Source organism: Mus musculus, chromosome 11 (assembly GCF_000001635.26).
Source record: "Mus musculus strain C57BL/6J chromosome 11, GRCm38.p6 C57BL/6J".
Taxonomy (NCBI): Eukaryota; Metazoa; Chordata; class Mammalia; order Rodentia; family Muridae; genus Mus; species Mus musculus.
In genome coordinates, this window is record NC_000077.6 from 51040728 (window position 1) to 51112568 (window position 71841).

At 44.0% G+C, this 71841-nt stretch overlaps 2 protein-coding genes, 1 long non-coding RNA gene and 2 pseudogenes across 9 annotated transcripts; 4 read left to right on the forward strand and 1 right to left on the reverse strand.

Annotated features, from left to right (window-relative positions):
• The first annotated feature begins 7381 nt into the window (after positions 1-7381).
• On the forward strand, positions 7382-8323 carry Olfr1375 (olfactory receptor 1375). Its single transcript, NM_146516.2, has one exon. It carries the CDS (start codon positions 7382-7384, stop codon positions 8321-8323), a length of 942 nt encoding a protein of 313 aa, NP_666727.2.
• A 10174-nt stretch (positions 8324-18497) lies between these two features.
• Zfp354a (zinc finger protein 354A) lies at positions 18498-32072 on the forward strand. 7 transcript variants are annotated; one of them, NM_001326566.1, is made up of 5 exons: positions 18498-18675; positions 19059-19314; positions 20133-20259; positions 20676-20771; positions 28496-32072. In NM_001326566.1, the coding sequence occupies exons 2-5, from the start codon at positions 19285-19287 to the stop codon at positions 29956-29958; spliced, it is 1716 nt and encodes a 571-aa protein (NP_001313495.1). In that variant the 5' UTR covers positions 18498-18675; positions 19059-19284; the 3' UTR covers positions 29959-32072. The 7 variants fall into 7 exon arrangements, with proteins under 7 accessions (NP_001313495.1, NP_033355.2, XP_006532853.1 ...); NM_009329.4 differs by lacking the exon at positions 19059-19314 and adding an exon at positions 19345-19427; XM_006532790.1 differs by having other exon boundaries at positions 18517-18675; positions 19059-19427; positions 28496-31886.
• A 12287-nt stretch (positions 32073-44359) lies between these two features.
• 9230009I02Rik (RIKEN cDNA 9230009I02 gene) lies at positions 44360-51108 on the forward strand. The gene is made up of 3 exons (NR_045865.1): positions 44360-44419; positions 49882-49917; positions 50055-51108. It is a non-coding gene; the product is annotated as an RIKEN cDNA 9230009I02 gene (long non-coding RNA).
• Gm12201 (predicted gene 12201) lies at positions 65845-67212 on the forward strand (annotated as a pseudogene).
• The window catches only part of Gm12202 (predicted gene 12202), a 2650-nt pseudogene continuing 643 nt past the window's right edge, over positions 69835-71841 (reverse strand).

Sequence of the window (71841 nt, forward strand, 5' to 3'; positions counted from 1 at the left end):
GTTTGTGGTGTGCAATGGTTCAAAGCTGAAACCTCATTGATGATAGGCTAGTGCTCTACTGAGGTGCGGCCATGCCCATCCTCCTCTCCTTGGAGCTTGTCAGTTTTGTGTCTCTTTGGAGCTTTCTGGAACACATCAGTATTACCACAGGGCAGGGTTTGGTCCTAATTGTCTGGTGGTCTGACAAAACAGCACACTTCATGTTTATCTGTTCAATGCCTGAGTGAGCAACAGGACAAGAACCCCTCATTTCTTCCATTTCACTTTGAACCTGAATAAAAGTTAAAGGTGTTCTCTAAGAATTCAAACTGTGTGATGGCTGCTATATCAGTCCCAGGAGGTGGAGGCAAAGTTTAAGAGTTCAGGTTCATCTTCTGCTATATACCAAGTTCAGGGCCACCCTGAGCTATATTAAAACAAAAATAAAACAAAAAAGAAAAAAGCAAAAAACAACTCCCACACCAAGAATGCCTTACACTTTATTTCTGTTTTGAGTGATAGAAGTGAATGGTCTATATCTAAAATTGCCTTTTCGTAACAAACAGAGCTTTGCTTTCAGGTCAGCTTTTAGAGCTGCCTCAGAGTCTCCACCACCCACCACCCAGAAAGGTAACAGGCAGGAAGTGTATACACTGTGGACATTGCCCCCAGTCACTCCAGGGCCAGATTAGCAGGGGACCATGGCAATCAGAACAGACTCCTTTTAGCAGAGAATGTTTGCTTTGCTGCCTGGAGAGTCCCCCATCTCTGCTGTGCCTCCTAGTCTACTGGACATTAAAACTCTGTATTCATCAGAATCCATCACTGTTAGTAGCATCTGAGGCAGTCCACTTACAAAGATGGAAGGTTGATTTGGGCTCATGGTTTTAGAGGGCTTTGCTCCAGAGACAATTGGCTCCTTTGTTTGTAGCCTATGGTGAGGCTGCACATGCTGATAGAAGAGTGTGATATAACAAAACCATGACCAGGACAAGAAATAAGAGAGGGGATGGATTGGGGCTCACTCAAGCACACAACCCAGTGGCCAGAAGACCTACCAGCAGTTTAACTCCGAAATATCTCTCTCTCTCTCTCTCTCTCTCTCTCTCTCTCTCTCTCTCTCTCTCTCTACCTATCACCTATGCATCATTTATCATCTGTCCATCTATCTATCATCTATCTACCTATCATTTATCTATTATCTACTTATCTGTTTATCTATTGTCTATCATGTATCATGTATCATGATGCTGTAATGCTATGATGATGGTGTGATGCTGTGATGAGGACATAAAATGACTAACATGCATGAAATGAAACTATGTTCCAGCCCAGAGGAAGGCAAACTATTCCTCCAGGAGACTGTGCACAGCACCCTCACCAAAGAGACATGAGAACACAGGGGGCTGCCAACTGCACAGGCATAGCCACTGTTGGTCAGCTTTTGCCTTAATTGCCAACTGTTTCATGGCACTTGCTCTCATGCCTGGCACCAGTTAGCAGTGAAGAAGGTAAGGAATTGATGGGTGGGAAAGTCTTGGTACATTTAGTTGTCTAGATAATATTTTGAATATTGTTTCATAGTGGCTTGAGAACACTATGCCTCACCAACTCTATAACACCTAGACAATGTGTATTTGGCCATCCCTGGAACTGGTGCAGTGGTCCCATTATGTCCACACTCACCTAAGTATCTGTAGGTCCCACACCCGCAAAGTTCCTCCAGATTTACCTTGTCTTCTGCACATGACTTTATAAAGTGTGCTTTAAACCACCTGACATAATACTTCCGGGCCACCCTAAGCCCCAATCTATAGAGATTTTAAACATCTGAATGGAAAGGAAGCAGACCACTTTGGAGAGAGTGTGGAGCCATGTGGATGAAGCATCAGATAGGTTTCAGCAAGGAGTCCTCTGGCTGGCAGGTGGAACCACTCATGTCTCCTCCCAGGACCCCTGCCAAACACCTCTGCTCTGGTGGGCTGTCATGGGACATCAGTTTGCTTTCAGAGATATGAGTGGAAGCCAAGGCCAGAATTGAGGGAAAGGAATTCAGACCAGCACTGGCAGTTGGGTAGGACCAGTGTAGTTTTAATTGGGAAGTTGCTCTTCACCTATGACACCTAGGTCTGGGGACAGCATACTACAGGAATAGACTGGGGTCTTGAGCCTGGGTTTCCAGGTTCCTATGTCCTGGTATAAAATTATGGACAAAGACATGTGCATGGTAGCAGAAGAGGAGATGGTCTGGTGAAGGAGAAAGGCACTTCCAAGTGGGACAACTGGCCTGGGCTTGTGAAAGCTCAAAGGCTCAATGACACCAGGTAAACTGACACATTTGTAGAAAGCATGGTTTTTCAGCGCATGTTATGTTTCATGTCAGCCCTGTGTGTTCTCTGTCCTTGCTTTCTTTAATTTGGTAAATTTCTGTGGTGCTGATACTCAAACCCAGTGCCTTGTGCATTTGAGAACAGTGCTTAACCACCGAATTATTCCCTCTGTCCTCTCAATGCCTCTCCCTCCACCCTACTCACCTGTTACTCTCCCTCTTGGTCACAATGTGACTTTAGTTAGTGTGGGAAGGGCCTGATATTCTTTACTGCATTCTCTTAGTGTTCTGTGTGGTAGTGACTGTGATCAAATAAAGTGTGGGACATCCTGGAAGCTGTAAGCCTTGACTTCTGTTTCCCAGGATGGAGTCAGACACTGTGAGCACACCCTCCACTTGTTTTCCACTATTGTCACCCACACTGGGTGAGGGTGACTGAGAAGAGCCAACTGCTCAAATTCTAGATTAAACAGGAATCACAGGGTGGGAGCAGGAGAACCAGCCTCCGCTGCCATTTTCTGCCCCAATTTCCTCTTGAGTAGAAGTGTGCAGAGCATGGGATTTGGAGAGCAGGAGGGGGCTCCACTGGAAGTACAAGGTTCTGATCAACCAGAAATGGTGCTAATGTCTCCCTTGAGATTATTAAATGATGGTAGGTAATGCTGACTTCTAAAGAAAATATTTTTAAATTGTTTTTTTAATCATGTGATTTTCTCCATATGTTTTTCCCTGTAAGCCAATCACCATGTACATGAGACTTTTTTAAAAAAAGAGATCTATTTATTTCATTTGTGTGAGAACTGTGTCGCTGTCTTCAGACACACCAGAAGAGGGCATCAGAACACATTACAGATGGTTGTGAGCTACAATATAGTTGCTGGGAATTGAATTCAGGATCTCTGGAAGAACAGTCAGTGCTCTTAACGGCTGAGCCATCTCTCCAGCCGGTACCTGAGACTCTCAATAATTTTTGATACATCTCAATTATCCCTTTATTATCTTTCTCATTCTTCCTTCTTCCTTTCTTCCTTTCTTCCTTTCTTCCTTTCTTCCTCCTTCCTTCTTCCTCCCTCCCTCCCTCCCTCCCTTCTTCTTTCCTTCCTTCCTTCCTTCCTTCCTTCCTTCCTTCTTTGTAACTGTGTGTATGTGTATGCATGAATTCACTTTTGAGACAGGGGGTCATATATCCCCAAGCTGGTCTCCAATTATATGATCAAGAATGACCTTGATTTCCTGACCCTCCTGCCTCTACTTCCAGAGTGCTGAAATCACAGGTATGCACCATCACTCCTGGTTTGTGCTGTGCTAGGGACGAATCCAGAATCTCATGGATGCTAGGCTAATGCTCTACTGAGCTGCAGCCCCTCCCATCCTCCTCTCCTTGGAACTTGTCAGTTTGGAGTCTCTTTGGAGCTTTCTGAAACAAAACGGAATTACCAGAAGGCAGGGTTTAGTCCTGATAGTTTGGTGGTCTGACAGGGAAATTACAGCACACTTCATGTGTACCTGCTCAATGCCTGAGTGAGCAACAGTACAAGAACTCCTCATATCTGCCATTTCACTTTGAACCTGAATAAAAGTTAATTCTCTAAGAATTCAAATTGTGTGATGGCTGCTATCTCAGTCTCCAGAGGTGGAGGCAGAGTTCAGGAGTTCAGGTTCATCTTCTGCTATACAGCAAGTTCAGGGTCAGCCTGGGCTATATTAAAACAAAAAACAAACCCCTCACCAAGAATGCCTTACACTTTGTTTCTGTTTCGAGTGATAGAAGTGAATGGTCTATGTCTAAAATTGCCTTTCCGTAACAAACAGAGCTCTGCTTTCAGCTCAGCTTTTAGAGCTGCCTCAGAGTCTCCACCACCCACCACCCAGAAAGGTAACAGGCAGGAAGTGTATACACTGTGGACATTTTCCCCAGTGACTCCAGGGACAGATTAGCAGGGGACCATGGCAATCAGAACAGACTGCCTGGAGCAGAGAATGTTTGCTCTGCTGCCTGGGGAATCCCCGAACTCTACTGTGCCACCTAGTCTACTGGGGACATTGATAAATTTACTACAGAGGAAGGCTCTTAAGGGACACAAAGGAAGTCTCCACAGAGAGTTGTTACAGGGCACTTTCTAAAGCATAGTGGTTTTTCATTGAGATGAGCACATCCATTTTCCTGACTGACTGATGCCCTGAGAATGAGTTGATGATTGTTCTCAGGATAAGACTTCCAAGAGTCAGAAATCCAGCTTTTCTGTGAATTTTTTAGCTATCAGCCTGTGTGAAATGATTTGCAGGACTTTAAAAATCTATATTCATCAGCATCCATCGCTGTTAGTAGCATCTGAGGCAGTCCACTTACAAAGATGGAAGGTTGATTTGGGCTTATGGTTTTAGAGGGCTTTGCTTTAGAGACAACTGGCTCCTATGTTTGTAGCCTATGGTGAGGCAGCACATGCTGGTAGAAGAGTGTGGTATAACATAACCATGTGTGTTGACCAGGACAAGAAATAAGACAGGGGATGGACTGGGGTTCCCTCAAGCACACAACACAATGGCCAGAAGACCTACCAGCAGTTTAACTCCAAATTCTCTCTGTCTCTCTCTGTCTCTCTCTCTGTCTCTCTCTCTGTCTGTCTCTCTCTCTCTCTCTCTCTCTCTCTCTCTCTCTCTCTCTATCTCTCCCTCTGTCCTTCACCCTCTCTCTCTCTCTCTCTCTCTCTCTCTCTCTCTCTCTCTCTCTCTCTCCGTCTATCATCTACCTATCATCTATGCATCATTTGTCATCTGTCCATCTATCATCTATCTATCATCTATCTACCTTTCATCTATCGATTATCTAATTATCATCTATGTATCTACTGTCTATCATGTATCTATCCTTTATCTATCATCTGTCTATCATCTATCAGTCATGTATCTATCTATCTATCTATCTATCTATCTATCTATGTATCTATGTATCTATCTATATTTGTGTGTATGAGTGTTTTGCCTGCTATCTATGTAGTACACACTTGTGTAAAGAACCCATGGAGACCAGAAGGGGGTATCATATCCCCTAATCCCCTAAAACTGGAAGTATATATTGTGAGCTGCCAAGCGCGGCCAGAGCTCTTAACCAGCCAAGACATGGCTCCAAGACCATGCCCTACTTCTTCAAGTTTTAACACATCTCAGGAGATCACCCTGGAAACCACAACAACATAGAAGCCTTCAGGAAAAAAGTGAGACAGAAGGTCATAGAAATATACATGGAGGAGAGATCTGGGTGACAGAAACAAGTTTATCCACCTCTGATCTCAGTAGTCACAGGCCCTGTGTCACTCAGAGTCTGTACATGCCATCCTCTTTCACAGTGACACAGAAGAAACTCCTATAGACCATGACCTTAGACTTGTCAACACTGGCCCTGGCTGAGCACTGTCAGGGTCAGCTCTCAATTCTAACTATGTAGGACTGCACATCATGTTTCAAATATCTATTTTAGTTTGTTTTTAAAGAAATTTGTGTGTGGGGAGTATGTTCAGGCAGGTGATTTTGGGGGCCAGTAGAGGGCACTAGACTCCCCAGACCTGGAAATACAGACAGTTGTGACCCTCCTGCAATGGGTGCTGAGAACAGTACTTCAGTCCCCTGAAAGTACAGGAAATACTCAATCATTCAGCCATCAGTCCAGCCTCTCGGTTTCCTTTCTTTTCTTTTCCTTTCTTTTCTTTTCTTTTTTAAAGATGTTATTTATTTTATATATGTGAGTACACTGTTATTGCCTTCAAACACACCAGAAGAGGGCATCAGAACCCATTACAGATGGTTGTGAGTCACCATGTGGTTGCTGGGAATTGAACTCTGCACCTCTGGAAGAACAGTCAGTGCTCTTAACTGCTGAGCCATCTCTCCAGCCTGGTTTAATTTCTTGGATGGACTGCTTAAATACAACCAAACATTTCTACAGCAGCTGCAGTTTTACGTTGCTAGATTTTAGTGTTCAAGGGCTTTGTGAACATTCTTTCCTTTGACTACTTTCTTGGGCACCTACTGTGTGCCAGGCATTGTTCCTGGCACTGAGCAGTGCCTGAGACAGATGTGCCTCTGTTCTGGGGAATGCATGGCCTCATGAGGAAAATATTCCATAATTGAATCCATGAAGAAGCAAATTTGATAGAGGTGTAAGCAAGGAGCGGCACAAGGAGGAACACCTGATGAAGCTACACAGACAGGGGCCAGTGAGGTGGCTCAGAAGGTAACTGTGGCTTGTGAGTCTCTTAATTAGTGATCAATGGTGGAGGGCCTAGCCCATTGTAGGTGGGGCCATTCCTGAGCTGGAGGCCATGGGTCTATAAGGAAGCAGGCTGAGCAAGCCAGTAAGCAGTACCCGGTCATGGCTTCTGCATCTGCCATACTTAGGGTTACTATTGCTGTAAGGAAACACCATGACCAATGTAACTTGGGGAGATAAAGGTTCACTTGGCTTAGACCTCCACATCACTGTTCATTGGAGGAAGTCAAACAGGGCAGGAACCTGGAGGCAGGACCCTATGACATGGAAGGATGCTACTTTCTGGCTTGCTCAGCCTGCTTTCTTATTGAAGCCAGGACCCCCTAACCCAGGGATGGCACCACCCACAATGCTCCTCATGCCCCATCAAACACTAATTAATAAAATGCGCTGTATACCTGACTACAGCCTGATCTTATGAATGAGTTTTCTCAATTACAGCACTCTCTTCTCCTTTGACCTCTGCTTGTGCCAAGTTTATGTAAAACTTGCCAGCACATTTCAAGCTTGAGCACCCGGGTTCCATCCCTAGATCCAACCATAGAGGGAGAAAACTGAGTCCTTAATCTTCTATTGTGAACTACACACACACACACACACAGAGAGAGAGAGAGAGAGGGGGAGAGAGAGAGAGAGAGAGAGAGAGAGAGAGAGAGAGAGAGAGAGAGAGAGAGAGAGAGAGAGAGAGAGAGAGAGAGAGAGAGTTCTGGTAGAAAGGTCCTACATATGAGCTATGACCTGAGTCTGATCACACATTGAGTTCCAGTGTCCAGCCTCCGCCTTTCAGGAGCCTGAGCCTCTGGAAGATGTCCAAGGGGAGGGAGAATGAGACTGGAGTCAGCGAGTTTCTCCTGCTTGGTATCACCAATGACCCACAGCAGCAACAAATCCTCTTCTGGGCTTTCCTGTGCATGTACCTGGTCACGGTAGCTGGGAACACACTCATCTTCCTGGCCATCATCTCCGACCCCTGCCTGCACACCCCCATGTACTTCTTCCTGGCCAACCTTTCCTTCGTTGATGTCTGCTTCACCACCAATCTCATCCCCAGGCTCCTGGCTGGCCATGTGGCTGGAACGAGGACCATCTCTTATGCACAGTGTCTGACTCAGATGTTCTTCATGATTTCTTTTGCCCATGTGGACACCCTTCTGCTGGCTGCCATGGCCCTGGACAGATTCGTGGCCATATGCTACCCACTACAGTACCACACCATCATCACCCCCCAGCTCTGTGTGGGGCTGGCAGCCGTTGTGTGGATGTGCTCTGCCCTCATCTCTCTGATGCACACACTCCTCATGAGCAGACTGAGGTTCTGCTCCTCCATCCCAGAGATCTCTCACTTCTACTGTGATGCTTACCTGCTCATGAAGTTGGCCTGCTCGGACACACGAGTCAATCAACTTGCCTCTCTGGGAACCTTGTTTCTCTTTGTGGCCCCCTGCATTCTCATTGTGGTCTCTTATGTCCGAATCACCATGGCGGTCTTCCAGATCCCCTCTGCCAAGGGCAGGCACAAGGCATTTTCCACGTGTAGTTCACATTTGTCTGTGGTCATCCTGTTCTATGGGACGATTCTGGGGATCTATATACGACCTCCGGGCTCCTTCTCCATCCAGGTCTCAGTAGCCACCATCATGTATACTGTGGTTACCCCCATGTTGAATCCCTTCATTTACAGCCTGAGGAACAAGGACATGAAGGAGACAGTGACAAGGATCCTCAACAGAGACTCTAAGCCCTCTTAGCATGGTGCATATCTGCTTGGTAACCCTCAGAGCAACCTGTGGTAGATGGCTGTTGCTTTGGTCATGATTGCTATTGTCCAGTCTCATATTGGTTAGAGTTAGACATGTTGCAGCTTGAGGTGGAGCAGGAATCCCCTCAGAGAAGAAAGAAAGGGTCAGACAACACCCAGGGGCAGGCTGACCACACACCCAGTCTCGTCTTGTCAAGGTGACAAACCTGGAGCCACACACCCAGTCTTGTCTTATGGTGACAAACCTGGAGTCACACGCCCAATCTTGTCTTGTCATAGTGACAAGCCTGGAGCCACACACCCAGTCTTGTCATGGTGACAAGCCTGTTGCCCTGCTGCTCTCTGAAGGACAAACATGCTTTAGAGGTGAAGAAATCTAGTCTGACTATGTGACCTTCTAGACTGACTGTGTGTGAAAACACAAGCTACAGATGGGACTCTACACTGTTAAGGCTGAACCCCTCAGTCCTAGCCATGAGTGAAGCACCTCTAGACTCAGCTAAAAAGTAAAAGAAAAGTGACTTAGGGGTCTTGTGACTGCTTTCCACAGTCATATGGCTGCTAGTACCCAAGGAGGTCAAAAGATGGTGTGGAACCCCTGGAACTGGGGTTACAATAGGTGTAAGCTGCCTGACTTGGGAACAGGGAAATGATCTTGGATCCTCTGGAAGAGCAGCAAGTGCTCTTAAGATCTCCTGAAACCAACTTATTTTTAAAGAAATAAATTTCATCTGCTGATTTCTTCTCTATAGAGAAAAATATCGCAGTGTTCAAATTTTGCTTATTATACATTCGATATATGCTAATGTCAAATACAGCACCTCGTTCTAAATGAAACAGAAGAAATAATAAAGCATCCTAGTAAAACAGCAACATGATATTAAAGTAGCTAGTTTTTTTTTTGAGATTTTCTTCATTTACATTTCAAATGCTGTCTCCTTTCCTAGTTTCTTCTCTGAAAGTCCCCTATACCCCTCCCAACCCCACTCCCCAACCCACCCACTCCTGCTTCCTTGCCCTGGCATTCCCCTGTACTGGAGCATATAATCTTCGAAAGACCAAGGGCCTCTCCTCCCACTGATGGCTGACTAGGCCATCCTCTGCTACGTATGCAACTAGAAACACAAGCTCTGGGATACTGGTTAGTTCATATTGTTGATCCTCCTATAGGGCTGCAGACCGCTTTAGCTCCTTGGGTACTTTCTCTAGTTACTTCATTGGAGACCCTGTGTTTTATCAAATAGATGACTGTGAGCATCCACTTCTGTGTTTGCCAGGCACTGGCATCGTTTCACAAGAGATAGCTATATCAGGGTCCTGTCAGCAAAATCTTGCTGGCGTATGCAATAGTGTCTGGGTTTGGTGGTTGTTTATGGGGTGGATCCCCAGGTGGGGCAGTCTCTGGATGGTCCTTCTTTCCGTCTCAGGTCTGAACTATAACTCCTTCCATGGGTATTTTGTTCCCCATTCTAAGAAGGAACGAAGTATCCACACTTTGGTCTTCTTTCTTCTTGAGTTTCATGTGTTTTGCAAATTGTATCTGGGGTATTCTAAGTTTCAAAACAGCAAGTTTTAATATGCTTCTCTTTTGAGATTGTATCTAGATATTTAACCCAAGTTAACTTAAAACTAGTGATCCTCCTGCCTCAGCTTCCTGTATCTTGGGATTACAAACAGTTACCACCATGCCAGCCAAAGCAGAAAATAGTTGCCTATAGTATGTGAAACATATATTTCAAAATGTGCTATTAAGGTCTAAATGAATACATATTTTTAAAAATTGAATTCTTGAGTTTCTATTAATTATGCCTCCTTATTTTTGTATCTTATGTTTTGACATTTTGGCATGGGGGTCCTCTGGGATGAGAAAGGGACCCCCTCACTGCAGTTCAAGCAGGGTGATGGCCTTTATATTCCACGTAATTCAGAAGCCAGGACACCTGATGTCAGCTTATCCTAATAACTCTATCCTAATAACCCTAGGACTGGTTATCTGGTAGTAGGGTTTCTAAGCCTAGGGCACATGGGAATGATCCAAACCCACCAGCCCAAGCCTGTGTGAGTCGCCTTTTCACCCCTACCTGCAGAACCCACAACAGACCACAACAGAGCCTCTAGTCCCTGTTTCCCTGAACCCTCCAAGCAACCCTGGGCTTCCCTGTGTGGTCCACACCTGTTGCTGCTGGATTCTTTGAGTGTAGAAACCTTGTGGCAGTCACTCCTGTGCCTGCATGTCTCCCCATTTGATCAGCTGTGGGGAGATGGCTCAGCATGGCTTACAGTTGTCAGAGGAGTTTTCTTCTTCCTTAGAGACCTTCACCCCATAAAAGCTTGATCTTTGCATATACCACAAAAAAGGCTTTCCAGGACCAGTCAGGGAAAAAAAAAACAGTTTGATAGTTCAAGCATGAGGGAACACTTAGGAAAAGGACAACACACACCAAAAGGTTACAAAGCTGCTTTGTTTATGTCATTTCAACCAGGTTCAAATGTTAATCAGAATATCAAAATTAAAGTTTTTAAAACATAAGATAGGGATTACTTATTTCTCTTCTTTCCTTTTTGTAAATAAAATCATAAAGTAGGAACCACCTGCATTCCATCCCTGGGACGCACTTGGTAGAAGTAGAGAACTGGTCTGAGAATTATCTCCTGACACTGAAATCCTAAAAATAAAATAAAGTAGCAGAAATGTATATGTTCATCCTATGTGACAGCTCTTAAAGTAAGTGCATCCCATGACCCTAGAGTGTTGAGTCAGGCCCTCAGACTTCAAGTGTAACTGGGGTTAATGGAGTGCAAGTTTAGAAATGCAACCACTGGGTCTGAGAGATGACTCAGCCAGTAGAGATGCTCGCAGCTTGTACTAGTCAGGGTTCTCTGGAGTCACAGAACTTATGGACTGTCTCTCTATATCGAGGTTATTTATTGTGAGGACTTACAGTCTGTAGTCCAAATAACCCAACAATGGTCAGCTGTGAACAGGGAGGCCAAGAATTTAGTAGTTGCTCAGTCCCACGAGGCTGTTTCAACTGGTCTTCTGCAGAAGTAGCTGCCAACAGATGTGCTGGCAAGTAAATGCAAGCAGGTGAAGAAGAGTGAAACTTCCTTCTCCCTTACGTAGGTCTTACATAGGTCTCCAGCTGAAAGTGTGGCCCAGATTAAAGGTATATACCACCATGCCTGAATCTAGGATTTGCTTTGTTCCAGGCAGACTTTGAACTCAGAGATACCCTTGCCTTAGTCTCCTGGGATTAAAGACTTGTCCTACCTTGCCTGGGCCTAAGATTCTCATGGCCACTATGCCTCAAGATCTCCATGCCAAGATCCCGGTCAGGAACTTGTGTCTTCCAACCTCAAGATCTGGATTACAGGTGAGCCCTCCAATTCTGGATTGTAGTTTATTCTAGATGTAGTCAAGTTAACAACCAGTATTAGCCACCACACAGCACAACCTGACAACTGGAGATCTGCCTTCAGACCCAGGGTGGAGGGAGAGAGCTGACATTCAGAAGTGGTTCTCTGACCTCTACATGCCTGGTGCTGCAGACACATGCCTACAGTCATGCACACAGAACATATGACACACATACACATAATAATAACAAAGTATTTTTAAATGTGAAAACTAAGTCTCCCTCCTTCCTGAATTTCCAGTTTTGTGTCACGTGAACATATATGATTTTACACATCTCTTTTAGGATCTAGAAGCCACAAATGGAAGAAAGCATGCAGTATTTGCCTTTCTAAATCTGACTGATTTCACTTATCATGCCTCACTCTGGTTGCATCTATTTTGCTGCAGAAAATATAACTTCACTCTTCTTTATGGCTGAAGAAAGCTCATGGTCCGTGTACATCACAGTTTCCTGTCTGTCCTCAGCCAATGGACATCCAGACTCTCTGTCACTTGCTCCTGGGAAGGGCAGTAATTAATCGTGGGCGTGGTAGATTGACTTGGAATTTTTGCCGGATGGACAAGCACAGAAGAACTCACCTCCATCAGCACCCACAGCCTGCTGCATTGCAGGGAAGACTGTTACTATTTGTGCTGGCTGGGGACTCCTCGGTCTTTCTGGACGTGTGTCCACTCTTGATTGTGTGTTGACTCTTGGTTTGTGTTATACAGATTCATAATTAAAGGGTAGGCTGTAATCCCAGCACTTGGGACACTGAGGCAGGAGACCACTGAAAATGCAGAGTCCACCCTGGGGCTACATGGTGAGTTCTTAGCCTTTTTAGAGATACCCTGTCTGAGAAAAAAGAGGGGAAATAGTCTTCCTTCTCCTGTTTTTCTGAAGCTGGTGGTCTCTTCTTCCCTCTGGTGTCTATTTTTGTTACTGCAGGTCATTGGGACCTGCCTCAGTTCCTGATCCGTGCTGTTAGACACTAAGCATGCACAGGTACACGCACAGAGCCAGAGACGGAAAGATACAGAGAGAGATAGAGACACAGAGATACAGACACACAGAGAGTCAGAAAGACAGAGACAGACACACACATACACACAGAGACAGAGATGCATACATAGACACAGACACCCAGAGAGACAGAGATACACACTTACAGAGACAGAGAGACAGAAACACCCTGAGACAAACAGAGAGAGACAGGTGGACACACACACAAGCACACACACACACACACACAGAGAGAGAGAGAGAGAGAGAGAGAGAGAGAGAGAGAGAGAGACATAGAGGGGAAGATAGTGAGTTGTTGAGTGTTGCGCCAAGGACCAGCCTTGGCTAGGGCTGGGTTATGAGAGAAGGGGTGTCTGGGAACAGGGCAAACAAATGCCTTGAGGTCAAATCATTGGTCCAAGCTGGTGGTCTATGATCTGCTCAGGATGGTTCTCTAGACAGCTCTTTGTAGATAGCTCTTGGCTTTGTAGTCTGCTGGAGATGGCTTTTCAGATTTCATTCTCCTCCCTCTCCCTCTCCCTCCCCTCTCTCTCTGTTTTGCTCTACTCTAGACAGCTTTTCAGATAGCTGTGTGTGTGTGTGTGTGTGTGTGTGTGTGTGTGTGTGTATTTTCTGCTCTGCTCTAGACATCTTTTTCTTGCTACTCTAAAACTCTATAGTTCAGACCTTTCTGCTCGAGACAGCTCTCTCAAGCTGTTTTGAAGCAGTTTGGTCCTCCCCAGTCCTGGTTTTAAGGTATGTTGCTGGGACTGGAGGAACTCTCAGGCTGAAGTAGACCATTTCCTCCTCAAGGAAAACCATGCTGCATACCAGGCCAGTGCCCCAAGAACTGCGACATCTTCCATTATGTAAAGCCACACTGCATGCCAGCCCAGTGCCCCAAGAACTGTGACATCTTCCAGTCTGTCAGTTGGTGCTTTAGTTAGGGTTTTACTGCTGTGAACAGACACCATGACCAATGCAAATCTTATAAAGGGCAACATTTAATTGGGGCTGGCTTACAAGTTCAGAGGTTCATTCCATTGTCATCAAGGTGGGAACATAGCAGCATCCAGGCAGGCATGGTACAGGAGTAGCTGAGAGTTCTACATCTTTATCTGAGGGCTGCTAGCAGAATACTTGCTTCCAGGAAGCTAGAATGAGGGCCTTAAAGCCCACACCTACAATGACACTCCTACTCCAACAACAGGGCCACACCTACTCCAACAGGGCCACACCTACTCCAACAGGGCCACACCTTCTAATAGTGCCACTCCCTGGGCCAAGCATATACAAACCATCATAGTATGTAATGTCATCACCTCTGACCCTCTGCTAACAGATCTGGTTCTATCAGGTCAGCCTCTTCTGCACCTCCTGAAGCTCTGAATGTGTCAGCCCACAATCCACTAAGTATATGGATCCTCTGAAGACTCAGGAGTCTATTTCCAGTAATTCTGCTCTCACCACCAGCTCAAGTCCAAAATACTGCAAAGAAAACAGTCCTAAGGGAGGTGTGGTGGCTGTCCCCTGTGCTCCTAACACTCCAGGGACTAAGGCAGAGGGATCAAGATTTTGATGCCATAACATTTTCTTTTGTTATGCATAATTGCACAACTTTTCAAAACTGCATATCAAACAAGCAAACAAGCAAGCAAAGCCATATCTCTCCTAAATACAGAAAAGACTGAAGGAAAATCGCAAGTGGGTACTGGCATCAGACACATGTGGCCATCAACCAATAATGAGAATTTGGATTATAAATTCTCCCAGGGGAGAACTAGGCTCCAGACTCAATGCCTTGGTGTTGTTGTAAATGCTATTGATTAACTCCATTCATTCTTATTATGACCCAGCCAGCCCCTTAAATAGAAATTTCTGGTTTCTTTGGAAACTCAGTCATGCCATATAATGTTTTGCTGGGCCAGACAAGTGAAAGGATAAATGATGCTTAGAAAAGATATAAATCTGTGGGAGGAGGCTCTGGCACTGCGTCTCCATCACTGATCTTTGCTGGTTGTGACTGCATAGAGAGCAGCTAGCCGAAGAACTTCTTGTGATAGTCTGGGGGCATCTTTCCACTTTCGTGGACTTGGGCTGATTGGCAGAGCTTCGTGGTTTCCTCTGGATTGAACTGCCTTTACTTGCTGATTCGTGAATGGTGATTGCCCAGTGGGCTGGATTGCTGCTGCTGATTCGTGTTGGCGTTTTGCTAGACGACTTGGTTGCTGACAAGGAGGATTGGAATCCCCCCACCCAAAGAACTATTTCTAAACAGGTCCACAACCTGTTTCCTATTAACTTTTCTTTTCCACTCCCTCTATTGAGTGGTGGCCTAAAAGGAAGGCTGAAGCATTTAAGAACCCTCATTAGTGTAGGTTTTGAAAAATCTAAGCCATCAAGCCTCCCAATAATTGAGATTGAGGCCTATAATTTATTTTAATCAGCTTAGCACAATTACTGTGTGATTACCCCTAATCTATTTTTATATATGCTAGATTGGCTAATTCCCAGCTGTGCTCCCCAAGTTAGTTGCTTGGTCTCACCCCAGCTGCTTTCTTGCTCCATCAGCCTGTCCTCAGGGTAGACTTCTTCTGGCCACATGCTCATGGTCCATCCCATCTAATGGTGGTCTCCTTATCTCTCTCCTCCCATTCTCTATTTTCCTTTCCAGCTCTCTCTCTCTCTCCTTGTGGTCCCTCCTCACTACCTCCACCAGGTAACTGAAATCCTGTCTACCTCTACTCTCCACAGTGACTGGCTATAGGCATTTTTATGTAACCAATGGCTTAAAATTGGGGAGGAAGGTTTACACAGCAAAGATCAGTGTATGTGAGAATTCACTCATCTGAGGGTAGCAAGATCTTGGGGTTCAGAATTTAGCATTTGTATACATAGCATCAGACCAACCCTAAACACCTTAGGGTTTAGCAGTCCTTGACACAGTAATTCTGTTTCAAGAAACGGAAGAAAACCATCTTCAAAGATAAACTTCAAGGATGTTGACAGAATAAAAAAGAAAGCCTTAAGATAATATTAACAACTAGAAATAAAACTTTACTTGAATACCTTGAAGTAAATAAGCCTCAGATAAGAGCTTTGAAAGTTACTGAGCTGCAACAAATACATTGTGGCTTCAGTTGTAACTGAAGCAGATGTGAATGGTGACAGGTTAAGCTTGGCTTCTAAGTGCTGATAAAAGAATCAAAACCCTAACTACTAATTTCTGCTCTGTGGCACCAAGAAACTGGAGTGGGGCTGGGCTGGGTGTATTTATAATTTTTTTTGTGTGACTGACAATACCTACTAGCCTGGCCTGGGAGAGTCTGCCACTTCAGCTATCTAGGAGTCTGAGGCAAAAGAATTCAAAGTTCAAGGCCAGCTTTTGCAGAGTGAGGTCAATGTTAGCCTAGCCAATTTGATGAAACTCTGTCTCAAAAGTTAAAAGAGGGCTGGTGTTTAAAAAAAAAATGTTTTTTTTCTTCTATCCCCTGCTCTAGGAATGACAACTCTGGGACTAATTATTTATTATTAGTTGGTTAGGCCATAGCTTTGGCTCATTCTCTGACTAGCTTGTAGCTTACTTAACCCATTCAAACTATTCTGTCTACCACTTAGTTACCTGTCCTTCAGGCTCAGCTGCTGCTTTTTCACATCTCTCTCATCATCTCCTTTTATTTTTTTCCCACTATTTCCCAGAATCCTGTCTCTTCCTGCCAGTGTCCCACCTCCTATTTCCTGCCTCAGCTCATTGGCCATAGTCTTTTTTATTGACAGATGATGCGCGTAAGCGATTTTCTCTACAGAGTGGGGATGTGGCTCAGGGGTGGAATGCTTGTCTAGCCTGCTAGAGGCTCAGGTTCATTCTCCAGTACCACCACCAAATTAATTAAAATAAAATGTTTTGCATGTATTTATTGTGCATATATGAATGTATGTGGCACAGTGTATGTGTGAGGTCAGTCTCTCTTTTCACTATGTGAGTTCCTAGAATTGAATTCAGGTTACCAGGCTTGGCAGGGAGCGATTCACCACTGAGTCTTCTTCCGGGTCCTCATAAATAAAAAATTCTAAAACAATTATCTGTTGGCTCTTCCTGTAATGTCTCTGTCCTGATTGCTATGGATTGTCAATTTCATTAGATTGAGGGGTACCCAAAAGCTTGCTAAAGCCCATATCTGGTTGCGTTGATAAGCCGTATCCACGGAGGAGTCCATCATAAGGGCTGTTACATACACAATGACTTAACCCATTGATGGACTCAGTCTTTCAACCAGTTTTGGGGTGTTATGGAGCTGTAGGGGGTGTGGCCTGGCTAGAGAAGATGGGTTTCTAGGGATGTCCTTGAAGGGTCTATTTTGGCCCCACCCCTTCCTGTTAGCTGCTCTTTGCTTCCTGGCTGCCTTCAGCTCCACGGCTTTCATCTTCCTTGTCCTTCTGTGACATTCTGCTGCCTTGCTCTGAGCCGACAGTCAATGGAGTCAGTCAGGCGAGGACTTTAACCTGCCAACCACGGCCCCAAACTGGCCCTTTATTTTAGACCCTTAAGTTATTCTTCTCAAGTGAGTGTCACAGCCACAAAACTACAACTGCTACAATTCTGCCTCTCCTGAGTTGTTGCCTCAACCCCGTGCTTCATTCTTGTCTGCCCAGGCTGCCCTTGCTTTGCCCTACCCTTCTTTTGTTGTTTGTCTTTTCTTCTTTTTTGTTTTTTGTTTTGTTGTTTTTTTGTTTTGTTTTTGGTCTTATTACAGGTATCTTCTAGATCCCTATCTAATTATGTTCGTGGCTTGTTGTCTGGTTCTTGCCTTTTACAAAAAATAAAGTACTTCAGGATAATGACATTTGTTTTATTCAGTTTTTCAAATGGCTCATAATAGGGCTTGGTGCGTGACCGTTAGAACACAGACTGTACAGCGTACTCTGAAAAGTCAGACCACACACTCCTGTAGTCTCTCCCTCTTTGGACTGAGAGTTGATACAAGCAATGTGCTGTGACATTGACAAGGCTCACAGAGCTAAGTTATCTCTCTCTTCCTCTCTCAGCTGCCACCCTAGCTCCAACAGACACCCCAGACAACCTTGAGTTATAACTTAGCTTGCATCTACTGCCTTCCTACCTTTTCTTTTGACTCCTGGCACACAAGTTGGGCCATGTGTCAACACAAACTTCCCCAAACTTGTAAGAATACAGAATTCCTGTCCTTGGGAGCTGAAGGATATTTGATAAGCTTTGCCCGTCAGATCTCCATCGTGGCTGCCTTCAGCCTGATTCTAATAACTTCCCCCCTCCCCGCTGTTGTTATTTGTGGGAAAAGAAGAATTTTAAGGACATTTATTACTTGTGTGTATGAGTGAGTGTGTATGAGCATGGAATGCATCCGCTGCCCGGAGATGCCAGAAGGGGGTATTGGAACCCAGGCACTGCAGTTACAGGCCATTGTGAGCAACTGATATGGGTAGTGGGGATTGAACCTAGGTCCTCAACAAGAGCAGCAAGGACTCTTAAACCGCTGAGCACCTCTCCAGCCCTACTAATACCTTATAAAAAAAAAAAAAAAAAAAAAAAAAAAAAAGCTCTTCTAAAGGGTACTTCGTGCCAGCTTCCTTTCCACTAACCTGCAACATCTTTTATTATTTACCTAACAAGCAGGTGTTTGATTCCCGGTGTCCACTCTGACCTTCCAAGTAATCTGTGCATCAGACAAACCGAGGAACTTCAAATCCCAGAATCCCTGTGTCTCGAAGTGGACTACATTTCCCAGAGGGCTCCGCGGCCACCACCCTCTGGACCCCAAGATCTGACCCCCCCGTGAGCCTTCGCGGGTCTTAGGGCGTCTGTGGCGCGGCTCGAGGCTAGGGGCCAAGGTCCCCGTGCAGAGTCCTTACCCGCGGCGGCTCAGAGCATATGTGAGGCGCGGCGGGAGCCGGAGGAGGGAAGGTGAGTGAAGGCTCGATATGTTCGGACGTCAGACAGGGGCTGGGCTGGGTTTGGCTCGGCGGCCTCCTGCGCGTCCCCCTCCCCAGAACGCGCGCTCCCAGTGGCCTTGGCTCTGGACTGCAAGTGACCTGCTCCCCACCGCCCGGGCAGTGACCACGCAGGCTGTGTTTTCCGTGCAGCTCTCTTGTCCTGGGCTACTATTGGTCCCCTTTCTGGAGTTTTCCCCTGGTATTCTGGAAATCGATCTCTGACAGCAGCAGTGCAGTCGGGTGGGCAACGTGTTATAAGGAAGAACACCGTCCCTGCCCGTGGTCAATCTGAGGGGGCAAAACCGGAGGCGCCCCCACTGTGGCCGCATTCAGACTTCAATTTCCTTCCCAAAGGGGCTGGAAAGTGCCTGCTGAGATGTGGTGAACAGTCTAAGGGTGTTCACATGGGAGCTCAGTGAGTCCCCTCGGTTATGGAGTACAGTGTCGCCTGAATCTTGCTTCTGGACATCCACGGACAAGAAGACTGGTGACTTGTCGATTCTCTGATGCCCACCCCCAGCTCCTGGTTCCCTCTCTTGAGGCAGAAGAGCCAGGCTCAGATGATGGGACACTTTCGGAGATGCTGCTTCTGACAGGTGCCGAGCAACAGGTACTACTCCTTTCTTCTTTCCACCCTCAGATCCTCCCTCATCTTCACCCATCTTTGGAAGAAGAACCTTCAGAAAGAAGATGGCTCCTGAGCAATGGGAAGCGACATCTCAGGTAAGCACCTTGCCGGTTCATTTCGTAGCAGAAGGAGCGGATTTTGTTTGGTTTTCCTTCTGACAGTTATCCACGCAGTTCAGCCTTCACCGGGTTTCATCGCCCATGCCCTCCTTGGAGCAGTTGGTCCTCCCTCCGTGGGTGGTGGATTCTGTGGGGAGCACACCCCATGTTCACAGTTCCAGTCTTATGTATCTCTTGATAGACAGGCTATTGTTGCCTGGTGCCAGTCTGGTGTATGCCTACAAATTCCACAAGTAACTTGCCAGGTACCTGGGACAGAATACACATACGTACTTGAGAAAATTCCTTTTTTTTCTGGTCCTGCCTCCCGCACTTGTCTGTTTCATTCTCTGCCCTTACCAAAATTGGTTTTCTATTTTTTTCTTCTTTCTTCTTGACAATCCTTATGTTGTTCACCAAGCCTTCTCCAGTCTGTGGTGGTTGGTTGGTTGGTTGGTTGTTGTTGTTGTTTTTCCCACTTTATGGTTTTATCTTTTGCTTGTACAATTTCCATGAAAGTTTTTTTCTTATCGTGTATGTATGTATGATGTGGTGTGCATACATGTGTATATGCGTATTCTCATGTACTTGGTCACGTGTTTGGATGGCTGTATCTCTGTGTGAGGATATACATCTGCACATGTGTGTCAAAGCCTGAGGCTATAGGGTGGCTTCTCCCATGGAGTTGTCTGTCCCTCACAGGTGTCGTTGACATTTGAAGACGTGGCCGTGCTCTTTACCCGGGATGAGTGGAAGAAGCTGGTTCCCTCTCAGAGAAGCCTGTACCGTGAGGTGATGCTGGAGAACTACAGCAACCTGGCCTCGCTGGGTAAGAGAGTGCCCTGTGGGCAGAGACTCACAAGCGAGACCTCGTGCCTTCTCTTCCAAATGGAGATTTCATTGTGAAATCTTAGCAGAGTTTTGCCTTCAGGCCTTACAAATATGACCTTATAAGTAAGCATTGACACACACTTTGCACAGCAGGCCTGGAACTGCCCATGTGCAGTGGAGCGGGCGTGGCAGTGAGGGCACCGCTTCCCTTGGTATGAAGCAAAGGTTCATAGTCTGGGCATCTTCCCAACCAGCAGTCATTCCATGCTTGCTTGGTTCATCTCTCAGCAGAGAGCTTTGTTCCATCTCTGGAACCTCTTGCCCATCTCCTTTGCTATGTGTTTTTCTGCAAAGGGCCTTGTGAGGGAAACATTTGAGGCTTCTGGTTACTGAGCTCATCTTGTCTACAAGCAGGATTCCCGTTTACCAAACCAAAAGTGATCTCCCTGCTGCAGCAAGGAGAGGATCCCTGGAAGGTGGAGGAAGAAGGCCCTGGAGGCTTCTCTCTCGGTGAGTGTGTGCGCAGGCCTGGCAGTCTCTGCAGGCTCCAGTGTGGTGAATAAGGAGAGGGTGCAGCTTAGAGTGTGGGTTGGGAAATGTCTTCAGGTTCTCAGTCCACAAGAGATGGCCGGGGTGGAGGGGGTGGGAGGCTGGAGAGACAGCTCAGTGGTTAAGAGCACTGACTGCTCTTCCAGAGGTCCTGAGTTCAAATCCCAGCAACGACATGGTGGCTCCCAACCGTCTGTAATGAGATCTGACACCCTCTTCTGGTGTATCTGAAGGCAATGACAATGTCTTATCTGTAATGAGATCTGACACCCTCTTCTGGTGTATCTGAAGGCAATGACAATGTCTTATATATATAAAATAAATAAATCTTTAAAGAAGAAAGAGGTGGTCAGGGACTGGGATGGAGCTCAGTGGTAAGAACACCTGTCTAACACACAAAAAGCCCTGGGTTCAACTCCCAGCACGCGCGTGCGCGCACACACACACACACACACACACACACACACCAATGAAACAAAGTAAACAAACAACTCAATAAATTATCCGTAAATTAGATAAGAGCAGTGGAGGGAAACTGAAATCTGGGCTAGCTCTGTTATTCTCTTCTGATCATGTCCCGAATGAATTTCTTGGGGTCTTTTTTTTCTTGTTGGTTGTTTCTGAGGAGGGCTGCGTTTTCAGAGCTCATTTAAGAAGTATGGTATATTTAAGGGATGATAAAGAACTCACTCAGGTTGGAGTTCAAAATGTAAAGGAAAAGGAAACGGTGGGAAGGCTATGCATGTAGGGATCCTGTAACGAGGGCCTTGGTGCTGTTCCAAGAGCTGTGTCCTGGACATGGGAGCTGCTAGCATCTGCACTGCAAATGGCCACTGTACTTGTGGGTAGCTCTCAGAAAGCTGGTTCTAATCAGAAACAATTGAAAGGTCTCTTAGTTAACCAGCTGAAGAAACTATGGTATGTCCTTGTTCTGACAGCCACCATCTCAGAGAGTGTCAAGGAGTGAGGCAGGTTTCAGAGCACTGTCGAGATTAGATTGAAAGAAAATTGTGTGCACAGAGAGAAGGGTGAGGAGGCAACAATGTACCCTTTAAAAATGGGCCCGGAAAAAGAGTCTTTATTTGTATATAATGTTGTAAGTTGTTACAAAGAGCTGTTACATTCAGGAAGTGCTGTGAGGTGCACTATGGAGGATGGATTGAACTTGAGATGCAGCCAGACAACCTTAGGGCGCCACTGCAGGAATGAAGGAAAAGATAGCGGGGTCTAGATGAAGGCCCCTGCTTAGGGCTCTAGAGAGACCCCGTGTGATGATTTGGGGTGGTGGTGGTTTTCATTCAATGTATAAGTGAAGTGCTTGGATACGGATCTCTGGTGAGGGGTTCTATAAGGGTTGGAACTCACAAGTGAGATCAGAACCCTTGGACCCTTGAGCCGACCAGCTGGGGGTTAGGATCCTGGAAAACTGTTTTTACAAGATGGTTAAAAGAAAAGACCTTGTGAGCCAGACCTGAAGTAACCTAAAGGGAGGCTCAACAGAGGTGTTGCTATGGTGATAGAAACTAAGGGCTGATGAGTTGGGGAAGATCCCTCACTGGTGAACTCGCAAAGTTACTTTCCCCTTCAAAACTAAAATAACAAATACAGGGCTCAGTTCTTTAGTGCATTGGCTGATTTTGTAGAGAACCTGAGTTCAGGTTCCATCACCCACCTAACCATTCATAACTCCAGCTCTAGGGCTTCTGATGCCCTTCTTTGATCTCTGTGTGCCTCAGGGATGCATGTGGGACACCCTTTTTTATGCACCCTTACACATAAAAAATGTGAAACAGCCTTTGTTGTCCCTGGGTTTGTAAGTCTTAAACTGGAGGTGAGAGGCCATGGCTTGAAGGATGTCTTCCTTTGGGTCTCTTGCTTAAGAATTGGCGCAGAGCCTAAGCAGTGAGGCTGCGCTCTTCCTGCATAGCTACACTAAGAATCATGGGTGAAACCACTTGTGTATCGAACAGGCTTGGCGGGTGTCCAAATGCACAAATATTCCGAAATCCGGACATTTTTAAATTCCAGAAATGGTCTAGTAATCACATCTCCAGTGAGAAGTCCCCCCAGCCCCCTTTTCTTTTCCTTTTATCATTTTTAATGTCAGAAGCCACCAAGAGTCTGCTGAACCGTGTGGGGTTGTCAGCCATCTGCTGGCCTCTGGGGTTATAATCCGTTCAGAGGAAGGCAGCTTTTCCTGATTTTACACAGGTGCTACGATGGAGGTCAGCCACAGCCTTAAAACTAGCGACTTCCGTCCCATGGAGCCCAAGGCAGAGTCCTCACCATGGTGGTCTCCTGTTCTGCCTCAAGGACTTTGTACCTGACTTATCTACCTGCCTTCTCCTTTTCTTGATGGCCAAGAGCTCTTGTAGTTGCCTTCCTGGGTTTCCCAGGATTCTGCCCAGGGTTCCTTCCTCCATGTTCTTCACCTCAGCAGGCTCATTCTCCTTCCACACCATCCCCGCATAGCACATGGGCGCGTGATCTCTGTCTTCCTCTGCATCTGTATCTGGAGGCGGCTTGTTTCGTTTATTTCGATTTTCCAGTGCTGGCAGAGTAGGCTTCTGGTTATGCAGAAAATACAGGAATAACTTGCACCATATAAATAAAACGAAAAGCCCTCCTTAAATAGTGAAAGCCAAATGAGCCAGTGACTAATTCAACATAGAGTATTTCCACGAATGCCTTTACATGAGAGTCATTTGGCTTATTTGTGGTTTCTGTGTATCATAAGGGTGAGACTACCTGCGAACAATGTTTTTAACTTGGGTAGGGTCATGTGGGTAGTTTTGACACATTTATGGATGAAATGGTTGATAGTGGGAATTACTTTAGGCTTACTTTTGTGGAAGAGACGTAAGGGTTCATAGTGATATGAGACAGGTTTGGCATGGCCCTGCTCCCTCTGAGATACCAAGACTGATGCCTCTTTAGCCTGTGGTTGACCCTTGAAGATCCTGCCTTGAGTGTCAGATAACTCTAACCAGCACTCACAGCCCATCCTCACCTGCACTCTCACTGTCTAAGGAGAATTTTGGTGGTTCTCTGTGCGCATATTACCCACTATTAGTAATGATCACATGGATGGGTATGGAGGCTCATGCTTGCAGTCTTGGCACTCAGGAGTCTTAACGCAGAAGTGATGGTAGTTTAAGGCCAGCCTGTGCTACATAGTAAGTTCCAGTCCAACCTGGACTAGAGTGAGATCTTGTATTCAAAAAGAAGAAATCATGAGGCAATGTGATCATTACTTAGAACCTAAGTCCTAACCTTTTCACCAAGTAACTCAGCTGCACTTGGTTCTCAGAGAGAGCAAAGGCGGAGTGGTGTGTTCGTAGATGTGGGGGTTTCTGAGTGGATCGTACAGAGCAGTTAGCATATCCACAACCTGTGACTGGCCTGGGCCCCAGTGGAAAATGAATGGAGAGCTAAGGCTTTGGCACGTGGAAACTGACATGGGTGGAAGAGAGTTGATGCAGGTCCTTGTAGCTGGGACTGCTTTCATTATAAACAAAGGTTCTCGTGCTCGCGTTCTTATTCCGCTTGGAACCAGGTTTCACACGGGCTTTCCAGGTCTTCCTGCCTTTTCACTTTGCCTTATTTCCTGAGACTTCCAGTTGGTCTCTCATTTACTGCTCCACTAAAAGAACTCTTCTTAAATTCCATGCTACCTCCATCTCCTGCACTTAAGACCAAACTCCACAGCTGTTACATCTGTGCAGAGGGCCTAGGTCAGTCCCTTGTATGCTCTCTGGTGGCACTTCAGTCTCTATGAGCCCCTGTGGGCCCAGGTTAGTTGACTCTGTGGGTTTTCTTGTGATGACCCTTCTGGCTCCTTCAATCCTTCCTTCCCCATCTTCTACAGGATTCCCCAAGCTCTGCTTAATGTTTGGCTGTGCATCTCCGCATCTGTTTCCATCAGTCACTGGGTGAAGCCTCTCTGATGACAGTTATTCTAGGCTCCTGTCTGCAAGTATAGTAGAATATCATTAATAGTATCAGGGGTGGGCTCCCTCTCATGGCATGGGTCTTAAGCTGGGCTGGTCATTGGTTGTCCCTTCCCTCAAATTCTGCTCCATTTTTAACCCCTCCATATCTTGTAGGCAGGACAAATTGTGAGTCTAAGGTTTGTGGCTGGGTTGGTGTCCCAGTTCCTTCACTGGATGTCTTACCTGGTTACAGGAGATGGCAGGTTCAGGCTTCATATCCCTCATTGCTAGGAGTCTTAGATTTCTGGGGGGGGGGTCCATTGTCCTAGATTCCATTGTCTATGCTTCCCCCACCCCAACCCCAATCCTTTTGTCTCTCCCAGTACTGTCTCTCTCTCTCTCTGTCCTCCCCCTCCCCACCTCATCCCTCCTATTCCCATCCCCACCTTCTCCCCAACCCAGGCCCCTCTCTCAGGGAACATTTTCTTAATTAAGATTCCATTCTCTCAGGTGACGTTAGCTTGTGCCAAATTGGCATTAAACTATCCAGCACACCAACCAAGCCGTATACCCAAACCAGTCTTCAGGGTATTTGACATGGCTAATCATTTGTTCCTCTCTGGCTCCTGGAATACCATCATCTCCCAGTTTCCTTAAATGTTCAGGAAGTCTGCTGATTTCTTTCAGTTCTCTAGCTTTAAATAGAATTTGTAGGCTGATGATTCCCAAATGCCTGTCTTCAGCTCTGACCTTTCCCCAGGTCTCTAAAGCAGCACACAGCTATTTCAGGGTCTCCTTGCCTTCTCCTCTGAAGCCCCTCAGCTATCACAAGTAGACCTGAAGCAGACCCCTAGGGCTTCCCATCCTCTCCTCCCTCTTCTTGGTAATTGGTGCCATAATTCCCTTTCAGAATTCATAGGCATGATCTTAATTAATTGTCTTCTTTCCTTCCTAGTACTCTGTTAGGCCATTAATCTCAGTCCTGAGAGCAACCTCCTCAGCTCCCTAAAACCTTCATCTGCTTTCACTTCTGCCCTAGGTCTCTCTGTTCTCTGCCAACTCAAATAGTGCATATTTCCCCAGGCATCCTATCGAGCTTGGTATAAAATTCCACAGCCTTCACCAATATTCAGGAGGCCTTCCATACTTTGTTCTTTAACCATTTTTCCTTCTGTTCAGTACATTCTAGGCAAGGTCAGGGTCTTTGCTCCGTCCAGAAGTCAACTATACTTCTGTTTCTCCTGATGGCTTTGCCTGGGACTCTCTCCAGATAACCATATGGCTTCTATGTACTTGTTTGTCACTGCATCCTCTCTGCCCATCAAGCACACACATATGCACATGCACACATACAAAAGTGTACGTTTCAGCAATGCCGGAACCTTGTCTCACTCAGAACATTATCCAGCCACAGTGTGAGAGAGTGAGGGTGAATGGAAAGGTGGTCTCTACATATGTAAAGATAGACAAGTAAAATTAAACTGGACTGTTCCAGAAACTGCTTCTAGTCCAGCATACCTGACAGTAGCCAGGGGAGGGAGGTGTTGGCAGATGTAGACAAATCTTTTACACTTTTACACTTCACTGTGGGAAGAATCCTGGACCTCATCAATAAATCATTGGCATTCTAACAGAGATCTTAAAAGAACATTCAGCACGGGAAGATCTGGATTTAGGCAGGGTGATCTGGTTGTAGTGTAGAGAAAGTTGTCAGAGGCAAGACTCAAAGCTAGGGCATTACTTAGGAGACCATGGTAGAGACAGTAATGCATAGGAAAGAGAATGCCTTCTCAGGGCCTCTTAGTCACTGTTCTATTGCTACAAAGAGACACCATGACCATGACAACTCTTATAAAAGAGAGCATTTAATTGAGGGCTTGCTTATAGTTTCAGATAAGTTCCATAGCATCATGGCAGGAAGCATGGCAACATGCAGTTAGACATAGTGCTGGAGCAGTGGCTGCGTAGATATCCTCATCCACAGGTGGCAAGAAGAGAGAAGGGAGACAGACAGACAGACAGGGCCTAGCATGAGCTTTTTGGAATGTCAAAGCCCACCACTAATTACATACTTCCTTCAACAATGCCACACTTCCTAATCCTGCTAATCCAAACATTTCTATTCCCTGGTGACTAGACATTCAAATATATGAGCCTATGGAAGCCATTCTTATTGAAACTAAGACATTTTATCTATGGGGAAGATGCGAGTTCAGTTGCTGACTGCAGTGCTCAGAACTCTGGCAAGGGCAAAGTATCAGAACTGTAGCCTTTCTTTATAAGAAGGCCTAAGGCAGTGTCTTAGACTCTTCATCGCTGTGACAAGTACCTGGGAGAAAATGTTTAAAGGGGAGAGAATTATTTTGTCATGTGGCTTTATGGATTTTAGTCCATAGCTGCTTTGCTCCCTTGCTTCTGGGCCTGTGGTGAGGCAGGGTATCATGTGGGTGAGCGTATGGCAGAAGACAGCAGCTCACCTCAGGGTAGTCCAGAAGTTGGGGGAAGCAGGGATAAGATATACAGGATATTCTTCCATTAACCTATTCTTCAAAGAAAGTTCCACCTCCTGACTTCCACCACTTCTGTATGATACCATTGGGTTGGAAACCCATTGGTGATCCAGTCACTACCCTAAACCAGTCAGCTAGTAGTGAGGCTTTTAATATATGAGCCTTTAGTTGACAGTTCAAACTCAAATCATAACACCAGTCTTGCTTGATGCTTGGATAAGGCTGTCTTTACAGCTTACAGATCTTGACATTATGCCTGTTTTGTGTCACCTCTGTAGAATTAATGTAATAATGTCTTCCCGGGTGAACTAGTTTAGAATTCTCTCTAATCTATGTTGTGTTTGAGAAGACAGGTTCTATGAGGACTTGTGACTAATCTATATGAAATTCATGTTTAAGTGGTCAAGACTACTTGACTTTCTTCAAATTAGGTAGGTATAAATAAGAAAAAAAATTACTACACAAGCCAGATGTGGTAGCACATGCTTATATTCCCAGTACTCAGAAGGTAGAGGCAGGAGGATTGCTACAAGTTCCAGGCCAGCCTAATCTGTCAACTTAAGCTGTATAGTGAGACTCCATATCAAAACAGAAGTAATAATTGTGTGTGTGTGTGTGTGTGTGTGTGTGTGTGTGTGTGTATGAGATACCATCAAGAGGATTTGTAAGCGGTAGAATGTGCTGATCTGCTTGTTATATGTAGAGAGGTACAGAATAATATATCAGTACATCAGAAGTGGTCACCAATAATCCCAGCTCTCGGGAGGCTAAAGCAAGAGGTCATGAGTTCAAGGACAGCTACATGGAGATTGAGATTCTTCTGTCTGAGAAAATAGGAAATGCTGGCTGGAGGAATGGACCATGTATGTTTGGAGTCAAGCAAGGATTCTCATAGTAAACTTTTGAATTGGATCTGCAAGATATTGTTGGCAAGAAACAAAGAGGGCAAACTTAGAGGTAACAGTGTAGGTGACTAACGTGAGTTCTCTGGGTTCTAGATGCTACACTTTCCAGCTCCTCGGCCCTGTTTAATCGCCATCTAGAAATGGATTTGCTTTTTTTTCCTTCACTTTACTTCTGTTACCATCAATTTTGTTTCTATATGAACTCTTGGGTCCACCCTCTATTTTTAACCACACACCAAGCCTCTATTTAAGTAGCATTAGTATTTATTCATTCAACATGTCTAGTTTCAATAGTCAATTTTTATGTCACATCTTTGGTTTCCTTTTTCCCTTTCTAGGACTGAAGTGCAGTCAGAGAACCACTAAGTCAACTCAAACACAAGACTCTTCATTTCGGGAACTGATTATGAGAAAATCTAAAAGAAAAGAACCTTGGAACATGAAGTCAGAAAATCTTTCCATACATGAAGGCAAATTAGAGGAAAAGTGGGATGTGAATGCCTCGACTATAGAAAGAAGCTATAAAAGCAATGAACTGAGCCCAAAGTCACATAGAGAAAAAAGGTCATCAGAATGTGAAAAGCAAATATCATATTTATCTAATCCATTAGGAATCACCCCAGATAAACGCTATAAATGTAGTATGTGTGAGAAAACTTTCATTAACACCTCATCTCTTCGTAAACATGAGAAAAATCATAGTGGAGAGAAATTATTTAAATGTAAAGAATGTTCAAAAGCCTTTAGCCAAAGTTCAGCCCTTATTCAACATCAAATAACTCATACTGGAGAGAAGCCTTATGTATGTAAAGAATGTGGCAAAGCCTTCACTCTCAGTACATCCCTGTATAAACATCTAAGAACCCACACTGTAGAGAAATCCTACAGATGTAAGGAATGTGGTAAATCCTTTGGCCGAAGGTCAGGTCTTTTTATACACCAGAAGGTCCATGCTGGAGAAAACCCTTATAAATATAACCCAGGGAGGAAGGCATCTACTTCCCTTTCAGGATGCCAGAGAATTCATTCCAGAAAGAAGACCTACTTGTGCAACGAATGTGGCAACACCTTTAAGTCTAGCTCATCCCTTCGTTATCATCAGAGGATCCACACCGGAGAGAAACCTTTCAAGTGCAGTGAGTGTGGTAGGGCCTTCAGTCAGAGTGCATCACTTATTCAGCATGAAAGAATCCACACTGGAGAAAAGCCCTACAGATGCAGTGAGTGTGGGAAAGGCTTCACTTCCATCTCAAGACTCAATAGACACCGAATAATTCATACGGGAGAGAAGTTTTATAATTGCAATGAGTGTGGCAAAGCCTTAAGTTCCCATTCAACTCTTATTATTCACGAAAGAATTCACACTGGAGAGAAACCGTGTAAATGTAAAGTTTGTGGGAAAGCCTTCCGACAAAGTTCAGCTCTGATCCAACATCAGAGAATGCACACTGGAGAAAGACCCTATAAATGCAATGAGTGCGGCAAGACCTTCAGGTGTAACTCATCCCTAAGTAACCATCAGCGAACCCACACTGGAGAGAAGCCGTACCGATGTCAGGAATGCGGGATGTCATTTGGTCAAAGTTCAGCTCTTATTCAGCACCGAAGGATTCACACTGGTGAGAAACCCTTTAAATGTAACACGTGCGGGAAAACCTTTAGGCAGAGCTCCTCACGGATAGCACATCAGCGAATTCATACTGGAGAGAAACCCTATGAATGTAACACATGTGGGAAACTTTTCAACCATAGGTCATCCCTCACCAACCATTATAAAATTCACGTGGATGAGGACCCTTAAAAATACATTTGCAGGTGTAAAAGCCTTAAACCAAAGCTCTTCAGAGAATATCTTGAGAGATGTAATAAACATAATATGGGGGGTCTCTATAATCATTTAGTTACTGTCAACTAAATTCCATGGATAAGTTTTATGTAACAGGTAGGAACAAAATGGTCATGCCTGTCTAACACTTTTAAAAATTACTTGAGATCCAGGGGTTCATACATGTAGCTACTGGGACCCAGAGACATGAGGATTGCTTGACTCCATGAGTTTGAAGCAGCCTCAGCAAACCTAGGGAGGTTTCCATCTCAAAAGATCAGTGACCTGAAATGGAGAGTTCACAGTTGAAGACCTTGACTTCAGGTATTTGTAAAATGGTGCTTTTCTCTCTGCAGCAGTGTGTGCTAGAAACAGTTGTAATTATAGGCATCTAAGTGCACAGAGGAGTGCGCTGGACTTCTCAGTAGCAAAACACTAAACTCTACTGTGGTGATATTTTTATACCACTTTAATAACATTCAAAAGGGATCAACTCATTTTTAAGAAAAAAGAGCCAAAATAAAAGATTAAAATGAGCTGTAATCTACCTCTTAAGTCTCTGGAACATCTCCTTTTCTTGACCGGATTTCAAATGTGTGTGGATATTATTATAAATGAAAAATAAAAAGCTCATCTCCTGGTATTGTGAATTGGAGATAGTCCACCTAGTTATTAATTCTGTTCCCAGAGGTTTTTGTTGTTGCTGTTGTTTTGATTGCTTCAAAGTCATGTGCTACTAAATTCTACCTTTGACCCATGTGCTGTCGTCGAGGTTGTGTGTTAAGTACGGGAACAGCAACTAAGGAGTAGCTCAGTGGTTAGGAGTTTCTGCAGTTTCAAGTGACCCAGCCTCAGGTTCCAGCACCCATGTCAGGTGGCTCACAAATGCCCCTACCTGCAGGCAGATCTGATGTCTCTAGTCCTCACAGGCAATTGCACACATTGCATATTCATGTGTGTGTGTGTGTACACAGTTTAAATCTTTCTAAAAGTGAGAAATAAACTCAAAGTTACTAAGAACATATAAGTTTTAACCACACACGCAAAACCCTTATCAGAAGACATGGCAAATCTAACACCTGTAGGAAAATGCTGAAGATCTTGCTATTATTTAGAGCTGCGTGTGTGCCCCCCAAATTTATGGGTTGAAATGCTAGACTCTGGGGTGATGAAAAGATTACTAGGCCATGTGAATTAGCTCCTCTTTAATGGAGTTAGTGTTGTGGTGAAATAGTAAACTCTTTTTCAGCTGTCTCTCAAATAGCATAAGAAGATACCTTTGAAAGGTATGTTTTCGCCAGACAGCAAAATATCACCCCTTAAAAGTTGTATTTACCAATATGAATATCTTTATTAACATCACTGGATTTAGTATCACCTAGAGGACACACCTCTGGTTATGTCTTCGAGGGTGTTGCTAGAGAGGTCTACCTGTGGGGCAAAGAACCATCCTATATGTGCATGGAATCATTCCACGGACGAGTCCTGGACTGAAAAAAAAAAAGCCAGCTAAATACAAGAATTTTTCTGTTTTCAGCTCCATTAAAACTTGAGGCATCAGCCTAATGCTTGTACAACCACAAGCTCCTCCTACTCTTGCTCTCCTAATGTGATCAGACCTGTGCTAATTGTAACTGTAGTGACATTGTATGTATGTATGTATGTATGTATGTGGGTATATGTGTGCAGATATATACATATATATGCTATATGTATGTTTGAGACAGGGTTTCTCTGTGTGTAGCCCTGACTGTTCAGGAATTCACTCTGTAGACCAGGCTGGCCTCAGAGATCTGCCTGCCTCTGCCTTCTGAGTGCTGGAATTAAAGGCATGGGCTACCACTGCCTGGCCTATATTTGTAATTTTCAGTTAAAAATTAAATTCTTCATTTGCAGTAGCCACAGATCCTCCGTTGAAAAAAGTTGTGTTGCCTTTTGCTGATCCAGACCCAGAAATTATTTGGTGTGACAATTTTCTGCAAAATGCTCTGTAGGGACATGGGAAGACAGCCATCTCACACCAGGTAGCACATCACATTGCTGGTAACTACACAGCACCTGGAAATAAAATGTCAAATCAAATGAGATGACCCACATTTCTTCCTGCTAATGGCTAAGGTTGGAAGGAACACAGAACTACATAGAGATGAATGCTCACAACTTCCTGGGCAACCTGAGGTCTACAATTTTAGTACATTTAATGTTGATTTAGCAATTATCACTGGCTAGGTAATTTATAATGAGATGAAATTTTTTGCAGTAATGATAGCTGAAAAGTCTACACCGGGTGAGGGCCTTACTACAACATAATCTGGCTGAAGCCATCTCCCAATACTCCATAATAACAACAATCAATTCATCTAAATTCTCTACCTCTCAGTGATGTTAAATTGGAGATTTTGTTTCCAACACCTGTACTTGGTGGTGGTGGTAGGGGGCCTGTCAAACAATAGCTTCTCATATCCTTTTGGTGGACCAGCCTGACTCCATCTTAAAGTTAAACACCATTTTGTTACAAGCTCAAAGTAAGCTCATTTCTGTTTGCTGCAAAATTCAAGTTAACTGTGATTTAACCTGGTTCTGGAAATTGACACGTTCCCCCACTCAATGGAGTTCAACTCACACCTCAGATGTACTCCATCCTGATGAGATGTCCGCTAAGATGATCTGTCAGACAATCTAATTGGCTGCCTGCTTGCCGAATATAAAAAGAAATTGCTTGCCAAATCCCTACATCACCAAATTCTTTTGAAAGCTCCCAGTTTATACTTTTTCACTATAACAAGAGTCCTGAAAAGTGAACCCACACTGCTCTCTCAAATTCCGACTCTGAGAGTCAGTCCTATGCATAGTAAATAGAGCTTGCTTAATTGGCTGTAATTGGGGGTGGGGGGTTGTTCTTGCTTGGTGGGATGAGCACTTTTGTTGTGGCTCTTATTGTCAGTGATCAGAAGGGCACGATGGCTCATCCAGGTGCTGGATGCTATTCCAGAGAAGCTGAAGTTTGGTTTCCAGTACCCACAGCGCTTGTCTCATCTACCTGCATCTCCTATGGTGACCCTCTAGTGACTGATATGAAAGTTGAAGTTGGATTTGAAGTACAACAGAACCAGAGTACTCCAGGTGATCATAGCCCTGGAACCCTTTACTGGGCTTCATTGAAGCTTTTATTCCAAGATATCTCAGTGCTCAAAATAGGGACAGAGAAGCAATGACCAATGTCCAGATTAGTCCTCATCACTCTCAGCAGATGTCCTCAGAGGGTAGGAATTCCTACAAGGGGGTCTTATAGCGGGACTTTCTCGGACCTGCCAACTGACACAGAGCTTTCCAATAGTTTTAAAGCTTAGGACATGCTTGGACATTCTCCCAGCTAGCTCATCTAACGTAACCCAACTATCTTGCCCATGACCCACCACACGGCTCGCTCTAAACGTTTCTTTGCTCAGCTCTGGTCCATCTGTCCCAGTGTGTATCTCCCCTCTCCACCTCTGCCCCCAATCTTCTGCTCCTTTCTTCTCTCCCTGCATCACTCTCTCGGACTGGAAGTTCCACCCTCCACTTCCTGCCCAAGCTGTTGGCCACCAAGCTCTTTATGACAACCAGTCAGAATTGAGACAACCTCTGATACCTTTAGGCAGGTGCGGAAGGAAGAATATTTACAAAATAGAACCAGTGATGGTCACAGAAATGACCAAAAAATCCTGCCAGCACTTAGCTCTCTGCCGGTACAGAATTAACAATTGAAAGTACAGAGATGCACATTCATCAAAGGAAAAAAATGCTGAACATAGAGCACATGGCTGCAATTCCTGCCTGTAGGAGGCAGAGGCAGGGGGACCCTGAGTTCATAACTACCTGAGCTATCCACCAAGGGCAGGGAGGGGACTGGGGAGGGGGCGAGAGAAAGAAGAGAAGAGTCTTAAACTTACTTCACTATTATATACTGGCACAAGAACTGAAGAATCTCAGAGAACCCAAGAAGTAAGTATGATTAGTACGTTTTTCTATATACTCACTTTTATTGACTGCTTTTACTATGGCATTCCTACAGTAGGGACCATGCTTGAGAACACAAAGATAAACATGGAACCAGGCAGAGTCTTATCTGCCCAACTCACATTACACAAATCCTGCTAGATATACATTTTGTTAATTTCTCATCTTTTAAAATGCGGTGAGGGTTAGTATTTAAATCTGCTTCAGGCCCTCTCATTTTCAGTCCAATAGCCATCGGGGAAACCTGTTCTATTCTATCTCCATTTGCTTCTCATCAACAGAATTTCATGGGGCAAAAACTGCAACCTTTTCAAGGTAAGCAAATGACTCAAGGTCTAAGATTTCCCCTTAATGTTTCCAACATCCAAATAAAGTCGTCAATTTTACAGAAGTCTCATCCATCTGTCTGATGGAACAGCCTGCCCTGGATGGATGAGATTATGCCAACATTCCTACCCACAAGTGGCTTGCGGTCCTTATAGGAGGTGTTTTAGTTTGGGCTTTATTGCTGTAAAGAAACACCATGACCATGGTGACTATTATAAAGAAAAATGTTTAATTAGGACAAGCTTACCATTTCAGAGGTTCAGTCCACTATCATCATGGCTGAAAGCATGGTAGCATATAGGCAGACATGGTTCTTAAAGAGCCAAGAGTTCTACATCTTGATTCACAGGCAACAAGACTATCTCACTGGACTTATCTTGAGCATATATGAGATCTCAAAGCCTGACTCCACAGTGACACACTTCCTCCAACAAGGCCACACCTATTCCAAGGCCATACCTCCTAATAATACCACTGCCTCTGGGCCAAGCATTCCAACACATTGTATGTGGGGCCATTCCTATTCAAACCACCATGGAAGGCAAATGCTCCTGTGCTGGGAGAACTTCACATACAACCTAAATAGTTCTGTCAACAGCCAGCAGGTCTGAATCATATTGGTGATTGGTTCAACAGCAGAATCTCAGAATTTCTCATCTCTTGGTCCTAAACAACAGGGAATATTTCTCATGTTCTACATTAAAAAAATACACTATATAAATTATGGTTAACCAATAATAATTGGAGGAGCAGTGTTGGGCAGTGGGCACTGGGGAAATAAAGGGAGTGGGGGAAAACCTGCATCCTGCCAGAGTTCCGCTGTTCTGGGTGGGCAGACGCGGGAGGACTGCCACACGCTTTCCACGAGGCCCCGGGTGGGTGTCTGGCTGTGGGAAGCCACTGATTCCACTCGGTGGGGGGTGGACAAAGGGCAGTTCTAGGTCTCTGGGCCTCATGGAGGCCAGAGATAAAAGGTTCTCAGTCTCGGGCATCCCAAATACCTCAGAGGAGCTGAGAACAAATGGGGGCCCCCGGGCAGCTTGGGCAGCCCCGGGGCCGAAGGGAGAAGAGGGTAGGGAGAGAGGGGGCTCTGACTGGTTCCTGCGCGGGCGAGAATCCTTGGACCTGTCCATGGCTGGAGTGCAGGAAGGCCTTCCAGCGGGAGGTTAGACGAAGCTTGTTAGGGGAAAGCCTATCCCATTGTTCAAGCATAGTGGGCCTTGATGAGCAGAGACAGTCTATGGTTTTAGAGCTTTATTATAGAAAGGCAGGGGGAAAGAGAGAATGTAGAAAGAGGGAGAAAGGCTGGCCATGGCCACGAGGAGAGAGAGAAGGAGGGCTAGAGAGGAAAGTAGAAAAAGGTGAGAGCTTAAAGAGAGCGAGGAGGGGCCAAGCAGCCCCTTTTGTAGTGGGCTGAACCATCTTGCTGTTGTCAGGTAACTATGGGGAGGAGCATATCTGGCTATAGTCAGGTAATTGTGGGTGTGGAGTCTAGCTAGAATGCCAGGAGCTTAGGACATTGTCTGTGTGACTTTAGTCACACACCTCTCCTGCGGGGGCCGTGGGGCGGTAACTTCGACAGGAGCCAGGGGTCTAGGAGACATGATCGAACACCTTCTGTCCCATGTAGATGGAAATCACCACCCATTGGGTTCCCAGGGTGGTGATCTTTGCTCGACTGACTGGAGACCAGGCTGTCTGTGTGCAGCCCAGTGCCCCACAGAGCGGAGTGTGGACAAGATCCTCAGTAAGAGGGACAAGAGTGAAAAGAAGCAGAACAGCCTAGTAGATAGGGCTGGTGGTGGGCTGTCCCGAAGGCTGGTGCTGGACTGTCGTGGAGGCCTGCAGGTGAGCAGTGGGGCCGGGGAGTTGGACAGGTGCTTGCACACCCTGGGACCCTGCTGCTTGACATTGGGAGGAAGATGAGGGGTAGGAATTTGAACAACAAACGGTTAAACACAGCAGACCTGGGGTGAGGCAACTCTAAGGAATGAATAGAAAGAAGGTGCTGATGAAAGGAGAAGCTGGAGGTGATGGACAGGGGGAGGAGATGGAGAAAATCCCCAGGTCTCTGCCTGGTTCCATATGTGTCTTTGAGTTGTCAAGCATGGTCCTCACTGTAGGAACTTGGCAGTGGAAACACAATCAATGGAGTGAAAACATAGAATATATTAATACCTAGAAATGCATGATAAAATCAACGTCGTGGGTACTCTGGGATACTTTTATCTCTGTCAGTGGGTAAAATAGAGTTGAAAGTACAGTAGCCTTTCTGTATAATCTCTCACCCCTTTCTCTGTGCTCTTCATGGAGAACCAAACTTGGATATGAATCAGGATCTTCCTGATCCAAAGGGCTGGGATTGCAGCCCTGCGCTCCGAGAGCATTTTCATTCCTTCTAAAGGAACACGATTGTGACACTGATGTTAATACGGACACAGAAGGATATCCTGGATAACTCTGTGTCTTAGTTAGGGTTTTACTGCTGTGAACAGACACCATGACCAAGGCAAGTCTTAATAAAACAACATTTAATTGGGGCTGGCTTACAGATTCAGAGGTTCAGTCCATTATCATCAAGGTGGGAGCATGGCAGAATCCAGGCAGGAATGGCGCAGGTAGAGCTGAGAGTTCTGTCTTCATGCAAAGGCTGCTAGTGGAAGACTGACTTCCAGGCAACTAGGGTGAGGATCTTATACCCACACCCACAGTGACACACCCATTCCAACCAGGTCACACCTATTCCAACAAGGCCACACCTTCAGATGGTGCCACTCCCTGGTCCAAGGATATACAAACCATCATACTCTGTTAACTACTATAATTGTATATAAAATTATAATAATCTCAAATATTTAAAACTTAGTTTTAAAAAGCAAGATTCCCAGAAAGGTATCCTGTGCAGTATATTCAAATTTATACAGTGAACATTTCATAATATTAATATTTATCCTAAACTCTCTCTTGATGTAGGAACCATCTTCAATGTATTTGAAGTCTAGGATTGTACCTGGGGCTGACTAAAAGAAATAAATAGTACTACACTCACATTTGTTTTTGTTTTATGAGACACAGATTCCGGGTCTGCTGTGGTGGTACATAGCTTTAATCCCAGTAGTATGAAGATTTCTGAAAGGTAGGTCTGTGAGTTCAAGTCCAGCCTGGTTTGTATAACAAAATCCAGGCTAACAGGGCTACACTGTGAAACTCTTGTCTCCAAAACCAGTCACCATGAAATAGAAGAAAGACATTCTATGGTGGCTCACAACCTTTTGTAACTCCGGTAACAGAGGATCTCACACCCTCATCTGACCTCTGAGTGCAGGACACATCACACATAGCTTTACACGGTCTTCATGAGAGTATTAGACGTTGCTAGGAAGGCCCAGATTCTAGAAAAGATGAAGGTTGCCTGTGACACTAGCTACCCAGGAAGCCTGTCCTGGTATGGGGCTCAGATTCCCTTTACACTGGGTCTTTCCCAGCCTCTGGGACTGTAAAGGTAACACTGGGTGGACATCCTAGACCACTGGGTTCAGGTCTATCATCAGCACAGCTGTCTACATTTGGGACCCAGCATCAGCCCTTCAGACTTGTGAATGAGAAATAGGATAGAGGAGTTTTCTAGTTTAGATATGACTCTGAGTCCTGGCACCAATGAGCTTCCCTGATCCTGGGTTCTCTGTCCTCTCTTCATTTCTTGAGTATTTCTCAGTTTCCAACTTAACTTACTGTCAGGACTTAAGGCAAAAGCATATTGAAATCCTGAGTATGAATCGATTGTATGATGCATTAACATATGTATATACTGTAATTCTCCAAACTTAAAACCTATAATCTACAGTATGATGTTGCCCTGAGGTAGCATCATTAAACAGAATCAGTATTATTTTTAATTAATTAATTAATATGCATCCCAAACGATGACCCCTCCCAGTCTTCCTTCCCAGAGTACCCCCATCTCCCCTCCACTTCTCCTCTGAGAGGGTGGGGACCCCCTGGGTATCCCCCCACCCTGTTGTATCAAGTGTCTTCGGGGTTAGACCCATTCTCTCCCACTACTGCCAGCCAAGGCAGCCCTAGATGCGGGGAGGGTAGTCCAGCCCATGTATGTTCTTCGGTTGGTGGCTCAGTCTCTGAGACCTGACAAGGATCCAGGTTAATTGATTCTGTTGGTCTTTTTGTGGGGTTCCCTTCCCCTTCAGGGCCTTTGATCCTTCTCCCAAATCTTCCATAAGAGCCTCCAACCTCCATCCAATGTTTGACTATGGGTATCTGCATTTGTTTTTACGTAGCTGCTAGGCGGAGCCTCTCAGAGGACAGCCATACTTAACAGAGTATCATTAATAGTGTTGGGGATTGGTGCTTGCCTGTAGGCTAGGTCTCAAGTTGGGCCTGTTATTGGTTGGCCATTCCTTTAGCTCATTCATTCCATGCTCTATCTTTGTCCCTACATTGCTTTTTAGACAGGACAAATTTTGAAAGTTTTGTAAGTAGATTGGTCTTTTTATTATTATTATTGTTATTATTGTTGTTTTTTTCGAGACAGGGTTTCTCTGTATAGCCCTGGCTGTACTGGAACTCACTTTGTAGACCAGGCTGGCCTCGAACTCAGAAATCTGCCTGCCTCTGCCTCTGCCTCTGCCTCCCGAGTGCTGGGATTAAAGGCGTGCGCCACTATGCCCGGCTAGATTGTTGTCTCAATCCCTTCTCTGGGGGTACTGGCTGGCTACAGGAGGTGGTGTCTTCAGGTTTCATGTCAGCTAAGGTCACCCACATTGACACCTGGGAGCTGCTCCCATCTCAGGTCTCTAGTGAGTCTAGAGATTCCCCACCCCTACCCCTGGCAGCTTCAGATTTCCATTCATTCTCCTGACCCTCTGACTCTCTCTCCTGTCTCTCCCTGTACCTGATCCTGACATCCCCAGCTCCCCTCCCCATCTCTTGCTACCCTTCCTCCCTCTGCCTTCTATTGTCGCGTCTGCTCTCGACCAGCAAGAACGACCCACCCACCAGTTCTTCTAACAGCAGTTTATTCAGCATACTTCAATCTTCATCTCTCTTGCTTCATCTCTCTCTCTCTCTCTCTCTCTCTCTCTCTCTCTCTCTCTCTCTCTCTCTCTCTCTCTCTCTCTCTCTCACTGGGCCTCTCTCTTATATACTTTCAGCCCCCATCCACTCACAGCAGGCCACACCACCTCACCAGGCATGCAGCTTCAACAAATCAGGGTGGCAGGGGCATGTCTCCACCAAATATGGACTTGTTTATACTGCCAGCATCATGGTGCACCTGAGCAGCTCTCACGATGGTCGTGGCTATTTTCAGGTGTATGAGGAAGTCAGGTGCAAGTCATAAGACTTAGCTACAGTCCCGGGCGCCATCTTGGGACTGCTGCCACACCCACTCCTCACATTCTATGACGATTGTATTCCCCCTTCTAAGTGAGATCCAGACATCCTCACTTGGGCCATCTTTCTTGTTTAAATTCTTGGGTCTGTGGCATGCATCATTAGTATCCTGTACTTTATGGCTAATATTCACTTACCAGTGAATATGGACCATGCATGTCCTTTCAGGTCTGTGTTACCTCACCCAGAATGATATTTTGTAGTTCCGTGCGTTTGCCTGCAAAATTCATTATGTCTTTGTTTTTACTAGCTGAATAGGATTCCACTTTGTAAATGAACCACATTTTCTGTATCTGTTCTTTGGTTGAAGAACACCTGGGTCATTCCCAGTTTCTGGCTACCCTGAATAAAGCTGCTATGAACATAAAAGCATGTGTCCTTGTGGTAAGGTGGAGCATCTTTTGGGTATAGGCCCGGAAGCATTGTACCTGGGTCTTCAGGTAAAAATATTTCTAACTTTCTGAGGAACTGACAGATTGATTTTCAGAGTGGTTGTACAAGTTTACAATCCTACCAGCAATGGAATAGAGACTCTCAGAGGACAGTTATACTAGACTCAGTGGAGGCCTGACTGTTTCTGCCAGATCATGCCACTGCTGCTGATTCACATTTGCTATCCTGACACTGCAGAACTGGGCTGGTGGTGTATTCCTGCTGGTATATTTGCAAATGGCTCAAGCTGTCACTGCTAAATCCTGTGAACTGAACTGCTGATTTCCTGACAATGCAGATGGGATTTGCTCCAAAGAACAGGTCCTTTTTTAAATAGGTCCACCACCACCACCACCACCACCACCACCACCCCAGAACCTAATAACCTTTCTTTTCAACTACCTCTGGTGAGTGGTGGGCTAGAGGGGAAGTTAACGCATGTAAGAACAGTTCTTAGAATTAGGGTTGAGAAAAATTTACAACTACAGGGTACAGAGCCACGACTGCAGGTAGCAATATGGACCAGAAGGAAGATGGAGCTCAGAAAGGGTGGGGCAGAGCTCAGAACTACTCGGCTTGCTAGGGTCCCAGCAGGTGGAGGATTCAAGATAATCCTGGATTCTTTGCTAAGGTTTTCTATCTTCACCCTCCAGGGTTCTTTGTTCCGATTCACAGGTTAGCAGATCTGGCTGAGCAGTGTGAGACCCACAGAAATCAGCTTGCTGCACTTCTCTAACATGAGATCTGTGCACAAAGCCCTGCCAGAGGCTCTGCTCTTCCCCACTTGAACTACAAGAAGCCCACAGTCACAGCACTGAATGTCACCAAACCCTGTGAGGTCCTGGTGCCACCAGGCTGCTGTTCCTCCCCTGGGCTTCTGACTGCTGACTCTTCCAGGACTCCCAGTGCTGCACCTGCGGCTTACGGGAATTTTCAGGTACCCTGAATAAGGCACGAGTCCTCCAACCTGATTCTGGACTGCTCTGTTCCACAAGTTCCATAAAGAATGATGAAATTTCCTGTTACCTCAGACTGGTTCCTTGGAACAACTCCTCCCGGACCCACCCACCCACAACTGTTTTAAAGGGACTCCCATTCCTTTTTGGTAGCACTGTTTCTATTTACTGTCTCTCTTACATTGTATTTCAATAAACTCTCTTTCATGTTCTTGGTAAATTCTTTTTTTTAATTATTTATTTTTTACACTCAATATTTTATTCACCCCCCCCCCACCCCTGCATCCTCCAACTGTTCCAACATCTCATACCTCCTGCCCACCCCCTGTCTCCATGTGGATGTCTCCACCCCAACCCCACATGACCTGTAAACTCCCTGGGGCCTCCAGTCTTTTGAGAGTTAGATGCATCATCTCTGAATGAACACAGACCCGGAAGTCCTCTACTGTATGTGTGTTGGGGGCCTCATATCACCTGGTGTTTGCTGTCTGTTTGGTGGTCCAGTGTTTGGGAGATCTCGGGGGTCCAGATTAATTGAGACTGCTGGTCCTCCTGCAGGATCTCCCTTCTCCTCAGCTCCTTTCAGCCTTCCCCAATTCAACAACAGGGGTCAGCTGTTTCTGTCCATTGGTTGGGTGCAAATATCTCTCTGCCTCTTTCAGCTGCTTGTTGGATCTTCTGGAGTGCAGTCATGCTAGGTCTCTTTTTGTGAGAGCTCCATAGCCTCAGTAATAGTGTCAGGCCTTGGGACCTCCTCTTGAGCTGGATCCTACTTTGGGCCTGTCACTGGACCTTCTTTTCCTCAGGCTCCTCTCCATTTCCATCCCTGTAATTCTTTCAGACAGGAACAATTATGGGTCAGAGCTGTGACTGTGGGATGCCCCCTCCCTCATTTGATGCCCTGTCTTCCTGCTGAAGGTGGGCTCTGTAAGTTCCCTCTCCCTACTGTCAGACATTTCTTCTAAGGTCCCTCCCCTTGAGTCCTGAGGGTCTCTCACCTCTCAGGTCTCTGTTGCATTCTGGACTGTTCCCCCAACTTCCTATCTCCTGAGGTTGCCTGTTTCCATTTTTTCTGCTGGCCCTTGGGGCTTCAGTCCTTTTCCCTCACCCAATACCAGATCGGGTTCCCTACCCCCTCCCCAATTCACTTTCCCTCCCAGGTCCTTCCATCCCTCCCCACTTGTGATTGCTTTCTTCTCCCTCCCAAGTGGGACTGAAGCATCCTCACTTGGGCACTTCAGCTTGTTGGCCTTTGGTAAATTCTTTTTACCAACCTGTGTCACTGGTCTTTGTTCACTACCATTCCCCCTATAAGCTCCCACCTCTTAAAGGTTCTGCCTCTCCCCAGTAGCTCCATCAGTTTGGTCACAAAGCCCCGAGAAGCCCCTGAGCCTCTGGAGAACAGGTGAGAGCCAGGCCATCCATCCATCCAGGTACTTGAGTATGCTGGCAGCAGCTGTCATGTGACCATACAAAGGAGAAGGAAGGACCTTGGCTTCTGCAGAGGAAGCTGGGTCCAGATTCCACACTGGGAATGGGTGAGTTTTCACTGATGGGAGAGCAGTGTGAATGTCCAAAGCAACTTTCTCATCTCTGCAGTTTCTGCTTCCCTCCTCTGCCCAGTCCCACAGGTGAGGTGAGGGGGGAACACAGCAGTTCAGTTCCTAAGGGAATTTCACATGACCTCTGGTTGGACAGCGGAGAGGTAATAGAATAGATTCCTGGGTGATTCCAAGAGAAGCTTAGGAAGCTCACTCGGACCACACACTTTGCCAGCAGTGTCCCATTTCTGGCTGCGTGACCACTTTTCCTCTCAGAACTCTAGTCTCCTTGTCTCTCCAGTGGAATTTCACATTCCTACACTACCTGAAGACAGAATGCGGCAATGTATGTCATAGTGCCTGACACAGAGCTCACGGCCCACAAAGCACATTCCCTATGGTCTTATGAGACATGCACCACCTGCCACAGTGGGGAGAAGAGCCCACTTGTGGATTCGTGTCAAACCCACACCTGATGAAAGGTGCAAGCACAAGGCTGAGTGAGGCCTTCTCCTTGAGCTGCTGGCAGGCAGGGTTTGAATGCAAATGTCCTCACAGACACAGATGTCCCTTGAACACTCAGTCCTCAGCTGGCCATGCTGTCTTGGGATCTTGTGGAAGCTTTAGGAAACGGAGCCTAGCTGGCAGACTCAGGACCTCAAGTCAGGGCTAAGGGCTATGTAGCCTAAGCCTGGTTTTTGGTCAGTATCAGCCCTCCCTACTCTGCCTTAAATGGAATTGTTGTTATCTGTGCGTTCCACCAAACAGCCTCCATCCCTGTATGTAGCCCAGCAATCTCCGTGCATTGACAAATGGCTGTGCAACCCTAGAATCTGCATCTCCACACACATTGCTTAGGGTAAAAGCCTTGGTCTCTCCTAGGACTTGCTGCTGTGAGATAAGTAAGCAGATTTTCCTCAAAGCCCCAGCACACCTCTTCTCCTGGCTGCTGTCTCTGACTTGACTAGTGCCAGTGTGTATAGGACGCAATGGGAGTGACAGTTGGTTTCAAACTGTGAAAACCTCTTCTAGGGACTTGGGATAAATTCAATCCTGCGAAGCACAAACTCGATTGGTGAAGAAGAGGTGGGGCAACACAATGTCCCCAGTTTGAGATGCCCACCGACCCCACCCAGGCTCTTGAAGCTCAGCCTGTATAGCTTAACATCGATGTTTTCTTACCCCTGCCCTACCAACCAGTTTTTCCTATATCCTTGAATCTGGATTTAAAGCAGCATCCATTGACATTCTTCCTGGCTTTTTCAAGTGCTAGGTCTCTGTTGTCAGGACAACAGCATGTCTCAGTGTCTCTGAGGGAGCAGCAGCTTTCCAGGAATTCGAAGGCAACCACTATGCAGAGTGGAAGCAGGTGGAGCGCCAGAAGAAGAGCTCTGGGGCGGAGCCAGCGAGGGTGAGGACCTTTGGAGGATTAGGAGGCGTGGCTGCTAAGCTGCAGTGTACTCAGACCAGCCTTGTACCTGCTCTAGAACATAACTTTTTATGGTGCATAACTTTGATGGTGCACTTTCAAAACCGAACCTGGTCCCTCCCACTTGGTGTACCCAGTTTGTCTCCAGAAGCCATTTGAGATTTGGAAATGGTCCAAGTGGATGAACCGTAGCGAAGTGTCCTCATAAAATAGGGTCCTGCGGAACAGAGTCCTAGGAACCGACGAGGGAGTTGATGTTTGCCAATAAAATTTGAGTCACAATTGCATAGGCTTGTTGCTCATCGCGCAGTGCCCAGGACATCCCATCAAGGGCCAGGAGTCAGGTACGAGCCGGGCTGGAGGAGGCTGCACATAAGGTCCATTCCATTTGAGATGCAGGTTAGCTCACCTGCACACTACTCGCTCCTGGTTTGGGTCATTCGTCTTGTTTTGTTTGTTTGTTTGTTTGTTTTCGAAAGAAATACTGCTGTTAACCGATCAGTTGTATGTTCCAAGTGAATAGGAAAGAAGCAAGGTTCCCAGAGGATTCTTTGACATTTGAAACTTGGCGTGGTGGGTCCCTGCACAGTCTTTCCTGTGGCCAAGGCTGGGAGACTGCAGTGCAAAGCGCGTGGTCTTCCCAGCTTTACCACCGCCCCCGCCTGTCATCTGCTGCTCCTCCGGGGAAGGAGGGGCTGTCTGACTCAGTATTAAACCTGGTCGCTGCATTGGCGGCACCCAGGAGCATTTTAGGGGAATTGTCAGCTGGCAGTCGGCTTGTTCTTTCTCACTGACTGCAAGGTGGTCCCGCAGAGCTTTCTAATAGTTCTAGATGGTGACCAGAGTTCAGGCGCTTTGGCAAACACTTGAAACGTGAGTATCTGCCACCTCGCCAGGAAAAGACAACAGGCTCTGAACTATTCCAGCTTCGAGAAGGGAGGTCTTAGACGGGGACAGGTTGCAGTGGATGGAGGGAAAAATAAGTGGGATATTGAGAATTGAACAGCCCAAGCAGTGAATCAGAAAGCCAAGACATCAAGGCTGTTTAGGGAAAGATAAGTAAGTTAGTTGCTACCAAAAGGGGGTAGAGCTGAGGAGTGAAGTAAATCAGAGTTTGGTTAGATCTAACAGATAGATTATAAGACAGTCAAGGGGCATCTAGAAGAAAATCCGTTGTTACAACTTCCCCTGCCCTAGCTACTCTCAGCCCTGGATTCAGAACTTGGACCTTTACGCCTCTTTTAGAGCCCAGGTCATTTCCCAGCTCAGATTTTAATTCATCTGGCTCGATCCCAAGGGTGAATCTGTTCTCATAGCTCTCTGAGTAAGAAAATGTATAGAGAGACACCTGTCCAGGCTTCAGATGGACAGGTCTGTTGCTTCAGGGGCAGGCAGGGGTCAGAAGTCCTGAGGGAAGCCATGGGCTGATGGGATTAACTGGGGAGGACAGCAGGAGCCTACACTCAGGCCAGCCAGCTCTGCTGGTGGGAGCCAGGAGGCTAGCTTTCAACTTGTCAGTGTGAAACCACCAGACCTGTACAGGTTGGCAATTAACTAAAATATCTAAAAGTGCATTGTGCTTGTCAAACAAAATGCCCCTTCCAGAGCTGTCTTATGGTCCAGATTGGGCAACCGCACCAGAACTTGCCTTCCCAGAAATGCTCAGGACAAGGGTGCAGGGAGTGGGGTTGGGTGGCTGATCTATTGTCCCAGGAACTCTAGCTTTGGTCCTTGAAATTTGTGCCTGGTTTTAATCTTTCTTCTCTCTCTCTCTCTCTCTCTCTCTCTCTCTCTCTCTCTCTCTCTCCCTCTCCTCCCTCTCCTCCCTCTCCTCCCTCTCCTCCCTCTCCTCCCTCCTCCCTCCCCCTCCCTCTCCCTTTCTCCCTCTTCCTCTCCCTCTCCCCTCTCCCTTTCTCCCTCTCCCTCTCCTTCTCCCTCTTTCCCTTTCTCCTTCTCCCTCTCCGTCTCCCTCTCTCTGTGAAAGGAGACATAAACTTTGCTGCCCACATTTTCTTCCTGATGCTGCAGGTAGAACATAAGGGCTTGGCATATGCTGGTCTCATTCTTTCTGGAGACCCATAGTTTTCTGACCAGAGATCTCTGGAATGTTGAAATGAAGAAACAATCTCTAGATTCCTAGAGGTTTCTCTGGCTGAGAATCAAAGGTGGCTAGTCTGTGTAAATTGACCACCTTTGTCTCCTCCCTCAATCCCACAGAGTTCCCTGGCAGCCTCCTGTGGGGTGGAAATGGTCCATCGGGACTGAGAAATGAAGAAGTCTTGATACTGTCCATCTTCTGGGCTGGGAGGTTGGCACATGGGAAGGGATAAGAAACAAGGGTTGCCTTGTGTATGTAAATAGTACTGACAGTGACACATGGTCTATTCTCATTTCACATATATCTTGTTTTCCTTCTCTAAGCCACAGAAACAATTGAAAGTTTTGTGTCTCCATTAGCCAAGAGGACCATTCAATGCCACTTGCTCTTTACAGTTTGAAACATCTTTGTTGGGTCAAGAGACCTGGAAGACTGCCTTGGTTTCATTCTCCCTCCCTCACACTTTGGGGCCAAAACTCTTGTATTTTGACTTGATTCTGTATTGGTTTTGTTCAGTTTGATTTGGCATATATTAACCATAAATATTTATGGGGTACAATTGAATGTTTTATACAAATTTATCTTGTGTAATGATAAGGCTGGGGTAATTAGCATATTGTAATTTTATGCTTTAGTAAACTTTGTGATAAGACCAAGGGGAATACTTCTGCCCTGCAGGTAGAAGTGTAAACTTATACATCCACATTGGAAGTCAATATGGTGGTTTCTCAGAAAACTGGAAATCAACCTACCTCAAGAACCAGTTATAGCACTCCTAGATGCATACATACACACACACACACACACACACACACACACACACACACACACACATACACAGGTGGAGAAAAAATTATATAGGATTCTCCATGCTATCCCCAAGGACACTTGCTCAACTATGTTCATAACAGCTTTATTCCTAATAGCCAGGAACTGTGAACGACCTAGATGTCCCTCAACCAAAGAATGGATAAAGAAAATGTGGTGCATTTATACAATGGAGTATTACTTAGCTGTCAAAAAGAATCACATTGTGTAGTTTGCAGGCAAATGGATGGAACTAGAAAAAAATTATTCTGAGTTGGGCAACCTAGACCCAGACAGACCAACCATGGTGTGTACTCACTTTTAAGTGGATATTAGCTGTAAGGTAAAGGGGAAGCATGCTATATATATACAGTTCAGAGACCCAGAAAGGCTAAGTAACAGGGAGATCTCCCTGGAGGGAAAATAGATTTCATGGGTGGGCTGGGGATGGGTGGGGTTGTCAACAGGAGGGAGGAGGGCAGGAGAAATGACTGGATTTCTGGAATTGGGAATTTCAGGCATGAGGTGCAAGCCTAGTGCAATGGAAACTCCATGGAATGTCCGAGATTACCTAGCAAAGGTAACTCCATGGCATCTATGAGAGTAACCCTAGCAAAGACTCCTAGTACTGTGAGACACAGAACTTGAATGGCCAACTTCTGTAACCAGGCAAGGCCTCAAATGGAGCGATTGAGACACCAACCCAGCCACACAACCTGTGGCCTACAGTTTGTCCTGCCTGCAGGCTATTCTGGGACTGGAACCTAGCATAATGGTCATTGGAGAGACAGGAGAGACCTCATCCAGCAAGTGATGAAGAACATGGCAGCAGATGCAGAGTCCCACAGCAAAGCATTGAGGCAGAGTTTGGGGAGTTCTGCAGAAGAGGGGGAGAAGGAAGGATCAACAAAGGAACCAGAGGGAACACACCCAGAGAGCATGGCCCACAGAATCAACTGACTGGGTCTCATGGGGAGTCGCAGAGATCAAGGAGCCTGTAGGGGTCTGACCTAGGTCCTCTGTATATATGTTATGTCTAAGTAGCTTGGTGTTCTTCTGGAAATCCTAACAGTAGGGGAGAGGCCGTCCCTGACCCTTTTGCGTATCTGTGGGTCCCTCTTCCTCCTACTGGGTTGCCTTGTCCAGTCTTGATGCGATGGTATGCTCCTGGTCTCATTGCAGTTTGTTATCCTGTGTTTGGTTGATATTCCTGGGAGGCCTGCTTTTTCCTGAAGGAGGATGGAGGTGGTGATGGATCGGGGTGGGGTGGGGGGGGAGAGGGGAGGTGGGATGGAAAGACTTGGAAGAAGGAGGGGAAACTGTTTGGAATGTAGCATCTGAGAGAAGAAAAGAGAATGGAGTTGTGAGAGGGAAATTTTGGGTGCTTGTGAGAAAACTACAGGAAAATAAAGCAAGAGCTATGGCCTCAGCTTCTTCAGAAACACAGAAATGTTCTTGGAATGTTGCTCTCTGTTGCACCCTCCCAGATGTAACAGGAAGGAATGGGTTTGCTTTAGCTGTTGCTACTCATATGCCTCTATGGAAAAACCATGGTTTTGGCATGTGCCGCTTGTTCTTGGGGTTTTATAATTTACCCCGGTGACTCTTCCTAACCCTCAGAGTATAGCTTGTCTGATGCTCTGAATGAAGTTGGCTATTGCATGGGACTTCAGCTCACCTTGGTCTTAAGCCCTTCTCTCCCAGGTTCGCATCACTAATTAGTGGTGTCTAAACAGGGACCTGAAGCTGGCTGTGAGATAAGAGTGGGCCTTCTCACAGGTGGGTAAATGAGCAGGATGAAGCAGAAAGCAGGGAACGTTTGGCGTTATATTGTGCTTTTGCATTTTTTAAAAAGAAAGGAGGAGCACAGGTGTGGTCCTGGTTTTCTGCAGGAACTTAGGATGAAGAAGCATGAGGCAGAATCTGAAAGAATATTGAAGAGGGGACAATAATAAGGGGGAAAGATTCCTGTTCAATTCTAGGTCAGTTGGGCATTACTTTGTGCTGTTATTAAAGCACTTGGGAAAGATCTGGGGGGATATCAGTCACCAGGGAGGGAAGGCTAACTCCTTGAATGAATGTAAACTGGATGATCAAACCTTAAAATTGATAAGAGGCAAAACCGAAAGTCAAAACAGCACACCCGACACTGGTGACAGCTCCCTCGGCTCGTTTGTGGAGCCTCCTCAGACATGTATCCTCCATTGCCTGAAAGTGACCCTGAAGCATGGGGTGGTGAATATGATAATCAGTCTCATGCTGAAGTCTCTCCATTTTGGGATGAGGAGAGCTTATGAAAATGCTAACTTAGCCGGGCGTGGTGGTGCACGCCTTTAATCCCAGCACTTGGGAGGCAGAGGCAGGTGGATTTCTGAGTTCGAGGCCAGCCTGGTCTACAGAGGGAGTTCCAGGACAGCCAGGACTACACAGAGAAACCCTGTCTCGAACAACCAAAAAAAAAAAAAAAAATGCTAACTTTACTTTACAACCTATGCACTGCAGCGAAGCACTGTTCTTCCTTGCCTCATGAGGTATGCTTGGTATTCCCAGTGTTTGATAGATAATATGCAAGGTATTATCTCGGGATTCAAGAACTACAGCTATTGGATTCCAGACATTTGTGTGTCTTGTAGATCTGTCATTGCTTTTAAACATATTTTCTCCACTATTGTCTCCTATAAGAGACACGAGAAAAGAAACCTTTGGGGTACATTTATTTACACCATAATGATCATAAAATATTAACAGCTTGTTAATATTGTACTTTGATTGCTCAATTAGTAAACCAGGGAGGACCCAATGGCAACAATTATATGGATTTGATCTGTGCTCTGTTATAGTAAACTTAACAATTTTTAAAAGCATTACAGAACTCTATTGATTCTCAAATTTCACTTGCAGCTTAACATGGAAGGATAGGAGATCATTACCCTGCTGGTAAGCTATGGGGTTTTCTCATAAATTTGTGACTACCAAAATTGTCCAACCTTCTCCCATTCCATCGACACTTATTTTATTGATGGTTTATTGATAAGGGTATGAGTGGGATTCACGGTATACTTCTCTTTCCTCAGCCTAACAGGTGGAACTGGCTGTTGTGATTCATCTATTACAGTTAAGGAAAAAAAGCCAGCTGGTGCATTAACGTGCCCCATTTTTACTTGTCCGGAAAAGAGCTGGGGAGGGGTTATGCATCTGTCATTGCAGAGGGATCCATTGAAACACCACAGATTCCTCTTCAGCTCCTCCAGCCCTGAGCCATCAAAGACACCAGCAGAGGGTGAGGAGACAGTGTAAGTCACCAGGAAGAGAGCAAGCCTCCAGCTAAAGCATAGAGGAGATCATGGCTCTTCCATCAGAGTGGAGTCTGCCTACCCAGGGCCAAGTGACGGCCTGAGCACACAGGAGAAGTTATTTCATTAATGACCCCGTGTTTATGCCTGGACTTTGGGATGTAACAGATACACTCATTCATTTGAAGAAGAGATTTTAATTTTTCCTTAGGATTTGAACCACTTCCCATTTGCATAGGACATCATGAAATCTATACCTGTATTAAAGGCAAATATTCTGTCCTACAAGACACTAGAACTACTAGTCATATGGGTCTCTTTTCAAGCTGTTGTCTAGATTTTTCTGATCAATATAACAATGTAACTCATAGTGCCAGATATAGTTTGGATCTCTGTTCTTGGAATATGACACACAATGCATTCACTGTTCTAATACCCATTGGTTATGGGATACACATGCATCAAATGACAATAACATTTTTCTACAACATCTCAGATCAGAGCCACTCTGGATATCCTGCTATCAAAAAACAGAAACAGAGGAGATGGACGAACACATCCAAGAATGGAGTCGAGCAATGGGGATTCTGTGTGCTTGTGAGAAAACTCCAAGAAAACAAGGCAAGAGTTCTTCAAAACATAGATTTGTTCTTTGTTCATGTTTTCAGGCAGATAGGAGTGAGTTTACCTCAGCTGTTGTTAGTCACATGCTTCTGTGGAAAACCTATTTTTTGCCACATGTGGCTTGTCCTTATGATTGAACACCTTACTCATGCGATTCTTAACCCTCAGAGTATAAATTATCTGATGTTCTAAATAAAGTTGACCATTGCATGAGACCTTAGTCTGCCTCATTTTTAGCCTCCCCCCCCTCCTGCCCCCGAGGTTCATGCTGCCAACTAGAGCGGTGAACAGCAGAGTTCTATGATTCACAGGTACATGGAAACTGCCCCCTTAACAGTTCTATCTGATGGAAGTCCTACGAACTGCAATTTGGCCATGATGGTTGCTCACTTGAGAGTGTGGAAGGGTGATAAGACAGAAGGATAGCAATTACAAGTAACTTGCCATGGTTTCGTACATTTTGTAGAAAAAACAATGAGAATTTTCATTAAGACAGGGGAAATTGCTAGAATAACAGTCTTTCCCTTTTCTTCACATCCCCTAACCATTATGCAGACAGGTTTAGCAGGAGTTGGTGGGTGGGAGGGACAGCTTCCCACGCCTCTTTTCAGTTCCTGGCCTCCCAAGCTCTGCACAGTCTGTCCAGCTTCTCAGACTAACTGACATCTGCCCCAGGGAAGAACCTATGATCTCAAAATGTTAATGTTAATGTCAGCACACTGACACTTGACTGGCTTTTACCTATGAAAATATAAATTCTCTTTTCATGGACTGAAATCTTATTATTCAGACTTAACAGTTAGTTAGACTAGGCTTGCTTAGCTGGCACAGGTCTCTGGGTTCAACCCCAGCAGGGAAAACAAAGCATCTCACAGAGCAAAGCATATCACATGCTAGCTGGGTGTCTACAATGAGTAGCCAAACTGTTCTCTTGGTGATTGTGACTATTAGTGTCATTTTGACTCCTCTGTATTTCAGGAAATAAAAAAGAAAAAAGATGTTCCATAGAAATTACATCGGGGTAAGGTACAGAGACAAATGCTACACTGAACCTCAAGAAACATGGGCAAATTTGAACCTGGATTAATTAATGCTACCATTAATGATAGTAATCTATTTGACTCAATAAAGAGCCATGAAAAGGAAACAGGCTGTCACCCAGTTTCTCCTAAGCAAAAGGCTTACTCCTCAGCCTCCTCAGGCCCGATCCTGTACTGCAACCTCTACTTTACTTCAGTAATAAAAATCAAACACAATTTATTAAAAATTTAGATAAGGCTTTATGTACAATTGTTGTATGTAGAAATACAAAGGGGACAGCCTCCACCAGTGTCTTCCTAAAAGATACACAGATACAAGTGATATCAAAAGTATAAGGAAATCACCAGTTAACTTACATTCTGCACTTGACATCACAGAGCGAGCTGAGATTAGCAGTCCTGTGTTCTACAATTACTTAATGTGTAGATAACACCTGTAAAATTTGTGGTAGAGCTAGAGTTTTGTCTTTTTATATGCACATGAGGTCCATAGCCTATTGAATAAAACTGGCAATAATGCACATTACATTTATATACGTTACATGTTTGATTATAAACAAGTAAGTGACAGTGTGATACATAAGTAGACAAATGCCATGGCACAGAAGAGAATTATTAAATAAAGCACTGACATTGTTTGGCACAGTGAGAAACACTGCAATTTGATCTTTAAAATGTGAGGCCACTTACATTTATCTATTGATCAATATGATCAGCTGAATTTAATGGAAAAATCCAAGATCAGCAGTCCCTCACATCTGAGTACTACTTGGATTGGCAGCCTTCACTTTTCTGAAGTCCCTGCAAAAAGAACACAAAAATAGACCGGCAGGGTCATTTTCAGTCATTCTAGGGCTAACCGCAGCTATGAACAGACATATGCTACTCTTAGGTTTTCTCCATGTGCAGCATCCACAAAGCCACTTACACATCAGCCTTTGGTGACTAACCACTTTGCAAAGGCTAGTGCATGTAACCATGTTTGTGACCTCTATCATGTTTAAAGACATACTCTCTGGTGCCAATCCAGCAAGAGGAGGCTGTCTTGAAAGAACAATGCAGAATAGCTGGCATTCACTCCAACACCCCAAGCTGCTTCACTGTGATGCTATCCAGTTATGTTTCTTTAAAAATAAAACAAACAAACAAACAAAATAAAACAAAACAAAAAGCTCTAAAACTCTAAATTAACAAAACTCAAAACAAAACAAAACCTAGAGACAGGGGGTTGCCACCCATTGTAGTTGAGCAGGACAGGTTCTCAAACAACACCATCCTGCCTCACGAGGCTCAGACAGGACACACAAGTCCAAGTTCCATCCCCTGGCCACGTGTAGTTTTACATTAGAGCCTCACCTACTGGGGAAGGAGCAGGTGAGAAGTCTTGGTATCTAAGTAATTGGGTAACATTTGATAGTTCTGGGATAGGGCACTTCACTGGCAAGACCAAAAGGACATGGGAAGACAGAATCACTGCCCAGGTCTTCTGTTGGCACAGACAAAACCCTTTCTGGCATATTTGGTTTTTCAGAAACACAGGCTGGCAATCCTACTTAAAGTTCAAAATGATCATTAAATATAATCACTAAATAGATGTAACATTTACTCTCTGAACACAATCTTTAAGCTTTATTTTAAAGGATGTTGTAAACACGTGGACAAGCACATACTCTAAGGATTTCATATCTGTCTGGTCTTCCTTGTACTTCAAAGGCTAGCTTTTCTCATCTTCCAAATGAGATCGAGGGCTAGGGCTGGATTGGAATCCGAGAGAAAGATTGGAAACTCCTTCCAGGCATGGAGAAGTGTCCCCAGGGAAAATCACCTTGTAACAATCTTGGAATTTGGAATGATACCGCAAGACGTGGCAGGCAGCACGTCTGGGCTGTGTATTTCTAACAACAGGCCAGCAAAGTGCCAGGGCAAATTCTTCACAGCATTTCATGTGCAAAGGAAAGGAAGGAGGGGGAGAAGAAGCCCCATGATGTTTTAAGACAGAGAAAGAAGGAGGCAAACTGGTCCACCATCCTCAGGATGTGGGTGCCAAGGCTCCAGTGCTTGGGACATCTTCTTGTGTTCTTCTCTTTGGGGTGGCTCACTCTGGACAAAGGAGCCTGTGCTTCAAATAGCAGACACCTGTTCGTCTTCCGCAAATACAGCAGGAGAGAAACCAAAATAAGAAGTCAAGAAGTAGATAATTTTTTGTGTGCTATCATAAGTTCACTTAAGTTTAAAAATATTTATTCTAATGAAGCTCACTTAAATATTTTTTTGCCAAGCAACTATTACAAATTTTAAAAAGGGTGCATCACCAGGCATGATGGTGCACCCCTTTAATCCCAGCACTCGGTAGGCAGAGGCAGGCAGATCTTTGAGTTTGAGACCAGCCTCGTCTACAAAACAAATTCCAGAACAGGCAAGGCTACACAGAGAAACCCTGCCTCAACAAACAAAAACAACAAAATGGGTGCACCATTCAAATCTTCGCACATATACACAATATACACAAAAAATATATGTATATATCTTTGGGAGTGGGTTGAGATGGTTTTCTTTATGTAGCCCTGGCTGTAAGGAACTCCCTATGTAGACCAGGCTGACCCTGAACACAAAGAGATCCTCTTGCCTCTGTTTCTCAAATGCTACAATTAAATTTTTGCACCATCATACTTGATACAAACTGATAAAACTATTAAAAAGGCAGCTGGGTGTGGTCATTTAGGTCTATAATTCCAGCACCAGGAAGCTGAGCCAGGAGTAAGTATCTGAAGGCAGTCCAGTGTACTGTCTTAAAAACAGTAGCAACTGTAGTGGCCAGTCAACTTGACAAAGCTGGAAAGAAGAAACTTTGATTTGAGGAATTGTTTTCAATAGAGTGGCCTGTTAGACATTCTGTTGGTTGCTAGTAGACACAGGAGGGTCCAGCAAGTGGTACCATCACTAGGGAAGGGTGGCCTTGGTTGTATATGAAGGGAAGCTGAATGGGAGCCTGGGACTAATCTACTCCCAGCAGTATTTCTCCATGGCCTCTGCTTCAGTTCTTGCTCCAACTTCCCTGAGTCATGGAGTCTTACCTGGAATGTAAGATGTAATAAACCCTTTCCCTCCAAGTTGCTTTTTTCAGAACATTTTTATAACGGCAAAAGAAACCAAACTAAGATAACAATAAATAAGTAAAATTATGTACATTACTTGCTTATTGATTGGAAGGTTATTGGGAAAATGTATTTAAGTTTTAAAACAAGATGTAGTTTTCTAAGATTTATTTTAAATGCATGGCTGCTTCTGTGTCAGGTATATGCATGTGAGAACAGTTGTCTGTGTGAGCCAGAAGAAATGATTAGATTTCCGGCAGTAACATTTTAGGCAGTTGTGAGCCACATCTATATGGGTATAGGAAACTGAACTTTGCTGCAAGAGCAGTGTATACTCTTAACCACAGAGCCATCTCTCCAGATCATTCTCAAAACAACCATTTTTGTGTATTTTTTTAAATTTTATTTTATGTGTGTGTGTGTGTGTGTGTGTGTGTGTGAGCATATATGAGTGCCACAGAGGCCAACATAGTGTGTTGGGTCTCCTACAGCTAGAGTTACACACACAGGTGTTGGGAGCTGAACTCTCTCTCTCTCTCTCTCTCTCTCTCTCTCTCTCTCTCTCTCTCTCTCTCTCACACACACACACACACACACACACACACAATGTCAATATTTATCTGTAATTGAAAGATTATAATTCCCACTTGCTATGTTTTAGACTTTGCTGTAGTGGTTGTACAATGAAATCAACTCTCCTGAGCACTTACAGAGAAGGTGAAGGACAGGATCTTCTCCTTGTGTTCAACTCAGTGTTGGCAGGAACATCTGAGAGAGGCAGAGAACCCCAAAGTGCACACAGAGTTTTTCTAGCCTTTCATCTCCAAGCTACTTTTTGCCTAGTAAATTGTCAGCTACAGTTCTTCTGCTGAAAACCTAACCACGGTGTTTTGCAAGATGTTCCTCTGAATTCTTGAAATGAGAAAAACCCAGAGAAGTTTACTCTTATCCTTAAAATAGACACACACACACACACACACACACACACACACACACACACACACACACACACACACACACATGGCTTCAGTTTTACTAAGTATTGTCACAGAAATCCAGGCTCGGCTGTGTCACAGGTAGAAATCCAGGCTCGGCTATGTCACAGGTAGAAATCCAGGCTCGGCTGTGTCACAGGTAGAAATCCAGGCTCGGCTGTGTCACCCTGTATGTAGTTCCTTGGCGCTCCCCCTAGCACGAGGGGGTTGGGGTAAGGAAGAATCCTTAAGCTCCAGTCATATCCATGCCTTCTTACACGGGACTCTTTGATAACTGCTGCACTTCTTAAACCATTCAAGGAAAAGTTCTTACTCCCGCCAAAAAGAGGAGGGAAAAAAAGAGGGAGAACCCTCTATAGCAAGCAGTTAAAACTCCTGGAACTGCTGCCTCAGCACCCTCCACCCCCGTGCGCTCGCACCCCCAAGCTTCTCAAATAGGACCCGGAGCTGCCAGCGGGTCACTCCAGGAGCCCAGGTGGGGTGTGGGGGAAGCCTACCTTCCTCCTCCAGTCCTGAGAAGCTCTGCAGCTGGAAGGGCGCTAGGCATCCATCTGTATAGCTGGGGTGTGCCACTGCGGCTTGCCTTTTGGCCGGCTCGCTGTGGCTGCAGGCCAGGCTTTAGTGGGCTATGCCACCATTTGACTGATGGAAGGCCACGTTTTAGCCCGGGCACTTCTGGCTAGGTTGGCGATGGAGATGAACATGGGGACGCCGAGTCTGAAGGTGTGGTAGGGGACTTCATGTACCTGCCTTCATTCTGGACTGCAAAGTCAAGGCAGGGTGTCAGGTACAAAGCCTTGCAAGTTGCGTAAGGTGCAGGGTAGAGGCACAGTTCTGGACATGTCAGGAAACTAGGCTGTCTGCAGCAAATAGTCACCGGGTATTATTCTGTGTAGTGGTGTAACTGCTGAACAAGGTTACTATTACAAACCATGGGAGTACAACTAAAAACGGCTGACATTAAAATTGTTGAGCCCTTAGTTCTACTGTGAAGATAAAATCAAAACAAGGGACAAGAGGGACCAGGAACCTGCCTGCGAGCGACACATCAGTGCATGGTAAAAATCCCGTTTCCTCTTCTCTTCCTGCATCTAAAGAGGGATAACAGCTCAGTATTAGCAAATGGATAACCAGTTCCATATTCCTCTAGGTCTCCAGGTTTCACTTTAAAAACGAGTAAATTAAAATCCGAAGACTGGCACCGGATGACAAAGAACGACGTCCTGGAAACCAAAGCGGCATTTGCTTTTCTGAAAATTCATGATTTCTTTAATGAAAGATTTAATAATCTGTGATCTGCACTTAAAATCTGTAAAACTGACTACACTTCAAGTTTCTTTTCTTAATTCTTGTTAGGAACCAAAAATCACTTTTCTTTCCTCTTTGGCAATAAATAATCCGAGAATTCGTTTGTTAACAGACGGTGTTTCAAAATAGTCAGTTGAAGAACTTTGAACTGTACCTCATCTTTCAGGGCTGTTGAATTTTGACATCAGTTTTTCCATGTGGCCACATAACTATTTCCTCATTAATACAAGCGATGCTTGCAATAGCGATTTTGTAGATGTTCTTCTCTATGCCTCGCTGTCTACGGTGCAGTTCTATTAGAGCCACAGAGTGTCAGAGACCATCCCGTGAGAAAGCGAGCCCTTCACAATCTCCCTGACAGGCCAAACGGCCTCATGCTAGGAGCCTGTTGTCACTCCCTCCTTCCTATTCCCTTCCTGGCACCTGAGGCTGTAAAAGCTGAATTATAGTCCCCTCTTCCCTATCTCTTCCTGACTCCCATATGCCATCCAAGGACACGAGTTATGCCTGAGCCCGCCCTGACACCCCAAGGCTGACAAGGAGGATCTATGTTCCGGAGATAAGATGCAGAGTGCCCGCCGCCTAGAGCCTGACTTCGGCCCTCATGTCAGCAGATGCCTGCTTCTTTGTTCTTTGTTAAATTCCCCCTCGACCCCTCCCTTCCTTATTCCCCAAGATGTATGCTTTAAAACAAGGCACCTCAGCAGAATAAACGGAGACCTTGATAGGCACCCTTCTTGGTCTCTGCTTCTCCTTCCCTTCCTCCCATTTTCTTCCAGGTTTGCGGTCCCCCTCGCACCCACGAATAACTGAATCCCATGGGACGGGATAACAGGGACACTGAGGAATAAGCACAATTATAAAAGCAGACCGCACAACAAAAACAGCATGGCGCTTATTCACAGACCCACAGAAAGAGACAGGAAAGAACGCGAGGAACAGACGCTTACCCTGAGCTGTATCGATCAGGCTCCGTCGGGGTTTGCAACTCCATCCGGCCCACCACACCTATGTTGGCCTTCACAATGCTGACAGAAAGCCTCTGGCACTGTTCATCCTGCAAAGAGACTGGAAACACATCAAAAGTAGAATTTCTGACAATATTGCATCGTGAAGAAATTTCACTGTGGCCGGAATCTGAGAAATTATCCACTGTACCAATGGGATGCAACGTATAACTCAAGTGAGAATGTAAATGCAGTAAATAGATATTGTAGGCTCCTAAAATTAAACAGGTCCACCAAATGAGCAAAAATTATATGTTGACAATGAAATTTGGGTTTATTCAAAAACCTATAAACACCTGGTGAATAAGAGAATAAAGTTTTACCCTGATAAAGTATAAGTTGCTTATTCAACAGTCAGAAAAAGCTACCTACTGTCATTCACCTTGGTAGAGATGAAGAAACTATGGCATGCCGTGACTATTCTTGCTTCCTTAGCTACAAAAGACACAATTGTTAGTAAACCCAACTGAACACAGCTCAAAGATAGAGCACTTGTCCCATGCCTGAGGCACTAGTTTCAATCTTAGCAGAATAAGACAAGACAAACAAAACTGGAGGCCAAGCCTCTCACAACCAAACTCCATCCAGAAGAACTGATCTGTCTTAGAAGTGTGAACCCAATCTTATTTTCTTTCCTTCCTTCTTTTCTTTCTTTCTTTCTTTCTTTCTTTCTTTCTTTCTTTCTTTCTTTCTGTCTGTCTGTCTGTCTGCCTGCCTTTCTTTCTTTCTTTCTTTCTTTCTTTCTTTCTTTCTTTCTTTCTTTCTTTCTTTCTTTTCTTCTTTCTTTCTTCCTTTCTTGCTTTCTTTCTCCAAGACAGGGTTTCTCTGTGTAGCCCTGGCTATTCTAGAACTTACTCTGTAGATCAAGCTGGCTTTGAACTCAGAGATCCACCTGACTCTGCATCCTGAGTGCTGGGATTAAAGGTCTGCATCACCAGGGTACATCTTAAGTGTCTTATTTTCAAAAGATGCGTTGACTTTTTGAGGATGGCCTAAAAGTTCAACAAGAAGGATCCATAAAAATTTAAGTGGACAACTGCATAAAAAGAATAAGACCCAAAGAGGGTACTCTTAGATTTCCTTCATTTATTTTTTCAACATTGATGATGTATTAGTTGAATGACCTACAAGGCAGTTGTCTTTAAGGGTGTTGTGCATTTCCTCAACCCCACACTGGCTCAATGGATGTTGATTTTCTGATCTGAAAGGACTCTTAGCTCTCAGTTGTTCATAAAAATAATTGTAAAACCACAAGGCTTGGAGGGGGAGGGGAAATGCAATTAAATTTTTATATGTTTAATGAAAAATGCCTCAGTCTTTCTCAGCACTCAATTTTTAAATGTCCATAATAATACTAAGGCTGGTGAACAGATATAATTACATGAAATGTAACTTTCTCCTCTTTTAGCCCAGGTTGACCTCTAGCAATGTTTTTATTGCAGTTACCTCTGTGTTGGAATTAGGGGCCTGCACTACCACACCTATCATAATAAAAATTTTTTCAATGCCACTTACAAAACAAATACAGCAACAATGAAACTGGAGAGCATCTGAAGGTTAAATTTTGTCATTTCAGTCCCCATAGGCCCTGGTTTATATTCTAAAGGCTATCAGGTCTTGATAAGGTTTAACACGGTTGGTTTTTGTTTTTGTTTTATAAATCACATTGCAAGTTCCAACAGACAAGGTTAAGTCTGCCCTGTGCTTGATGCTTGGAGGAATTCTTCCATTTTCTTAGCTGACCAGTTAACAAGCTTTCCCAGCAGCAGCAACCCCCTCTTGGCTTTTGTAGTGATGGGAATGGAACCCATGAATTCAGCCATGCTAGGCAGGTATTCTACCAACTGAGCCCTACTGACAACCTGTTGATGCTGTTGTAATGTAATTCTATTACAACATCACTCTGATTTAAGCAGTTCTCTGATTAAATATAAAAATGTTAACATACACGATATGCATAAGGCTACACAGTAACGCTACATGAATGGGTAGATATTTTTTTCCCTTAAAACATTCTATTAAGCTGGGTGTGGTGGCACATGCTTTTGCAGGGCAGAGGTAGGTGGATCTCTGTTTGTTTGAAACTAGTCTGGTCCTCATAGTGAGACCATGAGTTAAAAAAAAAAGCAAAGTAAAGGAAAATCAACACTATTTATTTATGTCTGTGTTTGTGTCTATATACAAGCACACTTGGCTTTTTACCATTTGTTGTTTATTTAGTGTGTGTGTGTGTGTGTGTGTGTGTGTGTGTGTGTGTGTGTGTGTATACCATGTTGCAGATGTGGATGTCAGAGGACAACCTGCAGGAGCTGGCTCTTTTTCTCCACCACACAGGTTCCAGGGATTGAGCTTATCATACTTGGTAATGAGCATCCTTACCCTCTATGCCACCTCCCCTTTGTTTTGTACGTGTGGTGGCACGTGGACGGAGGTTGGAGGACAACTTGAAGAAGTTGGTCCCAGAGATAAAATGCAGGTGGTTAGGTTTGGTGGCAAGCACCCTTACACACTGAGCCATTTCACTAAGAATGAACAGTTTTGATAGAAAACTATTTCTAGGGACAGTCTCTCTCTCTCTCTCTCTCTCTCTCTCTCTCTCTCTCTCTCTCTCTCTCTCTCTCTCTCTCACACACACACACACACACACACACACACTTTACAAAAGACTTCCATTATCTTCAGTATTTGTAGATAGAGTAAACTTGCTAGCAGCCATGTTTGGTGTTTCAAAGTGGTGTTAACAATGATTTATTTACTTTTGAAGCAGGGTTGCATTAAGTATCTCTAACAGGCATTCAATTTATGTAGCCCGGAGAGGCAGCAAATACACAGTCCTCCTGAATGCTGGGATCACTGGTGTGTACGACCACACCTTGCAGGTGATAGCTTTTATTACAGTCCAAAATGCTGGAATTGTTTAGGACAAAACAATTTCATAAAATAGATTGAGGGAAGAAAACCTCCTAATTATTATTTTTTTCATAATGCAATTTAAGATACATTAAACTTAATATCTTAGGATGGCAGGTGACATTTCATCCACATTATAAAGGTCATAAATTTTAAAAAAAATCCTAGAAGATATTTTGAGAGACATTCACTTTGAGAAAATGGGAGACAGCTTTATATTCAGGAGCGCCTACCTCACATTAAATATAGCTCATGGGTATTTCTAGATAAGAAGAATGACAGTCTTCCCTATGCAAAGTTCAGCACAGAGAAGGAGACAGAAGCACACAGCAGAGCTGTCAGGAATGTATGTGGATCGAGAATGCAGGTAGTGGGGAAATGTGCCACTCAGTTTGATTGCCATAAGACAAGCACAAGAGTTGGAAAGGGAAAATATGCCAAGGGAGGATTGTTTTCCCACAAACACAAATAACACTGATCAGGAGGCGAGAGCTCAGGTGGGACACACTGCCTTCTGTCAACTTGGGAATGAGAGCGCAAAAGATATACTGCCTATTGTCAACTCAGGAATGGGGACATGTTTCCAAAGCCAACTTCATGGGCAACTTTACTTTGGAACTAATGTTTTCCTCTGCATAAATTCAGAAGCAAGAACAGTTGTATGGAAAGTCGTTCTGTTGAGTATTTACACAGAGAACCAGAGAGCGGGTTACTGCTAATGGGAGAAGATTCCAGATTTCTTTATTTTTCAGGCATTAGCTGCATACTATGTCTCCTAAGTTTCATAGTTAGTGGTCATCAAGTAGGGATCTACCTTCAAGCCTGGCATGTGCCTCAGTTTGATCCCTAACCCCATAAAATAAAATAAAAAATCACATCAGATAAATAACTTAAACATATTTTGCCTAAACTTTTGTCATTTACTGATCACATGGCAAAAATTTGTTCAAATGATGTAAGTGAAGGAGGTCAGCTTCTGTATTTGTTAAAGCTTAAGTCAATAAGAGGGCAGTCCCCTGTGTCACCCCTTATGCTGCCATGACAGATGACCTAACTATCAAATAAGATGCTCTTCCTATAGAATGGAAGACCGTTTTGCAATCTAGTCATTCAACGGGGATTAATATTCAGAATATGTAAAGAACCCAAGAAATTAAATTCTATAAAAATTCAATAAAAGAAAAAAGACAAATGAATTGAACAGATAGTTCTCCAAAGAGGAAATGCAAATGACGAATAAATACATGAAAAACCTCCATTATCCCTAGCCATAAAGGAAATGCATATCAAAACTGCACTGAGATTCCACCTCACCCTAGTCAGAATGTCCACCATCAAGAAAACAAGTGCTAGTGAGGATGAGCTTGGAGAAGAACCCTGGTAGACTCGGATGGACAAGCTTAGCAGCCTAGGAGGTCCTATGGAAGGTTCACCAAAGCTGACCAAAGACCATATGACCGACCTGCAGCCCCCGTGCTATCCACATTAATCATCACACTCTTCCCAACAGCAAAGATACAGACCCACCCTAGACACTTATCAGCACACAAATAAAGAAAGTACAGACATATACACAGTGGAGCTTGATCCCTGAAACCAACTCACACAAGTTGTCCTCTAACCCCCACCTGTACAACAGAGCACATATGGTATCAGCCATCCACGTTTTATAAATAAATGCTTAAATTGCACACATGATTGTTGTAGAAATTATTTAATCTCGACTTGGGGTTTCTAACCTGCCTTGAATGATTTAGTTCTCGGATAAAAACCACGCATAACCTTTATATTTATAATAAGTCTTAAATAATACAAAAGCTGGGCAGCTGCCTACCGTCTATGTTGTTAGAATCTACTTTTTAATTGAGAATCCTGAAGTATTATTTACTATGTTTTATCTGGGCTGCTCTTAACTCCAATTAACCAGCCCACAGGGCCATATTTTCTTTACTCCTAAGCCATGATGGCTTCTTCTTCCTCCTCCAGTCTTTCCTCCTCCTCATGGGCCCTCTCTGACCCCCCAAGCCTTGGAAACCTAAACTCTATGTCTCTTCTGCCCAGCTATTGGCACCTTTATTTACCAATCAGAAATAACTTGGGCCCAAAGTGTAGGTGTGGACTCTCTTCCTCTGGGACAACCAGGTCTTAGGGGGATGCACATAGCATTACAATAGATAGCTAAAGATCAAACCTCAACAATTTCCCTTTTTAGTTCAACAAAAGGCTCTTTTCTCTCAGAAGTAAATTGAATACAATTATAAAAATTATATAAATTATAAGGTATGATATATATTTATAACATCTAGTCTATTACATTTGGCAATTTAAATAATTTTATCATCTATCTTAATGACTTTGTAATTTTGTACCTCAATTATGTTTGATTTTAACTTGTAAGACCATCTGAAAATTATTATTTTTTTAATCTAGAACATCTTCTTTAATGTTAAACAGCTTAAATTTAATTGTGAGATTGTAACTAGTCTTTAACCCCATCAGAGACAAGAAGAAATATATATTTGAGTATGTAGGAACATAGCTTTCAAAATTTAAACAACTGACCCAAAACATCTGACAGACATTTTGTGAAGTAGGAATTATGAAGGATTTGCTTACCCTGTCTTGGCAGAGCATGACACTCAACTTTCCTGTGTTCATTTGTTCTTTCTGGATAACATTTTGTCTGAAGATAAAATGAGGGCATTTTGTGCCCCATGGCTAGTTTGTCACAACTGAAGCAACTCCACATGAGGTATTTATGATTTTCATCACCTTCCTTGAAGTAAAATGGGGTACTGATATGAGCAGACATGTCACGTAGTCGAAAGATCTTTTAATGATGAAATAACATTAGATGTAATATTTTATGGATCTCTGATTTTTGAAGACTATCTATCTATCTATAGCATATAGCATAATTGAATTGTTAAATATTATTTTAGCTACTTATTTGAATAACCTTGAAAGCATTTTATTGTAATTAACTAAATTAGATTCTAATATGACCATGAGTTTGACTACTTGCTCTTTATTTGCATTAATTAATTATTCTAAACAGTTTGTAATAGCAATTATTAAAAGGACTGCTATTAAAAGGGTCTAAAACTTGTAATCTTAAATGACTTGCATAGGCACAATGTCTATCTAAGAAAAACAAAGTTAATTTTAAACTTTGTATCACTATACAAAGATTTATCAATGAAAAGACTTAAACCTGCATTAATATATACATTCTTTACCAATATAAGAAAATATAGTGTCAATTCTACCAATGTAAGATTGTGGCTATAAAATGTTTTGTTTAAGACTAAATTTAATAATCCATCCCTATTTGTCTAATTTCTTATAATATCACTATATCTCTTTTATTAACCTGTTTCCCTTTATTTAAGAAAGAAAGAAAGAAAGAAAGAAAGAAAGAAAGAAAGAAAGACAGAAAGAGAAGAGGAAAGGAAAGATAGAAATCTGTAAGTTTTTCATTTACTTTTTTGTCTAAAATTATAATTATTTATAAGTTATCTTTTGAATGACAATGTATTTATAACTTATAAAATGACCAAAAGCACCTACATCAGCTTAAGAGACTGGAAAAATGGTCTTTTTATATTTGTTTTTTGTGTACTTGGGGCAAAGAAATTTTAATGTAAAGGGAAATTTTTAAAAAATGGCTGAGTCAAAAATAAAGTTAGTTGTTATTATTTGTTGTCTAGTTTTTATGTGTTGAGAAAATTTTGGGCTTAACTGAAGTCTCGACTGGAATAGTCTGAAAGGCTGGATGAACCAAAGTCATGGGGGATTATTAGCCATTTTTGAAGTTGTTTTTTAAGTAAGCAAGCCATTAGTTAAGGCAGAATCAGGCAGGGAGCTGGAACAGCAGGTCATTTTAGCATTTTTTGAGGGAGAATCTTGTCAGAGCTGTATTTTTGGTGTTTTATTTTGTAATATATAAACCTTATCACCAAACTTTAATTTCATAAACATATATGTATGAAATGTGTAATGTGTATAGATGAGTTAAGGATGGATTTTTGTTTTTGTGAAAAGCAATGACCCTTTTTATGTGCTAGTTTGATCAATAACCAAATGGTAATACATCTTTATTTATGTCATATGAAAGGATGGCATGGCAAACTTTGAGGATTTTGTAGTCAATAATATTTATAGGTTATGTATAGTTGAAGTTTTGGCTAGTGACATTTTTATGCCTCAGACAGTTTGGGGGCTTTTCCCATATAGAGAGATCAGTAAATCATGTTACCTGTCTTGTTTGGTCTTTCTGATTTTTTTTTTTTTCTGTAGTCAAGATCTTTAGGAGGTCTTCTATCAAACCTGATCCTTATTATTTTGGAAGATGTCTAAAGCCTTTTTTTTTTCTGATCACATATAGAGTCTCTCTCTCTCAAAATAGTATGCCTTTGGTCTAGTAACTTGAAGTCATCAAAAGTATAGATTGATTTAATTTAGTATCTCTTTTTTTTTATCTATGCGTGCTCTATTTTGACTTCTCAGATAGAGGATTGGTAAAATCATTACAAACACTGAACTTATAACCAACATTGTGGTGCCAAAATGTTGTAGAAATTATTTAATCTCAGATCTCACAGAGACCTGTGACCCTGACTCTACATGAGACATACAGCCCAAACTCATCATGTGTGAGTACATTTCAGTCCATGTGGGGTAGGCAGGTGTCCAGATGGGCAATGCCTGCTGGGAGCTCTACTGTCTGGAACATGGGATTCAGTCTGATAGGCAGATGCCCAGTGATAAGACCATTGGGGGAGGAGACAACTCCTTCACCAACTTCTGCTGTGAAACTGGAGCTGGAAAACATGTGCCTGGGGCAGTCTCTGTGGATCTGGAGCCTACTATAATTGATGAGATCCAAAATGGCCCATACCACCAGCTTTTCCACCCAGAGCAGCTTATCACTGGGAAAGAAGAAGCAGCCAACAACTATGCCTGTGGTCACTACACCATTGGCAAGGAGATCATAGACCCAGTGCTGGACTGGATCCATAAGCTGTCTGGTCAGTGTACAGGAGTTCAGGGCTTCCTAGTATTCCACAGCATTTGAGGGGACACTGGCTCCGTCTTCACATTTCTGCTGGTGGAGTGGCTTTTTGTTGACTATGGCAAGAAGTCCAAGCTGGAATTCTCCATCCACTTATGACATCTGCCACCATAACCTGGATATTGAGCGCCCAACCTATACCAACCTCAACTGCCTCATCAATCAAATTGTCTCCTCCATTATAGCTTCCTTGTGCTTTGATGGGGCCCTCAATGCAGACCTGACAGAGTTCCAGACCAACCTGGTGCCCTACCCTCGCATCCACTTCCCCTTGGCTACCTATGTACCAGTCATTTCTACAGAGAAGGCCTACTGTGAGCAGCAGTCAGTAGTAGAGATCAGCAATGCCTGTTTTGAGCTTGCCAAACAGATGGTGAAATGTGACACTTGGAATGGCAAGTACTTGGCCTGCTGCCTGCTGTGTCATTGAGATGTGTGGCTGAAGGATATGAATGCTGCCATAGCTGCATCAAGACAAAGCACAGCATCCAGTTTGTGGATTGGTGTCTCACAGGCTTTAAGGTTGGTATCAACTACCAGCCACCCACTGTGGTGCCTCGGGGGTGACCTGGCCAAGGTGCAGCATGCAGTGTGCATGCTGAGCAATACAACAATCATTGCTGAAGCCTGGGCCCACCTCGACCACAAGTTTGACTTGAGTGTCGACAAGAGGGCTTTTGTACACTGGTGTATGGGTGATGGAATGGAGGTGGGGGAGTTCTCTGAGGCTTGAGAGGATATATGGCTGCCCTGGAAAAAGATTATAAGGAAGTAGGCATCGAGTCCTATGAGGACAAGGATGAGGGAGAAGAATAGACAGCTACTTGGAGCCTGTTCAGTGTGTTTATTGCAAAATCCTTTCAAAGTAAAGTTTCCTTGCATGGTTAAAAAAAAGAAAAAGAAATTATTTAATCTTGACATGGGTTTTCTACCCTGCCTTAGATGACTTAGTTCTCAGATAAAAAGCACACGTAAGATTTATATTTGTAATAAGCCTTAACTAATACAAAAGCTGGGCAGCGGTCTATCCTCTCTTCCAGAGCCTGCTGGTCAGTCAACACAGGAACCATGACTGGGGGAGTGGGAATGATTATAGGAAGGGTAGAAACAAGACACAAGAGACAGAATATGAGAAGACTGCTGGCTAATACCATGCCAGTGAACAAGTTTATTTTTTTTAGTGTCCTTTAAAGGCAAGCAGCACAAAGCATGGCCAATTCCAGGAAGATAAACAATGACCACAAATGCTGATACACAGTATCTACATTTGACTAAGGCCATTTCCTTCAGGCTAGGACAGCCTCACAAGGATGTATGCACAGCTAAGGAACTTGGCATACACAACTCATGTCTTAAATAAAAACAAAAAGATGTCATCAGACTCATTCATGATTAATCATAAGCAAGAAGTCAGCCAAAGTTAACTCCTGAAGTACTCCCCATATGTCCCCTTTTTTATCTATACAAGTCAAAGCAGTCTCAGCTATTGATGCCTGTCTTAGGCAACCCCTCAAGAAGTATGGACCTTACCCATCATCAGTACAAGAATCCTAGCATTCATGCCCTTTTGTAGGTTGATCCACCTTTGAGAAAATCTTACTTGCCTTTTTTTTTTAAGAGGCACTTTATCAGTCACAGAGCAGAAAGTCGTGCTTGTATTAGGTTGTCATCTGAAAACACAGCTCTTATTCATCATTGGCACACAAATAATCTCATATTCATGGTCTGTCTTAGGTTAAGAAAGTTTCAAGATAATCTTACCATTGACTACCAGCTTCTGCTTGGGAAGGCATTGGAGCTGGAACATATATAACTCTGCCTTGACATTTATAAAAATCTGATGATCTCTCTCAAAAGAACGGGTAAAAGACATGCCATAAAAAGGATCATAAAGCCAAGTCCTGATATGTCCAATAAGAGGGATGTAAACGAAGATCGTGAAAGAAAAATGGCCTGTAACTTTTTCATAGTATCATTTGCAAAGACAAAGCCTTTGCATTTCTTAAACTTACAACATCTTTACGCAGGATTAAAAAAAAATCTAAAGATATATTAATAGTATGACAAATACCCTGCAAGTGTGTTTTACTCTGGTCCAGTTATGCTGACTCTCAGTATACATTTTGGAGTTATACAAGTCCAGAGATATGGATCATGACGTTCCAAATGGCTTCTGACTTTCATTGCTTGTACCTCATCTCCCATGTCCTTCACTGTATTATAGAATGCATCAATTTTTTGTTCTAGCTATCTATCCAAGTCCTCTTGTATGTGTAGGGCATTGGTTACATTTTCAGCAAGATGATGAACAAAACTAGATGTTTGTACCTCTTTTGCTAAAGCTAACACAGAAGTAGCAGCACTGGCTAAAAATATTATGAGAGCAACAACACCAGCAATGATCAGCCCAACTGTACCTTTTTCCTTGCCAGAGCATGATCTAATTACTCCAATATTTATAAGGCTTTTTTAGAATACCAGGGTTCAGATAAATTTCAGAAATCATAGTAAAAGCTGGTTGATGTACTACCATTACAGATTGACCATGATACAGTACAGAAACACAATTAGAGAAAAGACAATTAAAACAAGAAACATTCAGCTCATTATCAGAGCCAACATTTAGCTCATTATCAGAGCCAATAACAAAGTTAGTAAAAGATTAGGTGGGGTAATGCAGGGTGTCACATTTACCTTAACTAATTTTATTCTTGAATAAGTTGCTGTGTAGCCATAATCTTAATTGATAGAAATCTTTATAATTGATACAAATTAAATTTATAATTTCTTACATTGGCACAGAATGTATATTGATATAGATTTTTGGTTTTCATTGGTATTAATCCATATATTAATACAAAATTTGAAATTAATAGTTAATTTAGATAGTCATTGTGCCTATGTGACTCATTTAAGAATATGAGGCTTAGACTCAGTCCTTCTAATAGATGCTTTACAAACTGTTTTAAGATGATTAAGCAACACAAGTTAAGGGCCAGATAGCAAACTCATGGTTATGTTAGATTCTTATTTAATTGTAATAAAATATTTTTAGTTTGCTCAAATAGAAATGGCTAAGAGTAGTTAAGCTTGAACAGTTTCAGAGACACTTTACTTAGTCTTCAAAAACACCAGAAATCCCCAGAATGTGACATTTAATGTTATTTCATTATTAAGGAGCTCTGCTGTTGTCAAGGCTGAGGGAGACCCAGTAGCCAGCACACACAAAGCTGAACTTCTTTCACCTCATCATCTCTAACCACATTGTCCATCACTGTGGGAATTCTGTGAGAAGAAAAGGCATGCCATCTGGAGCCACAATCACCTGTATGCCCTTCGCTTGTGGTGCAGGCAGTGTCAGATGAAGCCAAAGCAAGGAGGTGAGAACTCAGTGTCTCCTTACCACACTAACTTAACTGGACCTGAAGACCTAGTCAAGCACAAGGACTGTGTGTCTTGCTGCTTGAAACCCCCTTTGACCCTCACCATTACACATGGAACAATCTGTGGCTGATTTGGGGAGGCACTCACTTGTGCTGGTTGCTGGTACCCACGACAGTGACAGTGTCTGAAGACTCCTCATCCATCTCCAGCTCCAGGATGGACAGATATTGCTTCACTTTCAGAGCCATTTGGGCATCTTCATACAGATATTTGGCATACAGATGTCTGAGGAAGGAAGTACAGGGTGCCTGCTTTTTATGCCCGCCTGTCTGAACAGCTTATAGCACTGTGGCGTTCACACTGCCCTGACTCAGTGACCTGGAAGGAAAAACAATCCTGCAAGTCTCTGGAGTACTGTACAGGCTGATCTACCAGAACTGCCAGTCTTGTGTAAAGACTCTATGCTTGAAAGATCCCATGCCCCACTCTAATAAGTAAATTGCTCTGGGGGAATGCAGAATAACAGAGATTACATAAAGTTCAGTTCAAAAGGAATTATCCATAATACGTAGACACAGATATGTTTGGCATATGTTCTGCTCCTACCAGTAAATTCTACTTTCCATCTCACAAAGCATTCAAAGTCTGTTCTTGCAGAGAAACCAGAGAACATAACTGCATATAAAAGCTTGTGCAAGAATACTGAGTGATCATAACAACAATTTACAAAATATAATTTGCCTTTTCAAATGGAGGTAATTTATATGGGTGTAATTAAACTCAGCCATGCTGTTCATTGTTGTGTTCTTACTCTGTGAGTTGAATGTGAGTTTTTAAAACAATAAATCTGTTAATATAACAGTCACACAAATGTAAACATATGTGTGGAAACCAGTACAGGAATTTGTTAAGAACTATTTTTAAAGGGGATGGTTTATGTATAACGAAAATACTAGTTGAGTTGTAGAAACGTTAAGGTGCATGGGTGCCTAGCATCACCCTCACTCCCACATCTGTGCGACAGGGTTTAGTTGCACAGTTTCTATCATTTAAGAGCTTCCTGTCCCTGCTTTCTTAGCTTTTTCATTTCAAAAACCAACAAATTATATTAAAATAAAATCTTTCTGACAGCCAAGAAATACATCTGGTCTACATTTTCCCAGAATAATAATACTCATTTTCCAGAATAATCATCAATCACTTAGCGGCTTTTGTGGACCTGACTTCAGCAATGTCCCAGCGGATCAAATCTGAAGTCAGTTTGCATCTGAAACTCTAATAGAGTGAGAGAGTTAAGGAAAAATAAAAAAACAAAGCTTCAGAAAACGGGACAGGTAAGAAACAAACCAACAGGCTGAAGAAGAACTGAGTGTACACAGGCTCCGCCACTTACCCCAGCCTCTGCTACTTCTTCCTCCTGTAAGTGAGAATCACAGAGATTGAAGCATGGGTGTAAAAAGAGACAGACCACAAGCTCAGAAAGGACCAAACTTCTGGACAAGCAGTTCTAGAAACCCACAGACATTAACTGCTTTGTTACCTCACACACATCCACTACAAATATCTCTGGCTTAAAGGACTGCTGCCTACACTTTTGTTCCTTCCCTCCACTGAACCAACCACTGCTTACTGCACCAACAGATGAATGCAGTGTGTGGACATTATGACAATTCTGCTCTAGTTGGTACTACCAATTACAAGCTCTAACTCTCCACCTCAGTGTACTGAAATAAGAAGTAAACACTGTACCCAACACTCACTAGAACTGTCTGAGGGACAAGCTACTGGCACTACTGTTATATGTGCCCTGGATCCAATTCAGACACAGCACCACAACCGAAGCTTGAAGGTGATTTGTCTCAGCACATCCTAATGTAACTCCTATCACTAACTATTTAGCTTTTTCTCCCTGTGGGCAAGCTCACTTTAACCTTCTCATCCCACACATGCCATGGCCAACAACTCACACACCACATCCTGAACATAAAGGCAGGGTCCATGTTGACTGAAGCCATTTGGCCAACATGGTGGATTTCTTTTGCAATCATTCTTAGCTTGACCAATCCATCTATTTTTGAGTTATTTCCTGAGATTAAAGAGGAGGAACAAGAAATCGCATAGTGTTCACTCT

Coding starts and splice junctions, on each gene's coding strand:
- Zfp354a (XM_006532789.1), top strand. CDS start 19,395: ATGGCTCCTGAGCAATGGGAAGCGACATCTCAG. Junction 19,428..20,132: donor AATGGGAAGCGACATCTCAG/GTAAGCACCTTG, acceptor TGTCCCTCACAG/GTGTCGTTGACATTTGAAGA. Junction 20,772..28,495: donor CCCTGGAGGCTTCTCTCTCG/GTGAGTGTGTGC, acceptor TTCCCTTTCTAG/GACTGAAGTGCAGTCAGAGA.
- Olfr1375 (NM_146516.2), top strand. CDS start 7,382: ATGTCCAAGGGGAGGGAGAATGAGACTGGAGTCAGCGAGTTTCTCCTG.